At 40.7% G+C, this 60,948-nt stretch overlaps 7 protein-coding genes and 3 long non-coding RNA genes across 12 annotated transcripts in view; 5 read left to right on the top strand and 5 right to left on the bottom strand.

Annotated features, from left to right (window-relative positions):
* Nucleotides 1–1,225, bottom strand: part of LOC124266060 (spindle and kinetochore-associated protein 2-like) — a 7,386-nt gene extending 6,161 nt beyond the window's left edge. The window contains exon 1 of the mRNA XM_046700877.1: nucleotides 1,150–1,225. Within this exon, the coding sequence (XP_046556833.1) occupies nucleotides 1,150–1,182 (33 nt within the window). The 5' untranslated portion in view covers nucleotides 1,183–1,225. The remainder of the gene's footprint in view (nucleotides 1–1,149) is intronic.
* Nucleotides 1,226–1,244: 19 nt separating this feature from the next.
* Nucleotides 1,245–5,789, top strand: LOC124266105. Its single transcript, XM_046700917.1, has 3 exons — nucleotides 1,245–1,409; nucleotides 2,851–3,013; nucleotides 5,649–5,789. The coding sequence occupies exons 1-3, from the start codon at nucleotides 1,387–1,389 to the stop codon at nucleotides 5,787–5,789; spliced, it is 327 nt and encodes a 108-aa protein (XP_046556873.1). The 5' UTR covers nucleotides 1,245–1,386.
* A 932-nt stretch (nucleotides 5,790–6,721) lies between these two features.
* Nucleotides 6,722–10,529, top strand: LOC124266061 (proline-rich protein 11-like). Its single transcript, XM_046700878.1, has 6 exons — nucleotides 6,722–6,894; nucleotides 7,262–7,372; nucleotides 7,781–7,893; nucleotides 8,238–8,294; nucleotides 9,472–9,580; nucleotides 9,925–10,529. The coding sequence occupies exons 1-6, from the start codon at nucleotides 6,730–6,732 to the stop codon at nucleotides 10,168–10,170; spliced, it is 801 nt and encodes a 266-aa protein (XP_046556834.1). The 5' UTR covers nucleotides 6,722–6,729; the 3' UTR covers nucleotides 10,171–10,529.
* Nucleotides 10,322–11,016, bottom strand: LOC124266062. Its single transcript, XR_006895624.1, has 3 exons — nucleotides 10,941–11,016; nucleotides 10,631–10,653; nucleotides 10,322–10,342 (listed from the first exon to the last, which is right to left on the bottom strand). It is a non-coding gene; the product is annotated as an uncharacterized LOC124266062 (long non-coding RNA).
* Nucleotides 11,017–14,324: 3,308 nt separating this feature from the next.
* LOC124266063 lies at nucleotides 14,325–16,091 on the top strand. Its single transcript, XR_006895625.1, has 2 exons — nucleotides 14,325–15,062; nucleotides 15,112–16,091. It is a non-coding gene; the product is annotated as an uncharacterized LOC124266063 (long non-coding RNA).
* Nucleotides 16,092–17,903: 1,812 nt separating this feature from the next.
* On the bottom strand, nucleotides 17,904–22,777 carry LOC124266088 (F-box only protein 39-like). The gene is made up of 3 exons (XM_046700906.1): nucleotides 21,646–22,777; nucleotides 19,689–19,856; nucleotides 17,904–18,258 (listed from the first exon to the last, which is right to left on the bottom strand). Exons 1-3 carry the CDS (start codon nucleotides 22,748–22,750, stop codon nucleotides 18,131–18,133), a joined length of 1,401 nt encoding a protein of 466 aa, XP_046556862.1. The 5' UTR covers nucleotides 22,751–22,777; the 3' UTR covers nucleotides 17,904–18,130.
* A 152-nt stretch (nucleotides 22,778–22,929) lies between these two features.
* LOC124266067 lies at nucleotides 22,930–50,505 on the top strand. Its single transcript, XR_006895626.1, has 3 exons — nucleotides 22,930–22,941; nucleotides 35,000–35,005; nucleotides 50,414–50,505. It is a non-coding gene; the product is annotated as an uncharacterized LOC124266067 (long non-coding RNA).
* Nucleotides 24,043–37,929, bottom strand: LOC124266064. Of its 3 annotated transcripts, none has more exons than XM_046700879.1 (6): nucleotides 37,812–37,929; nucleotides 29,559–30,715; nucleotides 28,901–29,128; nucleotides 28,213–28,426; nucleotides 25,383–25,505; nucleotides 24,043–24,618 (listed from the first exon to the last, which is right to left on the bottom strand). In XM_046700879.1, the coding sequence occupies exons 2-6, from the start codon at nucleotides 30,540–30,542 to the stop codon at nucleotides 24,437–24,439; spliced, it is 1,731 nt and encodes a 576-aa protein (XP_046556835.1). In that variant the 5' UTR covers nucleotides 30,543–30,715; nucleotides 37,812–37,929; the 3' UTR covers nucleotides 24,043–24,436. The 3 variants fall into 3 exon arrangements, with proteins under 3 accessions (XP_046556835.1, XP_046556836.1, XP_046556837.1); XM_046700880.1 differs by having other exon boundaries at nucleotides 29,559–30,712; nucleotides 37,812–37,922; XM_046700881.1 differs by lacking the exons at nucleotides 24,043–24,618; nucleotides 25,383–25,505 and adding an exon at nucleotides 25,844–25,927.
* LOC124266066 (U9-ctenitoxin-Pr1a-like) lies at nucleotides 40,532–44,273 on the bottom strand. The gene is made up of 4 exons (XM_046700882.1): nucleotides 44,072–44,273; nucleotides 42,762–42,912; nucleotides 42,314–42,433; nucleotides 40,532–40,664 (listed from the first exon to the last, which is right to left on the bottom strand). Exons 1-4 carry the CDS (start codon nucleotides 44,099–44,101, stop codon nucleotides 40,645–40,647), a joined length of 321 nt encoding a protein of 106 aa, XP_046556838.1. The 5' UTR covers nucleotides 44,102–44,273; the 3' UTR covers nucleotides 40,532–40,644.
* Nucleotides 50,506–54,867: 4,362 nt separating the features above from the next.
* Nucleotides 54,868–60,611, top strand: LOC124266068. Its single transcript, XM_046700883.1, has 5 exons — nucleotides 54,868–55,026; nucleotides 56,723–56,888; nucleotides 57,163–57,342; nucleotides 57,556–57,675; nucleotides 60,539–60,611. Exons 1-5 carry the CDS (start codon nucleotides 54,982–54,984, stop codon nucleotides 60,550–60,552), a joined length of 525 nt encoding a protein of 174 aa, XP_046556839.1. The 5' UTR covers nucleotides 54,868–54,981; the 3' UTR covers nucleotides 60,553–60,611.
* The last annotated feature ends 337 nt before the right edge of the window (nucleotides 60,612–60,948 follow it).

Consider the following 60,948-nt stretch of genomic DNA (forward strand, 5'->3'; position numbering starts at 1 on the left):
TATGCAATTCTCCAGTTTTTCTTTCATAAGGCAGCCATATATGATATATCACATCGCAAGTGATAATCATAAAACTATTGTTTAAATTAATCAGGATATAACTGCATCAATTTAGTACACAAACATTGATATTGACTAGAATTTGGACAGTTGGAAGACAAGTTATTCATTGAGTTTGTTGTTAATACATCTAATACTAGCTGGAACAAACGAGTGGCGAAGCCCGTTTGTTCTAAAAGTCGACAAGGGTTAGCTATGAAAAGCCTGTGTCAGAAGGTAATAATGAATATTCAGGTGTGGAAAAAAGTATGTGAGTAGGATACTTAAAATTTTGTTTGCCATTTTTTAAATTTGCTGCTCATAACAACTGCCAATACTCTCAATAGAAAGGCCAAAAATTTTAGACGCAGTGTTTATCATTTTTGGGAGTTTGCTTTTATTCTGTACAGACAGGTTCCCGAACCAACTCAAGAAATGAAAGATTATGACACTTTGAATAACGATTTTGTAAAATAACATCATGATAGTTTGGTAGATTTTGAAATGTTTAAACTTCCACAACAAATGCAAGCGTTGTCGTCCTTTTCTTACATATTTTCTCAGTATTTTCGTTTCAGGAGAGTTTTGAATCTAAGACAGTACCCAAATATTTGTATTCAGTTACTCTTTCTATTTCATTATCTTCAATATTTACAGCATTTATTGTTGACTTACCTTTTCTAAAATACATGATCATTTGTTTGATTTTTTGCACATTCAAAAATAAAAAGGTTTAATTAAACACCCTTCTACACATTTATATATATATATGATTAGCATCTCACAAATATTCAGTAGGTTCAAGACAGAGGTTAGCTGAGCGCGTGTCAGCTAGGTAATATTGCAGGTATTTCCTCAGATCCCCACCTCGTGCATGCCCGAGACCGCATTGTATATAACCGTGATTTGTGAATCCAATTGTGATGTAAACAGTATAATTTGGTGAAGCCAAATGATACTTCAGTGTGTCATGATCATACGTCCATGGAGATCTATTCTGCTGTGTTATCCGTAATTGTCGCTTCAGGTCAGAACGCAATATCCTTAATTTATTTAGTGTTTACGTCAAAATAAAGGTAATGTGTACATATTCCACTCTTATTTTCATACCATAGCCTCCAAAGTCTCGACACTTTTCTCCATCTTGTAACGTTTACTTCCGGATTATGAAAAACCTTTAGTGATTGGTCAGGAAAATATAACCGCGCCTTTCATTGGTGGATGGACAAGCGCCTTCTTCAAAGACATTTCCTGTTGACATACGAAGCCCGGTGGTTTCAAATGGCCCGCCCATCTCGGAGGATTTAACGTTTGTAATATTATGATGATTTCCCGAAACCAGCCCTCATGAAACAGATTTGTGCAGCTAGGTAATGCAGATGTCTATCGTTTACTTCAGTAGTTATTCATAGTATTAGCGAATCCACACAGATTTCTTTGAACTGTCGTCAGTGATTGACATCTGGTCAAACCTGTATAAGCTGTAACTAAGACTATATTTATGCATAACAGCTTTCAGATCGAGAAACATTCACTGTACTGGTTTTCCTTAATCATTAATCATTTATGAAGAGGATCCCAGTACATCATATCTTGTATGCGCCTATAATCAGCTGATGCTTGGTGCTTGTCGCCATCGATGATTGTGTGTATCTAAACAGTTTCTCTTGAAGACTCTTCATCAACCAATAGCTCCAGACCCAGCTCAGACTGTTTACAGACTCGATCTTGATCTAAACTTAAGCAACGAGTTAAGCATGTAAATATAATAGTCAAAATCTGAAGTTAATTGCTTAGAATGGTATAGTTTTACTATTACCAGGGTATTATCATAAAGACAATGTGTCACAATAGTTTATATATATACACACACACATATATACATATATATACGTAATAGCTGTTCAAGTAAATGTCTGATTTATGTAAATTGTATCATCATGATCATGTTGATCAATTCTCATTTAATGAATACTGTTAATGCGCAGACTCTCTTTTTGTGCTATTATTGTCTGATGGAGGCTGTCACATTTTGTACGTATATGTTGTAACTAATGTAAGCAGTCCAATTGCGTAGATTGATGCTCATACTGTTGATCACTGGATTGTCTCTCCCAATCTCAAATATTTACAGACCGCTGGAATATTGCTGAGTGCGGCATAAAACTCAACTCACTCACACTCACTCACTGTAACTTTAAGCAGCTAGTATTGAAATTTCAGGGAGGCCAGGGTGTATCTGCTGGTCTTGGATCCTTGACATGCTCTCATAGTCTCTAAATTTGAGGACCTCCTAATTCTGTTTAATCTGGGCAATCACATGGATCACTTCTCTTTCATGCTTAATTTTGAACACTTGTCAGCATTTTGCACATTGTATTACGAAGCAGAAATAATTCTGTTTACCAGCTGAAAAAGTTAGAACGATTATATTGTCTGATAAACAGAATATCACCCCAGTGTGTCTTGTCATTAACACGGTCATAGATGGAAGTTTGAAGTGCTTATAGACAAGCTGTCAAAATAATTAATAAGATTTATTAGTTTTACACTTTTTTCAACAACTGTTGATATGTTATATATCAAAAGACACATGGTTCAGATTCAAATAACCACAGTCTTTATGAACCACAAATTCAGATTCAAATAACCACAGACTTTTTCACTTGACACCAACATGGGACCTATCATAGTCTAGACCTAGCCTGGAAATTGGCGCAATTTTTTTAATGCTTGGCCACTTAGATGAGTAGTAGCTGTACTTATTAAAGTGTACTGTATTGTTACTAATTCACTGAATCTGTTTTGTAGGCGGAAAAGAAAGAGTACTTCTCCTCTTGGTTGGCGTGGCAACCAGCTGTCACCAGCTTCCATCATGGATCACCTGACAGGTTTCAATAGTTTGGTTACTGTGACAACTGGCATCAACAATGTTATACACTGGTGTCAGCAAAGTTTTCAAACAGTGAGAAATGTAGGACTTTTTCTTTGTTTTTTATACCCCTCTGTGGTTGCTTCCCATTCACTTATATATGGGGTAGCCTAGTGGTTAAAGCACTGGCTGGGGCAGTGGGGTAGCCTAGTGGTTAAAGCAGCATTGGCTGTGGCTGCCTAGTGGTTAAAGCATTGGCTTGGGTGGTGGTGGGGTAGCCTAGTGGTTAAAGCATTGGCTGGGGTGGTGGGGTAGCCCTAGTGGTTAAAGCATTGGCTGGGGTGGTGGGGGGTAGCCTAGCCTAGTGGTTAAAGCATTGGCTGGGGTGGTGGGGTAGCCTAGTAAAGCATTGGTGGGGTGGTAAAGCATTGGCTGGGGTGGTGGGGTAGCCTAGTGGTTAAAGCATTGGCTGGGGTGGTGGGGTAGCCTAGTGGTTAAAGCATTGGCTGGGGTGGTGGGGTAGCCCTAGTGGTTAAAGCATTGGCTGGGGGTAGCCCTAGTGGGGTGGCTGGGGTGGTGGTTAGCCCTAGTGGTTAAAGCATTGGCTGGGGTGGTGGGGTAGCCTAGTGGTTAAAGCATTGGCTGGGGTGGTGGGGTAGCCTAGTGGTTAAAGCATTGGCTGGGGGGTGGTGGGGTAGCCCTAGTGGTTTAAAGCATTGGCTGGGGGTGGTGGGGTAGCCTAGTGGTTAAAGCATTGGCTGGGGTGGTGGGGTAGCCTAGTGGTTAAAGCATTGGCTGGGGGGTGATGGGGGTAGCCTAGTGGTTAAAGCATTGGCTGGGGTGGTGGGGTAGCCTAGTGGTTAAAGCATTGGCTGGGGTGGTGGGGTAGCCTAGTGGTTAAAGCATTGGCTGGGGGGTGGTGGGGGTAGCCTAGTGGTTAAAGCATTGGCTGGGGTGGTGGGGTAGCCCTAGTGGTTAAAGCATTGGCTGTGGGGTAGATTAGTGGTTAAAGCATTAGTGGGTTAAAAGCTCTAGTGCTAAAGCATTGGCTGGGGTAGCCTAGTGGTTAAAGCATTGGCTGGGGTGGTGGGGTAGCCTAGTGCCTAGTGGTTAAAGCATTGGCTGGGGTGGTGGGGTAGCCTAGTGGTTAAAGCATTGGCTGGGGTGGTGGGGTAGCCTAGTGGTTAAAGCATTGGCTGGGGTGGTGGGGTAGCCTAGTGGTTAAAGCATTGGCTGGGGTGGTGGGGTAGCCTAGTGGTTAAAGCTTTGGCTGGGGTGGTGGGGTAGCCTAGTGGTTAAAGCATTGGCTGGGGTGGTGGGGTAGCCTAGTGGTTAAAGCATTGGCTAGTCACACCGAAGACCAGTCTAAGTAAACATAGGCTCAGTATTATTCGTTACACTGCTAAACTGAGTCTAACAACACCTTGTAGAAGGTCGTGTCAGCTAACCTTTTGGACTGACCAATCAGAACACAGCTTACCAAATCGTGAAAGTTAACATTCACACATACCCATTTGAACCTTTACCTAAAAAACTCGAACGATTCCGAATGCTATTTTCCGCATGATCAATTCCGAGTGATACACACGATGAGTAGACAGTTGCTGAAAATAGCGTTTTTGTCAATATTTCAGGATGTCATCTTGCGAAAATATAAGCAAATAGTAACCATGTCATTAGAAACCCATTAGCGTATATACTGCAGGTCAAATATATGTGTTTTATGCAGATTTTTGTTTGTTGATAGATCAGTGTCAGCGACCAGGGAAGAGAAAATAAAAAAACATTTTGTAAGTCCCTCCGAACCCTAACAAGTAGTCGTTGTCTGATTGGTTAAATCCATTCGGCTGTCTCGCATTTGATTGGTCATAGGTCGCTCAAAGGTTAGCTGACACGACCTTCTACAAGGTTTTGTTAGACTTAGTATAGCAGTGTAATGAATAATACTGAGCCTAAGTCTACTTAGACAGCACCGAAGACCGGGGTTTGATGTGTGAAGCCCATTTCTTTTGTCCCCTGCTGTGATATTGATGGAATAATGCTAAATGAGGTGTAAAACCATACTCACTCACTCCCCCCAGTCATTTGTGCTTATTTAAGAGGCAACTTTGTGGATTGGATGGTCAGTATTGGGTTCATAATTTGTTGATTGCATGCCACTGCATCCGTATTACATGGGGTTAGTCTTCACTAAAAACATCATCCCCCCCTCCCCAAATATTGTTTATACCTAATTCTTGTCAAATGTCATTGTTTAACATGATTGCTCATTAGTTTAAAAGTAAGATGGACTAGACCTACAGGATTTCAAATATATTGGGTACCCAGCAAAATCTTAGGGGTGAAACGGTATAGCGCAGTATTTTACCTATGGTTCAGTATATTGTAATGCAATCCGAATATTGGGTATTAGTGGTTTAAGTACCATTCTTCTATCTAGTCATAAAATCACAGTTTTGTTCATTCAAAATAACAAAGAATTATGGTTATATTATTTCCATGTTATCAGACAATGTAAGGTTTGGCTCTTGTCAGTTTTCTGTATTATGATCATAGCTCATATACCGAACCGAAGGCCTTGTACTAAGTTGTACCGCAATGCGTACCATACCGTGGTAAGAGCGTACCGTTTCACCCAACATCTCTCGTTACCAAGTGAGCTTGACAGTATGTGAGTCAGTGCTCCATGACTGAATGAGTTTTGTGGAGACATGTTACAACAGTGGAGGGTTTGCAGGGAGTGGAGAGAGTGCGGAGTGTGTGGGTGACACAGCAGCAGTATCGTCAGCAGCTGCAGGAGACGCTGCGTCGTGTTCAGGAACTGGAACGGGAACTACAGGCAGTCCGACAAGAGAAGGTACATATTCTCAGGGCTTAAACCCAGCAACACACAGTTGTCTGCAGCAAGCTTGTTTTGTGGATCTATCATGTCTGCTGTAGAATATCAGGAACTTTTATGTTCTAACAGGCTGACAGTTGCCTTTATTCAGTAGTGGGTTCACTGGGTCAGGAATGTATGGCTACACCCTGTTGATGAGATAAGCATAGACCAAAGCTACGGTTGCTTGTTTTTATTTATGAGTAGGAAGCAGTGATGTAAATATAAACTCGTGTCAGTCAGTGTTTATTAAGCTAGAGTTGCGTGTGTTGCTGCAAGGGATGATGGGATAGCTTGGTGGTTAAAGCCTTTTCTTGTGTGTAAAACTCGGTTTCGATTCTGACATGGGTACAATGTGTGAAGCCCATTTCTGGTGTCATCTGTCGTGATATTGCAGGAATATTGCTAAAATTGGCGTAAAGCCATACTCACTTGTTGTTGCAAGGCTGGTGTGAATTTACACTGAAACAAAGTATGTCATCCAAGCTACCAGTTGTTGGCCATACATTTTGTGGAAGCCACATTGGTGCCTGGGTTTGGTTGCTGATTCTATGTACTGGCATTGAGGTGTCTTCATCTGAGAGTGTGGGTTTGAATTCTTGATGGGACATCAGTCCCAGCGTTCTTGAAAGTGTAATACTACATATGCCCTGATACAAGGGTGGAAATAACTTTAAAATTGCTAATGGCACATGTACATACTTGCCCTGATATTTTCCATTATACCAGGCGTTTTCTTGTTGTTTTTAAATTAAACAACACTTAATACCAAAGTCAACTGGACATGTGAAGTGATATACAAATTTGAGACAGTGGTAGCAATGCCGGGCAATGGGTGATACTGGCACTGTGAACTGGAATGTTGTAGCAATGGCAATGTTCTTGATACTGGCACTGTGAACTCATAGCTTGATCTTCTCTTGCTCATCGTTGGCTCAAGATGCCAAGAAGGCTGTCCCAGACTCGGGCTGTTCTGTCCCACCACCTCCACCACCACCACCCTGTGCCCCTCCACCCCTCCTCCTCCACCACCACCCCTCCGCCAGCCAGCACTACCCCACAGAAGCTGGTGTTTAAGAAGAAGAAGAGGAGTGATGATGACCGGGTAGGGGATGTAATCATCAGTCTTTGTATCCTCTGGAATATCTCATGTTCTTGTTCCCCTACCAAAGTGGGCGCCATCAATATTCTCTATATTGTAAGAAAATATACACAGAGCTTTCATTGTCAGATACTGTCACAACTTTTTTTTTTTTTTTTTTTGAATACATACTTAAAAGACAAGTAGTTTAACATGCTTATTTCCATTGCTACATCACTGACAATCACACAATATTTTGTTCAAGGTTTATTATATATCCTCAGCTATCATGTCCCTATTTCTCTTTGTGTTATATGCATGTTTTGAAAAACAAGGAAAATCAATTATAAAATCAAAATGGAATATGACTGAATGCATCTCTTTGTTTCAGACACCAGAAGAAAACAAGTCTTCTGGGAAGATGGTGGTTACTGCAGCTGACTTGCTGAAAGTCAAACTGAGGTCAACACCACGTGACACCCCACATGGAGGCCATGAACAGGTACGGGATGTTACATCATGGAGGTGGAAAGTTCATTGCAATACAGTTTGTCCAGTATGGCACACGATCAGGTTGAACCATTGTCTTATTCTAATATTTAAAATGCACATATTAAAGTTTTATTTTATTTTGATAAATGGGTTCATTAACACAAGATACATGCTCAATTACAAACGATTAAACAAATTCATGAAACGTTTTTCTGTAAAATTGTCATATAAGTCTTAAATTGTTTCTGATCGGAGCAACAGCATAGAATGTAAATCCCAAGCAGATGTGGGGCTGGGATGATCAAATTGTTTGATGTACCATAAGTTACTGTGCAGAGTTGCTTCCCTTGGGAACACCAGGAACCTGTTCATGCATCAGTAGATGTTGTCCACTGACTGTCTTCCCTTATTATCTCAGGCCGATGGTAAAGCCCCTGTTGTGAGTGTGGAGGACTTGAAGAGGGTGTCGCTGCGGAAGACCCAGTCGGCCGTCACTCTGGGGGAACTTGGCAAGGAGAACATGCAACACATGTAAGACAACCTATTACTAATCATTAACTACCTGTTACCTTATCGGTAACAACCTATTACTTATCACTAACAACCTATTACTTACAACTAACAAATATTTATGGTTTCAGGACAACTGAAACTAAACTATTCTTTCACATTTACATGATGTTTACTGATTTATTGAACGATAAATTGAAATGATAAAATTGTTGTGATATTTGAAGTTTAATTGGATCATCAAAAGGTGGGTACGCTTATTTTCGCAAAAGCACACCTGAATTATCTGCCTGGTGCCCTATGACACCCATCGAAAAACTTGCATTTTCCTCCTGTGTGATGATGTCCCCTCTTGCCCCGTTCAGGCTCCTCCAGGAGGTCATGGTCAACCGCTTCAAGCTGAAGAAGACCACCGTCCAGAGGTAGGTGGGCCGGATGGTTTGTTGGTTGGTTGGTTATTTAACGCCGCACTCAGCAATATTCCAGCTGTATGGTGACGGTCTGTAAATAATGGAGTCTGGACCAGACAATCCAGTGATCAACATCATCAGCATCAATCTACGCAATCAACCAAGTCAGCGAGCCTGACCACCCGATCCCGTTAGTCGCCTCAATGTTTTGTTCATTTGGGAGTAGATTCTAGCAGGACATACAAACATCATTAACAAACTAGTCATGTCCGCTGCCAATACAGGACTCCATTGGTTAGTGGGCTTCGGTTGAAGAGAAAAAAAATATTTGCAGGGCTCCAGATAATTTTTCAACATCAGGAGTACGTACTCCTTATTTTTTCAATATAGGAGTACAGGAAAAACTTAAGAGCAGATTTTGAGTACTGAATGGAATTTACTGACGTATCAGTAATCTTGTGTTTCGTTTCATTTATATGCACCATAACATTGCTACTCTTGTGTAAACAGGTCAAACAATAAAACAATACTTCTTCAGCTAAATTCGTCTGTAAATGATTCTAAGACCGTACACCACTGCTGTGGTGCGTATCTGCTACGTTTATTAAATTATTTCCTATCGTATTGTGCATATTTTTTATCCATACATACGCCGATATGGCCTTTATCTGTAGCCCTGTATTTGTGTCGGTACAACAGAGTATAAGTTAGTTATTGTAGATCATTAGGTTGCGATTTTTTCAAGGTAAAAAATGTGCAGCAGGTAAATGTCAGTTTGCAGCAGTTAGTTTGAATTATACAAGAAGAAAATGAGTAAATATTTCGTGGTGATTATGAGACAGCTACACATCATGATACTCGTCTCTGTATATACAGGAGTTGAAGGGACTGATGAATTTGGAATTGGAATTTGCCAATGTTTGACACAAATGTAAAATGATGGATAAGGAAGGGTCAGGGACCACGTAAATACTTCGACACAAACGTTTAACATGGTGTTTGACTGTATACAAATTCGTTGTGAAACAGGAAATACTCCTGTGTTAATAAAACATCATTGACAAGGGTTATATCTTGTTTTTCATCTGATTCTTTTGATGGACATTACATACAAGACAGCCAGTTTTCCTTCGTAATTGTACCCTAATATTATACACAAGAAACTATGGTGATGTACTTGTTATGTCAGGAGTCCGGGTGGAACCCCCATCATTGACAGCGGGGAGAAGAAGAGGAAGAGGGAGACAGGCCAGGGTCTCACTCCCATCATGACGAGGGCCCTCAGGAAGAAGTTTAGGGTATGTCAGAAATATTACCTCACCTCCATGGTCTCATCTGTCTGGAGAGTGAAGGTCATTGGTTCGATGCTTGGATACAGCATACCAATAGACCTCAAGAGATGCTACTTCTTGTTACAGTGCATGTAGACTTAGTCTCTAAAATATGTACATAGTTTTGATAGAAACAAACTGTATAATTTACTTAATGGGTAATAAGATCAAACATACAGGAAAACCACATGCCTTCATGTTTTGTTAACGTTTATTCATGCTGGAAAATATTTGTGCATTTGCAAAATAGTACATAGTACGCGATGTAACATGGATATCATCACCATGGTAACCATCCTCTCTGTGCACAGCTGATCCAGTCTGACAGCATCTCCTCCGGTGACTCATCCAGCTCTTTCTCCAGCCCCGACCTCCCTCCGTCAAACACAGCATCATTTACCTCGGCGTCAGCCTCCACGCCAACATCAGCCACCACAGACAAGACGACCAAGTCAAAGCGGCGGCGATCGCGGCGTAGCAGCGTAAACATGCGATCACCCTTGGTGGACATCAACAACGTGAGCGAGACGCAGGAGGTGGCTATATCTCCACTGTGATACCTCAGTCCTATGTTGTGGTGTATGATTTATTTGGCCAGAGCCTGTATCTGGTGTCCCTTGCCCTTATATTTAAAACCCAACTCACTCATTCACTTCATACCTTGTTCTCTCTACTGATCAAACCTTGTTCTCTCTACTGATCAAACCATGTTCACACTACTGATCAAACCTTGTTCTCTCTACTGATCAAACCTTGTTCTCTCTACTGATCAAACCTTGTTCTCTCTACTGATCAAACCTTGTTCTCACTACCGATCAAACCTTGTTCTCACTACTGATCAAACCTTGTTCTCACTACTGATCAAACCTTGTTCTCACTACTGATCAAACCTTGTTCTCACTACCGATCAAACCTTGTTCACTACCGATCAAACCTTGTTCACACTACCGATCAAACCTTGTTCTCACTTCTGATCAAACTTCTCTACTGATCAAACCTTGTTCTCACTGATCAAACCTTGTTCTCACTACTGATCAAACCTTGTTCTCTCTACTGATCAAACCTTGTTCTCACTACTGATCAAACCTTGTTTCTCAAACTCACACTACTGATCAAACCATGTTCACACTACTGACTATCCTCACTAATGATCAAACCTTGTTCTCTCTACTGATCAAACCTTACTCACTACTCTCAAACTTGTTCTCACTACTGATCAAACCTTGTTCTCACTACCTGATCAAACCTTGTTCATCACCTTGTTCTCTCTACTGATCAAACCTTGTTCTCTCTACCGATCAAACCTTGTTCTCTCTACTGATCAAACCTTGTTCTCACTACTGATCAAACCTTGTTCTCACTACTGATCAAACCTTGTTCACACTACCGATCAAACCTTGTTCTCACTACTGATCAAACCTTGTTCACACTACCGATCAAACCTTGTTCTCACTACCGATCAAACCTTGTTCTCACTACTGATCAAACCTTGTTCTCATAAACCTTGTTCTCTGATCAAACCTTGTTCTCACATCACTGATCAAACCATGTTCTCACTACCGATCAAACCTTGTTCTCACACATCTACTGATCAAACCATGTTCACACTACTGATCAAACCATGTCACTACTGATCAAACCTTGTTCACACTACTGATCAAACCTTGTTCACACTACTGATCAAACCTTGTTCTCACTACTGATCAAACCATGTACACACTACTGATCAAACCATGTACACACTACTGATCAAACCTTGTTCACACTACTGATCAACCATGATCAAATCAAACCATGTTCACACTACTGATCAAATCTTGTTCTCACTACTGATCAAACCTTGTTCTCACTACTGATCAAACCTTGTTCACACTACTGATCAAACCTTGTTCTCACTACTGATCAAACCTTGTTCTCACTACTGATCAAACCTTGTTCACACTACTGATCAAACAATGTTCACACTACTGATCAAACCTTGTTCTCACTACCGATCAAACCTTGTTCTCACTACTGATCAAACCATGTACACACTACTGATCAAACCATGTACACACTACTGATCAAACCATGTTCACACCGGTGATCAAACCATGTACACGCCACTGATCAAATCATATTGACAAAACAAATAGGATAGCTTAGTGACTTTCAATCACTATCATATCATTTATTATTGTTAATGACAAAGTTTTCCAATTGTTTCGTGAGCACATTCAAACAATGTGTTTATGTCATGTTGATGAGAAAAATCTTCATGTAAGTCCATTTAAAAATCATGTTGAAATCTTAAGCTTTGAATGTGAATGTAATATGATATTAGTAAACGGGTAAATACGATATAGTGGATGTGTTTCTGTGTAGAGATAGCCAGATCAAGGGGCTGGACTTAATTGTCTTTCACCACAGACTGTTCTACGGACTGAATGCCGAACACCCAGATTTACTTCCCCACAATACTACCATTGTGTGGAGCTGTGATATTGCTGGAATATTGCTTACAGCGGCATAAAACTATATTCACTCGCCTACTACTAACAGACTGGTCTGACCCACCTCGGTACTAGGGCTGCAATGAATCCACTCGGAGGAGAATATGATACAATCCACGGATATTGTGTACTGAATACAGTACAAGCTCCGCTGTAGATGTATTATTGAATATACAGAGAAACAATAACAAAAGTATTCTTTGTCAAGTTTTGGCCATGTTGACAGTGTTAGTTTACTTAGAGAAACAAATAAAGGATCACAGGAAAATTAAAGCGTTCCTTTAATATTTTCCACTTTACATCACGAGCTCTGAATAACGCTGTGGTGATGAATACTGGAAAATAATATAGGAACGCTTTAATTTTCCTGTGATCCTTTATTTGTTTCTCTCAGTATATATCACAGCTTTGACCAGTGACCACATGTGTATTACTGTCAAATCTAATATATAAGAGTGTTGACTATTTGCTTGTCTTTCTTGGATATAATCCAGTTTAAGTATCTTGTTTTGATAATTAACACCCAAATTCAAGTAAAGAGACTCCTTGTAGAAATATTCATGAAATTCCATTCAGGTGATCACAAACAACGAAATAATTAATTCATGAAGAGATACGGTTCGATTCACGAATACACAAGTGTATGGTAACAGCCCTAGTAACCATGTAATTGTGTTGTGTGGTGTTGCAGTGAGGTAGTACTGTGAAACCCACATTAGCAAATAAACACAGTGATTGGCAGAATTAAGAAATGCATGTCAATTTGTTCTTGAAGCAGCCGATAGTCTGGTCTTTCTTACACATCTCTTATATATCTCTACAGAGGCCCCTGTAAGGTGGAGAGTGAAACTCATTCCTTTTTGTTTAAAAAAGCCAGGGCCCTGTTTCACAAAGCTCTCGTAAGCCTAAGATCTTTTCTCGTAGCATTCGTAGTCCCTATGTTACGGTATAGGAGGTACAAATACTATGAGAAAAGTTACGAGATCTTAGGCTTACGAGAGCTTTGTGAAACAGGGTCCAGGAATCTGCTGCTACACTCACTTGTACCCCTTGTAATGAATGTTGATCATTATTAAAATATAAATAGAATATTTATTTCTCTGAAGGGAAGAGCCAATCTAGTGTATTTTACCCTGTTTATTTTTTTTTCTGTACAATCAGCTTGTTTTATTTGTTGTTGAAAATATGGGGGTTAATTGTACCGAATGAACCTTTTATCAAAACAAAAGACTGATTGCTAATTCCCAAGGATTCAGTCCCTGTTGCACCTGTAAGGTATCCTTGTAGATGTTGCGAAATGTGTTTTGTTGAAATATAGTAAAATATGTGTTTCTGTCATATCATTCATTTTTTAAGGTGATCTCAGTAAGTTTTCATCTATCTTGGAAATACAATTCCCATCTCTGCAGGATCGTCATGTAAGGTGGGGTATACACCTGGGCATAGATGAGGTTGATGTCTGTGTTCATATGGGTGTGGGTTAAACATCAGTCATATTTATTTTGTGGAACATAGTCAATATTTCACTGGTTCTTTGTACACAATGTTCTCTATTTATAGAGCTGTCTGCTTGGCATAATAGTTGTAGCCCCTTGTATCTCCTAATATGGCTCAGCATCCTAGATTTGTATTGCTTGTTTTTCAAACTATCTCTCTTTATATTTAACAAGACAAAAGGCACAGAAATTGTTTATTATGTACCTATTTTAGAAGATGTTTCTGTAAAATGTGTTTAATGATTTTATGTTTGTTAAAACTTAATGCATAATATGCATTCATATTTATACAACTCATGCATATTTCATCATCTCAAGAAAGATGCATTTTATGGAAGCTTCTGACTCTCATAATGCTAACTGGTGCCTTGTCTTGTTGATCAATGTTATACAATACTCACTGACTGCCAGACATTTACTGATTGCATGTATTCAGCTTTGCCTGATCACAATTTAAAAGTTTCATTTTCATTTGTTGTTTAATGCCGCACTCAGCAATATTCAACCTGTATGGGGCGATTTTTGAATAATTGAGTCTGGACCAGACAATCCAGTGATCACAAGCATTGACTTCAAGGTAATGTAATAGTAATGCTTCATGCCTCTGCATAGTCATGTTATTTGTGGGGCGGTGGGGTAGCCTAATGGTTAAAGCGTTGACTCGTCACGCCGAAGACCCGGGTTCGAATCCCCACATGGGCACAATGTGTGAAGCCCATTTCTGGTGTCCCCCGCCGTGATGTTGCTGGAATATTGCTATAAAGCGGCATAAAACCAAACTCAGTCAGTCAGTCAGTCAGTCATGTTATTTGTAGGGTGTTGGTTTACATGCTTCTACTGGATGGTCATCGTCTGTATTTCCTGTTTCCTGATAATGTGGCGGGTAGGTATGAATGCTGGCATATGGAACCCTGATGCCGAAATTCATGTGATTAAATAAATAATGAGACAAAGTCCAAGTTGATTTTACTTTCCGATTCGAAATTCTAGTGACTTCTTTAACGTGTTCAGTTTCATCACTTGTGTGGCTGATAGATAACTTATCTGTAGTGTTGCATAATGACGTTCAGTTGCTTTGGTTTTACTCCATTAAATTGCATGTTCAAAATGCCAGTGAATTCCTGTAATCAACTGCAAGTGAACAATTGCATAATAATTTGATAGAAATTGACCAGAAATGTAAGTTATGAATGGCTTGGAATAAGCTGCAACGGTATATGTGTGCTGTCGTGTATGGTTTAGGCAGAAATATCAGCAGTTATGAGATCATCCTGTTCCCTGTTTAATTGATTTCACTTTGATCTGTGCAAATGATTAAAACATAACATAAAAGATGTATGTACTGTATGTGTGTTTGCAATATTCAGATTGATTTTTAGTTTGTCAAACATCCAACCAGACTAACTGAAGAATACCAATGCCATTGTTTTCTAGTCAAACATTTACTTCATTCACTGACATGTGCTAACTAAGAAAGTGTAATCCCAAATATAACATATGTTATAACAAGCCTGTAACAAGATTGTGTTTTGAATCAGTTATATGGTAACTGGAATAACCACCACACTATATATCTCTGTGGTTCTGGAAGATGCATTCCTTCCGTTTTCTCTCTGATCTCACTACAATAAGACTTAAGCTCTTGCTAACCCTTTGGTTTACTGGAGAGAGAACTAACTTCTGGTTTTAAACGAGATTCGTTTGTTGATGCTATTCGAAGTGTTGTTACAGAAAAGTTGAAAAGTTGTTCACTCACTCACTTGTACTATCACTGCTCCCTTCCAGTGTGGCACTGTTGTCATCTTTACATTTCTGTCTCCTTCCATCACTGTAACAATTATAATATGTCCTGTTTGGGGGTACTGGTAACCATGAGTGTTTAGTACATGGTTGGTGCTAGAACTACATACCACACTGACACAGCTATATCCTGTATGTGTCATGTGGTCATTGTAGAATCACTTTGTTGGCTTTAAAAACACCTTATATTTAGAAATTGTGTATTGCCTAAATCTTCATAAATGATATAAGGCTTGATTTGTTGCCGATATGTTCATTGCACCCAGTCCTTTCATTAAACACACACAAGGCAAAGTGATTCATTTGTTCTCACTAGTAATACATTGCTTGGTTGAATGAGAATGTAATTGGTGCACGCTTAGATTTTTGTCTTTCATATATTCATATTGTCAGTTACTTGATATAACTGCATGTTGATTTAGGTGTTATTTGAAAGGATGACCTACTAGCTTCCACTGTAATGCACTGAATATTATCTGTTGCCAGAAAATAGCATCTTAGACCAGTTCCAGGTTTTATCTGATTGTATGGCTGTGTAGGGAATATTCACCTAGCTTTCATATATTTACTTTGCTTATGGACTTCAGAAATTATGTTTGTGTACATTTTATCTTTGTTGACATTATATAGTTTTTAGTTGCAATACCTTTAGTGAGTCTGTGATAAGGTATTAAAGTTTTATTATAATTCCGATTTGTTTGAGTTTTATTTAATGTCTTACTGTATGAGATGATCTCCGAGAACAGTCTTGTCTTGTTAGGAAGGAGTCTTTGAATTGCCAATGGTATCGCCTGAGATAAATTCAATTCTTAGCATTGTCTGAGATACATTCATGCTTTGAAAAGTTTCGACAAATGCAACAAGGCGAATTAAACATATTACTGAGTGTTTGCGACCCATGAAGGTGCGGGTTAGAATTGATCTTCAGTAGCCCATGCTTGTCGTAAGTGGCGACTATGGTCCGTTTGGCTCAAAATAGGACCGATGAATTGCTATCTAACTCAACAACCAGTAAACATATAATACTCAAGCGTTCCTTTAATATTTTCCACTTAACATCACGAGCTTTGAATAGCGCTGTGAGGATGAATACTGGAAAATAATAAAGGAACGCTTAAATTTTCCTGTGATCCTTTATTTGTTTCTCTCAGTATATATCAGGGCATTTACCAGTGACCACATGTGTATTACTGTCAAATCTAATATATAAGAGTGTTGACTATTTGCTTGTCTTTCTTGGATATAATCCAGTTTAAGTATCTTGTCTGATCATAGTCCAAACATCATACCAACTCTGTGATATTTTTGCAGAATTTATGTCCTAAAAATAAAAAAAACTGTTTAACAAACTATCATTAACATTTTGACACAGTTCACGATTTGTTACGAGGGAGGGTTGTAAAGAAAGGAACAGCCAGGTGTGCGAGAAAGGATGGAGACAGCACAGGTAAATGATTCAATAACTTCGTCGGCACCTGTGCACGTGCTCCAAGTACATCTGACTGTTCCTCTCTTTGCAGTCCTCCTTGCTGGATATTGCCCTGATTCTCATATTGCGATATATTGCAATAATTTAAGAGATATTGCAATATATATTATGATATATTGAGTGGAGGGTTTCTGCCCAAGTGCGTACATAATAAATCCATAATAGCTCTGTGTGTGTCGTGTTTGTGCGACATTATCTTCTTAGTTGCTGTTACACCATACTTTCAGGGTCCCAGTCCTCATTGTGTATGACTGTATGCCAATGGTTTACAGATAAATGAAATGATATAGAAACTTAATGTGGAATGTTTAATTGAGGTATTGCAACAAAGGTTTGAGAACATAATGATATAAAGTATAGAAAAAGTATAACATAAAGAGAGAGAGGGGGGGAAGAATTGATTTTGTACATGACATGAGGGGGGTGGTTTGGGGGGGCATTCACATTGTACATGCTTCTTCATAAAAGTCATCATCACCCCTGAGCCATAAATTATGAGCGGTCCCTTAATTCCTCCCAAATGTCACAAATGAAACCATTCAAACCCACAAAACGTAACGCATTTGCTAGAATATTTGGCACTTTTGGAGCCACTTATAAAGATACTCCAACTTGTTACATGAAACCAACAGAAATAAAAGTATATTTGGCACTTTAAGATCACATTTTTAGCTTGGAAATCAGGGGCAGATGATACAAAGGGAGCTAACTCTGGATGACCCAATCTGCAGAATCTGAACCATATCGCGATAATCGTATCGCGAGATACTGCACCGGTATATACCGGTTTATCGGTAATATTGCACAGCCCTACCATCTATATTATTCTTCAATTTCCGGTGAACGAACGAGTCGGGTTTTACCCCGTTTTATACAATGTCCACTACAAAAATGTACCCATGGCGAACCACAGGTTTCAGTGTAATCTGTTGACGCACTATAGGCTTCTCTACCGTCGACATCAACATAAACAAAGAAGGAAGATTTGGCGGGGCAGACCACTGACATCTCAATATACCTGTAGTTTATTGCACGGAAATATTTAAAAACATAATGAAATATGTATTATTATACGGTCATACACCCATAGATCGATAAGATACGGAAATATATATTTCCTTCACAATCTTTGAACTACAATTGTTCTATCATGATCGGTGGACTTTCGGATCAACCTCAACGAAACTGGTTGTATCTGAGTGCCGATTGGCCGTTGCTGTCTGTCAAGGTCAGTGATTGGTCAGTCATCTGGCTGAACATCCACACTCCGCAATCCGAGCTCCTCGCTGCTTAAAATGGCGATGCCCCGTAACTTGGACACTTCCTCTGGGGTCAAGTCACGAACTTTCAACTCCAGGTGTTCCAATACTGAAAAAATGGAAACGAAGAGTTGTTCCGACGTCTGTGACGAGTGGAATACTATAAAGAAAAATGATCATTCACATGCAATTCTCAAGTGAGTGGATACGGTTTTGCGCGGCTTTTAGCAATATTCCAGCAATATCACAGCATGGGACACCTGAAATGGGCTTCACACAGTGTACCCACGTTGGGTGTCGAACCCATGTATTTGGCGTGACGGTTGAACACTTTAGCCACTAGACTACCCCCATCGACACCATCGTGTAAGTATGGAGCTGGATTGTACATATTTAGTCTATGCGACTTGTCATCAGTAAACATGTCCCTTGCTTCATCATTAGACAGGATCAGTATCCAAACATGATAAGAGGCAAGTAAGTGCCTTGACACCAAAAAGTACCCAAAATATAATGACAATCCCGTCCCAATACCGCGAGGTTATTCGAGGATATGCCAATTGCAGGTTACCGAAAGGGGCGAATTTAGACGAAATAAATGGTAAACTTCAACAAGTTTAGAGACCGTTTCTACATGTTTGCATTTTGAAACACCACGTAGAAGAGGAAGATATATGTCTCGGATACTGACAATTACTTTTCATATCCGTATTGAGGGCGGTGGGGTAGTCTAGTGGTTAAAGCGTTGTCTTGTCACGCCGAAGACCCGGGTTCGAATCCCCACATGGGTACAATGAGTGAAGCCCATTTCTGGTGTCCTCCGCCGTGATATTGCTGGAATAATGCTAAAAGCGGCGTAAAAACAAAACTCAGTCAGTCATATCCGTATTGATCACAGGGACTGCTTTCTGTCTACGATTCACGACGTTGTACTATATATAGATGATGAATGTAGAGCAATTCATTTCTAACGCCATTTTGTAGTGGTCACGTGACCGAGTGGAACGCTGTAATTCCTGGCGATACATGAGATGTACTGAAGCAGCCTCCATTACACTTTCAAATCTGGCAACACTTGTTTTGAAAACCAGAGATTCCAAGCATTCCAACGATTCCAAATACATCATGCTGTACTTCCGGTAGACATTTTTCAATTTATGATTGATCTTAAAATTACCTTCAAGAACCCTACCAGATAAATGCAACAAGATAATACAGTTTGAAACATTGTTAAAAGTTTCTAGTTTCCATTATTTAATGCATTGGAATGCATCGTGGGTGTGGAAAGAATATTTAACGGATGTTTAATATGTTGAAAAAAATGAAATTTAATTAAAAGGTTGTGCTTCCAGTGAGAAAATGGTGCCGAGGTTTCCTGCATTTTACGACAGTGTTTCGAAATAGCTGAGAGGGCTCCGGTTTACGGACGTCATAAAGTTGTGTGAATTCAGTTCAGCTTTTTATAATTATATGTCGACAATAGCATTGATTATAACCTTGGAATTTTTAAACATCGTTCTCTGATTTGTGCTTGTGTACCTCTAGGTCTTTTCTTCTTTAGGGTTGCACAAATCTTTTCAACCGTGTCGATCCTAATGGCGGTGTTGATGCACACGTCCTTCAACTTCGTGCACCTGTCGAGCAGCATGACGAGCGCAGAGTCGATTGGTTCGTCACTCAGGTGATCAAAAGCGAGTCGGAAGTTCACTGAAAGAGACATACGAATACTATTTGTTGAACAACACCACATTCCAATCATAAACGACGACCTGTAATGTGTCCAGTACAAACCAGTGAAGGATATCATGAGCAACGTACGCCGTCGGGGTACGATGACACAGCATCATATATGTAATGAGTGAGTGAGTTTAGTTTTACGCCGCTTTTAGCAATATCCCGACGGGGGACAACAGAAATGGGCTGCACATTGTACTCATGTGGAGAATCAAGCCCGGGTCTTCGGTTCGGCGTGACGAGTGAACGCTTTAACCACTAGGCTACCCCCGGCCCTATATATGTTACAGTCCATCTGACCAATTTGGTTGAGTATTACGACCAGTATTAATACTGGAAGCATGCTCTCACCGAACATCCCCAATGGGGCGCTGAACTATTGAAACTTCCCGCTAAGCCCTCATTATAACGGCAGCACGTGTTTCCTCGTATTACATTGGAGCGGTGGGTAGTCTTGGAGTTAAAGCGTTCGCTCGTCACGCCGAAGACCCGGGTTCGATTCCCTTCATTGGTACAATGTTTGAAGTCAATTTCTGGTGTCCTCGCAGTGGTGTTGCTGAAATATTGCTAAAAGCGGAGTAAAACTAACCTCACTCACTCATTCCTCGTGCTATAAATCGGACGCTTCACTTGAACAGTTAACAGATGCCTTTATCGTAAGAAACAAGCCATCAGTCGAGTATTTACCATGCCCGAGTGACGCAACATACGTGATGATAGCGCGAGTACACGCTACCTTCAGACAACACAATCCGACGATACCTCATCCTCCACACTTACTGTCATCCGCGCTAAGGTGCTAAACCGAAGATCGTGGATAGTTATTATTTCCGTTGTCAACAAAACTGTGGACTAGTATCATTTACAAACAATAAACTGGGAGACGGTATTAAACCTTAGGAGGCACTGCGCGATCTGATTGAATATTTCTGGAATGATTCAGTATACTCAAACGCCTTGATGTGATTTGTGAGGCTAATCCAATTACTTGTACAGTCCGTTTGAGTCAGAAACGGACCGATGACTTGCAAATTTTATCATTGTACAAAATTGTTAGAGAAGCACGTGCACAAGTGCCCACCAAGTTATTGATTCATTAGCCCGTGCTGTGCCGTCTCCATCCTTTCTCGCACACCTGGCTGTCCGTTTCTCTGCATTCCTCCCTCGTAACAAATAGTGAACTGTGTCAAAATTTTAATGATAGTTTCTTAAAGAACTTTTTAGGTGGAGTCCGGAAAATTTCAAATATAAGAAAGCTGTTGGGTATAAGTAAATGATAAACATGTGTACTATTTATATTTATGTGGCAATTTTGTACAATGATAAAATTTGCAATTCATCGGTCCGTTTCTGACTCAAACGGACTGTAGCTGTCTGAACAAATGGGCTGTTTGCATTCTACTTCTGCTGAGTTGTTGAAGTGGAACCGTCTTCGATCTTGATGAGCATGGCGATTTGTCATAATACAATACAGGAAAATACATTTATAACGATAAAATGTGGTTGCCGCACACTTACTATTTCTATTGATGGCCATTTAACATGTTACTGTATTGCCTTGATTTTTAATTTTATTTAGTCATTATATATCCCAAATGCAAGCGGGTATCATTCCTGCTGATTTTGAATCAAATTACCCATATTAAACATAGTTACGCCATCGCGCTCTGCTATATTAGGAGCATTAACAAAAACAGAAAATAAAGATATGGTATTCTGCTTGGGTACTTATGTATGAGGTGCAAATGAGGTTGGTATATACCTAGTTGGGCTGAGTAAGTCGAGATGATGTGGGCGAGGACGGCTGACATGTCCTCAGAGGTGGGGTCCCGGTCACTCGGGTAGCGATCCCAGCTGAGGATGTCGACCTCATGTATCGGGACACTCCGGACAAACACCCTTCTGTAATCTTCAATCGACAGCTTCCCTAGAAAATGAAACACAACCTTCGCATGAGGACAACCGTCACTAAAATCACGCCACGAATATGCCGAGATGCTATGATTGCAAGGTTCACTCGAGTCCACAACGATCCGTAGATACTGGAGGCTTGTTCTGCTGTGAGATCGCAAAACCTGAAGAACGTGCTCATCAACGTACAGGTAGTTGAGGTAGAGCTGGCGGAGGCTGGTGAAGCGAGCCAGATTGTCCCGGAAGCGGTTGTCTTGGAATGCTGGGTAACGTAGCTCGAAAAAGTCCTTGATGTGAAGATAGCTGATAGTTTTCCTGGCAGGACTTTGCGCTGCGGAAGCGAGGCACCTCATCCCTTCTGCTGACGTCATGTGAGCTCCAGAGAGGTCAAGCTTTCGTAAGTTTCTCTGTTTTCTAAGGAATTTAGTCAACGCGTCTATAAGTTTTCCCCTTGACAGATCGAAAAACCTCCAGCTGTGGTAGCAGTCGAGATATACAACTTTGAAATAAGTGACTCTCATATTGGGGATTTTTATGGTATGGCCCAGAAAAGTTGCTACAGCTTCTGCGATGGGTCTGGCCGTGTGAAGAACTGGATGTCCGCATTCCAGGACCATACGTCTGAGATGAGGACCAACATGGGTAATAAATTCACATGCTTTCTTCGTATGCTCCGTGGCTCTCATACCAACGAACATGAAGTGACGCTCCCTCCAGAGGGTTGGCGTCCGGAAGATAATGTTCCAATGTTTGCACACCGAGGACATCGAGGCTCTGTCACTGTCTTCAAGGTAGCTGTACACAAGAATGAGGGCCTCGTCTGGCAGTTTGTTCCACCACGAGTCTGACTTGTAAGCAGACAGACTTTTGCTCTTGCTTCTGGTCAATACTGTGTATGTAGAACTTGACGATTTCACCGCTTTGGATTGATTATCCGAACTACTGGAGGACGCCATTGTTGCATTCTTTCAGTTGTTGTGACGTCGTCGCAAACATTTGGAATTGTGACGTCAAAGAATGCAATGACGTCACACATGACATGACGTCAAACTGTGCTATCGGAGCAGTGCGAATTTATGCTCCAAACGCAATATGCCAAATTATCATGTTAGGTAGTTTCTTTAAAAAAGCGACATGTTAAGCATTTGTAAGTCCATAATGTCAGTCAAACATGAATTTAAACAGAATCTACATCATCCTGAAAATATTTCGTGATGATTATACATATGGATCTAAACCAAGAACACTTACGCTCGTTTGTACCTATGGCGGACAAGTAGGTTTGTTAGTCCTACCTTATTTTCACATACAAAGAAAGACAGTCATTTACAATCTGTAGGAATTGAACAGAAAGCCATGAAGGATACGATAATATTGCAAGATTTATAGGTTAGGAAATGGCGTGTAGGACCTTCTATTTGTTATACATTACAACATGCCTTTCATTTTCATTCTATGATTTTTCTCGAGTTTCTTCCCAGAAACATTTTGCTCACATGTACGGAACTACATGTATTGTTAAAAGAAGGATATTTCCTCTTAAGAAATTACCAGTGGCAGGTAATACCTAATGTGTCGAAAGAACATATTTAAGAGGGTTTTATTTTTAAAGATATTATAGCAACCCAAAGTTATTGACGCAAGTGTCGCGATACCTATGCTCAATCCTAGACACTGTAATGTAATTGTTGGAGCCATTATACCTAATCCTAAACGCTGTAATATACATTTTTGAACGAAAATACTTAATCCTAATTGTTGTCATACAAGGGTTGGGACCATTATAGGCAATACTTGACACTGTCATTGACATGTTTAGTCAATACAAGGCACTGGTGTTTGGAATAGTATGATTAATCCCAGACACTGTCATACATGCTAAATCTTAATCGCCGTCACAGTGGAGGGTGTCATGCTTGTATTCTGTCACATCACCATTCCATAACGCCATCAGGGCGTGGTTCTAGTGCTTAACCCCTTTCTCGTCAACATGGGCCCAGTCCTCTTGTCTTCCTTGTGATATTGTCGAAATAATGTGGATACAGCACATTCCCCTCACTGACACAAGTCGACTGCCTTCACTACAGCCCCATAATGCACTCCGGGATGAGTTTGGTTTCTCTGTGTTCCGTTGCTGTTCAGTAAGTAATGGTGGAACCACGGGAATTGAGTCTGCCTCTAACCGGTGTAGAACAGTATTAGAACAATATACTCTCATGAAGTACAATTAAATGCAAATAGAAACCGCTTTTGATGTAAGACCATATTTATTTGTCTTTTTAAGAGACTGCCCGGCAGAATGCCAAATGTGTGACGTATGTTTTTTGTGGGCGATTTTATATTGTGAGTTTATTTCAAGCAGCTGGGAAAAGGTATTTTGTCCCTTCTTGTTTCGGGAGATATGTGTAACAAAGACAGTTGTATACATGTATCTCTAATACATGATCTGGTTGTATGAATACAAAAATATATAAACAATACCAATTTGTTATACCAATTTTCTTAGAAAAATATTATTCAAAAGAATGTTTCGACGAATGTATAATCAAACAGTTCAAATTTTACCACAGACGGGACAGATCAGCAAGGTTTTTTTGAGATACACTCATTAGTTCATGTACATTCCGTATGTTCTATCGACATCAACTGGTTACGAGCATCTCTCGCTCGAGTTTCTTTGCCAGATCTCGTTTCCGAATATCTTTGAGAGCTCTCACGAGATTTGGAACTGTTGCGTCATGGCTGAGACGTCGCCATCGCTCGAGACTCTTCAACACCGTGTCGCGCAGACTCAAGTCGTTCCGCTGGGAAGACAGATCCAGTACTGTAAAGAAATATACAACATAAACAGTAATAGTGATTGAGTTGATTTTTATGCTGCTTTTGGCTATATTCCCGCAATATCACGGCAGGCAACACCATAAGTAAGCTTCACAAAATTTGACCCACGTATATAACTGAACCCGGGGTTTTGGCGTTACGAGCGATCACATCATTCACTACCCCGCCATAGGATAAGGTAGGAGATGGTCTTTACAAGGCATTCACAACTATGTCAAAGTCTGAATCTAGCGTAGACAGAAGAGTGGATGTTCCAGCTACATCTCAATGGCATGTACATAGTTCAGGGCGAGACAAACCAGTCGGTAATATTATGAATAAGATCGAGGGGTCGATTCTGTTCTTACGAGTTCGTGAGTAGATGGTGATTGTGATGATGTTTAACATGTGGTTGGATGATGCGGAAGGGAGGTATAATCCACACTCACATAGCAAATGTTTTCTGGCCTTGTTTCTGAGACACGGAATGTAATTACAAACGTAGTAAGTCCATGCAGACCTACTCAGACTGAACGTCACAAGTAAAGAATGTGTAGAGTGAGTGAGTACGTATTACCCCGCTTTCAGCAATATTCCAGCAATATCATGTCGGAGGACAAAATAGGCTTTACACATTGTACCCATGTGGGGAATCGAACCCGGATCATCAGCGTGACGGGCGAACGCTTAGGCACTAGACTACCCAACCACCTTCCGAGTATCTGTAGAACAACTAGTTGTAAACGTATATAGTTACGTATTACTTACGCTCAATGTCGTGAGACCGCGTCACGGCGTCCCTGATTGGACTGAAAGACAGTCTCTGGTAGAGATACGCCCAGTCACGCCCCACATCCGGGGCCACGATCCGGAAGGCGGTCAACAGGCGGTCTGGAACACAGTTTACGTACACTTCAACTGTACTTTCTAATCAACTATAAGTTATGGCTAGGTGGAATCATTATTCAGTCCCCCCATTATTTGGTTCCCACTTTTAGATGTTTTTATGACATTGTGTTCAGTGAAGCCACTTTTCCAGTCAATAGTAGTAAGTTAACGAGATTTGTTAAAAACACAGAAGAAATTTTTGTCTGTTAATAACTTGTCACGTTTCTCGATAAAATAAATATATTCTTTAACAAGACAAGCCAAATATCTTTTATGTTCGATGTGTATCCAGGCGACGAAGTGCCAATACTTAACATTGTCACTAAAAACGGATCGTCACTCTCGCTTCTGCGGAACAAGGACCTGTGGACATTCCATTACAGGACACGTCAGACCGACCTTTCAACCGTCCAGTCAAAGAGGTGCTGATCAGACCAAGAAAGTGAGAGAACTGGCTTGTTTATCATGCATCCTCAACTTTACATAGGGTTTTCCGAACAACAGGTATACATACTGTAGGAATAATTCCTTTTAAACCATCTCTCGCATTAATGGGATAATGTTTCAACGGAAGAGACGTTTTGCATAGTCACTTGGAATTACTATCATACACCTTGAGACATTATTAAACAGTCCTAATTGTGCTTTTGTTCAGTTTTCAAATTTGGAATCGAGAACTTTGTCAGAATGTTGTTCAAGGCATAGTCTGGAATTAAGTCACCAAGTTGAAACTAAAGCTAAAGAAAGCTTTTCTGACTGGTTAAAGGTCACATGCAACGTAAAACACAACTTTGCAGATTCTGATACCTTTCGGTATGGACTTAACGAAACAAATCATCAAAAATGTAAATTCAACTTATAAAGTTGAAAAATAACGCGATGAAGCAAGCCGCGCGAAATCGGAGTTCAAACGATTCACTAATTGTCCCCCAGCGCTTGGGGGGAAAATGGTTTTAACAGCTGGGCTCCGCTCATAGCACATGCGCAGTGAAATAGGTTCGCGCAGCTTGGAAGCGGGTTGTCGGGTGAAGGCTTTGGTGTGAGCTATTTTCTAATGTTTTGTTGATATCTCACAGGCGCGAGCTTTTTATATGTTATTACAGTAGATTACCGATTTAACTGTTTATATAATTTCATTTGTCTATTTCACCACACGTTCTTACCGAGTCACTTTCTCAGTTCGATACTTAAAAGCAATGCCATTATTTAGCGTTGACAGAATTTCTAACTGTGATATAGATATGTCGTTGTCACAGACAAAACTCAATGTCTGTTTTATTGACACCTATGTGTCTGCCTGCCTGTCTGCTAATGACAATATTCAATACACAACTTCGATCACTGACCACATGCAATTTGAACTTAACACCTATCAGGCTATACACCATAAACAAAACACATTGATTTATGGCCCGAGTTCCGTCTCTGTCACAATATGTAATTACACAGACACGCAGGTTTGATACTTGTACACATGACACGTGGGTAATAAATGTCTTTATTGCCGTGTCAACGTATGGGTAGTTGCATATTAATCTCGTACGTCACACGAGTGTCGTATCGCGTTGACCTGTGTCGTAACGACTTGACCTGAAATTCTAACGATTTGATTGGATAACCGATGACCTCTCAATTAGGTCACATTCTGACGTAACTATTTTTTCATTCATAACAAACACGTGAATTCATTCATTCTACAACTTAAATGCATTGTGGGAATGTAAACATTGCGAACGTTGCCGTGTCGCTGTTTAATTGTGAGTCGAACTGAGACATTATATCAGTCGAAAAACATAAACGCAATGTTTCCACCAGTGATGTTAGCCGAATGAAGCAACTGGAAACCAAGAAACGAGGTGCGACGGAGTAGTTTACTGTAGGAGGCTGTACGAGGCGATGACAACTGACATGCATCGTGACGTCGGTTACCATGGCAGTGGCGTCATTAGTGTGACGTCATGCAGATATTGTACTACAGTACAAAACTCTTCCGCAACCTCTTTATGAAACCGGTTTCGGTTTGAAACAAAAAACATAACAAAAATACGCTATTTTGTCAATTTAAATGCTTGTAAGACGTGGGTAATAAATATAATACCACACTCGGTCTCATTACATACGAATTATACGAAACTCGTGACCTTCCTTTCGCTCGGTCAGATACCATAGGAAGGACACTCGTTTCGTATAATTCGTATGTAATGAGACCTCGTGTAGTATTGTCTATGTATTGTGTACCCACCTGATATATCTATACGGCGGCCCGGGATGTGTCCCTCGTTGTGTATATGCCTGTATTGTGTACCCACCAATACATCTATACGGCGGCCCGGGATGTATCCCTCGTTGTGTATATGTCTGTATTGTGTACCCACCTGATATATCTATACGGCGACCCGGGATGTATCACTCGTTGTGTATATGCCTGTATTGTGTACTCGCGTGATACATCTATACGGCGCCCAGGATGTATCCCTCGTTGTGTATATGAATGATTGTGTACCCACCTGATATATCTATATACGGCGGCCCGGGATGTATCCCTCGTTGTGTATATGCCTGTATTGTGTACTCGCGTGATACATCTATACGGCGCCCAGGATGTATCCCTCGTTGTGTATATGAATGATTGTGTACCCACCTGATATATCTATATACGGCGGCCCTGGATGTATCCCTCGTCGTGTATATGCCTGTATTGTGTACCCACCTGATATATCTATACGGCGGCCCGGGATGTATCCCTCGTTGTGTATATGCCTGATTGTGTGCGGATGTGACTTCAGAGATTTGATTCTCCGGAGAATCTCGACTTTTTCCGCCAGTACTCGGTTCTCGTCCTGAATGACCTTGACCCCTGCAACCTGACAGTCCGCGTTGGTGTGGACCACGTCCTCTGACCTTATGCTCTTGTCATACATCACCTAGAAGAAAGCAAGACTGAGAGTCAGTTACAATAGTTTGGTTACATCTGTCCGTGTGAGCTGGATATGGGAGGTCTGGCAGGCCTATAAGGTGTATGTATACCATTCGAGAACAACAATCTAACGCTGCTATGGTCTTGAGAGACCTGGCAACATAGTCAGGGAGACCCTGGGACAGGAACCCAAGGTCATCGGTTCTTGCACGTCTGAGATTCTCAATTCACATAGAATTTCAGTGCTTGTGACAACAGGTGTCAAAACATCGTAAAAAAATCAGTATTTTCATGCAAAAAGATAATAATCCCTAAGAAATATGTATGAAATGAATAATTTATACTGACTTCTGAAAGCACGGATTCGAATGTTATGAATGCCAAATATTATTTATGGCTTCCCAACGGTGTGTTCACTCCAACTCCGTGTGACCCCGCCCACTGTATATTCTTCACAGGGGCATGAGCCCAACTCCCTCACCTGCAGTTTGTGCACCTCCTTCTGGACATGGTACCTGTCCTTCTTGATGTTAGCCAGCGTCTTCTGCAGGGTATCCTGGCGCTTCTCCAGCTTGTCGATGTCCTCTTGCAGGGAGGCGATGGATGACAGGTGTCGGTCGTACATGGGTCTGGAGTTGGGCTCCTGGCTGTACAGGCGACTCAGCGTCTCCTCCAGGTACTGGTGCTTCTGCTCCAGCTGGCTAGCGTTCTGGAAGGAGAAGGGGAATGAAAGGTGAAGGAGAGTGAGATTATTTGCTCTTATTACGTGTGTGTGCCTGCGCGCATACGTAAGCATGTGCACTTGCTCATTTGTGTACGTAGCTGCTTGTACTTCTCCGAACTAATGCCAGTTTGAAATGCCAGCCCGCTGAGAAACCATATCAAATTAACATGGAAATCTCACTTTGATGCCGTCCTTGTTTCATCCCCGTAATGCGTCAGGCAGGGAAACAAAAATACCGTCGTTTAGCTTTTTTTGCTTTGATACGGCCAGGGTTCGACTTTCCCCTCTCTGGAAAGACGGTTAACACAATAGGCGTACAGGGAGTTAAAGAACACCAAGATCAACAACATTCCAAATATATAAGGGCTTCTTGTATGTTCCGAAACTTTTAAACCTGAAATGGTTATTTTTTTACCTTGGCATATGTATCCATGAGCGCCATTTCCCGCCTCCGACAGAGCTTCCGCTCGTCCATAGCGTCATACAGACGTCCCCTGAGCTTCTTGGACTGGTAGCTCTGATGCTGGACCTTGTGATGCAGGTTGTCCGCCCTCAGCTGCTGGCGTCTGCCCGTTTCAGTAATGTCCATCTTCTGCTTCATCAACACATTCAGCTCGTCCTGAACCTTGTGCACATAAGCCTCGTCCGCCGTCACCCAGTCTTTCAGCGGGTTGTAGATGCGCGGAAACACCTCCAACGCAAGACCGATGTAGTGCAGGATCTTGTTGTAATGCCGTACGAAGTTGTTAAAGGGCGTGCTATGGTCTTTCAGACTCTGTCTGATGTCCTTCAACAGACCTTTGCCATCATTAATATCATCTTTCCACCGGGTGATGTTGTTTTCGTAGTCTTGGACACATTTCAAATCCATACCCTCCGCCTCAGACACGAAGCTGTGGCAGAATTTACCCACATGTTTTTTCAAAGCGTCATCTAAACGGTCTAAACCCGACATCATGAGCTCCTCAAACATCATCTGCCGCTGGACGACAGCGTCCATAACGGCCATCTCCTCTCGATACAACAACGCCGCACTTGAGCGAGTCTTATCAACCAGCATGGAAAACTCGCGGAAACCTTTAGGCGGCCTCCGAGTGGAGCCTGTTTTCTCCAGCACGAACGCTATAAAATCATTGGTGTCATCATTGAACTTGTTCTGGGGCTTCCGGAAGTATCGGTCTCTGAAGAGCACGATGTCCTTCTCCACAGAGTGGACCAACATCATCGCCTTCCGTCTTTCCCCCTCCAGGGAGACGGGTTGAGTGAACTTGCCACCTACGCTAGGCATACTAACAGATGTCCTAGCAACAGGAATGTTTTCAACAGACTGAGAACCCAGTAGACTAAGTCTAAATGCTATATTCTTTCTACTGCCTTTAGTCCAGGCCCGTTTACCCATACGTCAGGCCTCAGTCTCTGTATGGTGGCATAGGACACATTTTTAAGTCGGTTTAGAGAGTGTCAACCACTGGAATATACTACGGCATTCCACGGCTTGAGATTTCCCTCACGTCTCAGCTGCGTCTGGGTCGATAAATCGATCTGTGTGAATATACCTCTTGCTGACACCTGCTGATAAAAGACAAAGCAGTTCTTGTTAATGTCGTGGCCTGTGGTCAAAGATCGATGATGATCTGTATTTACAAGAAAAACGTGACACATACTTCATCGTGATTGTATATTCATCGATTAATACCTGCATCATTTTGTGAAGGTATTTAACGTGTTTTGTGATATTTCCACCTGTGCTCTATTGTTTTATGCAGTGATAATACATACTAAATGGGCATGGGAGATTTCGGTTTGATTGGCGCTTGGAGCAGTTGTCCTCGGAATCGGTCTCTTTTGCACTGACGCCTCATTCAGTTATATGAAGTCGCCTGTGTTTGATAAAGGACGTCTTGAAGTGATTCAGGTTGTTTGCCTCATTGGTAAACCTGCGGTTATGGTGTTGACAAACCAAGGACCATTAACCAGGACCAACCGGGATTGGAACTCACGATCTTCAGTTCCGGCACACCAAGGGACGCAACTCTGGACCTCCCCACTCCGTTAAAGGAGATCCTTATTCTCAGCCGTGTATACGTTAAAGAGTGTACCCGCTAGTATCTATAAGTTAACATGGCGGAGCACATAGGAATCGTGAGATAAATGGAACACGCCCCTGGAGTAAATATATTAACCATATCCCCAATATTGACAAGTAAAATATTGTCATATGTACATTGAGGGGTCCACCTCTACAGATAAGCTGAAAGAGTCAGATCAAGGGATCCCCTGCTATCGACAAGTTGAAGGCGTCCGCCGCTGGGACTTAGTTGAAAACCCGTGAAGGTCACGGTTAGAATGAACCTTCAGTAACCCATGCTTGTCGTAAGAGCCGACTAACGGGATCGAGTGGTCAGGCTCGCTGACTTGGTTGACATGTGTCATCGGTTCCCAATTGCGTAGATCGATGCTCATGCTGTTGATCACTGGCTTGTCTGGTCCAGACTCGATTATTTACAGACCGCCGCCATATAGCTGGAATATTGCTGAATGCGGCGTAAACAAAACTCACTCACTCACTTAGTTGAAAGGTCCAATATGGATAAAAGTGGGGGGCAGGGTTATGTAAAAGTTGGTCCCGCCTGATACGGTCGGACAAGGCTGTTGTTATGATGAGTTAATACAACTGTGAATATGAGGTAGCACCACTGTTATGAACAGATTAACACAGATGTTACTATGAGTTAGCACCACTGTTATGAACAGATTAACACAGATGTTACTATGAGGTAACGCCACCATTTTCATAAGTCAACACCACTATTAAAGTTCCAATCGTATAAAACTGAACTGGAACAGGTGTAACATTGGATAAAATCGTTACCTGAAATTAAATCTTATCGTCTTAGGTTATAGTTGGGCATTGCCAACATCAAAGCGTCCCACTAATTCTGTTGAGTCGTTTGTGTACCATGTTGTATGAACGGTACGGGTGTGCATGCGTGTCATTGTATTTATACAATCCAAAAACAAGCAATAATGCATTTCGAACATTAGTTATGTTGTGATATATAGGCTTATTTTGACATTTTGTTTGTTTTCCTATTTGATATGGGTATATACCCTAATATTACTGGATAACTGGTTAATTCTTTCATCAGCCAGATAGATTATAGAGATCTATAGTGTGTCTGCACTTAGACTGTAAAATATCTCAAAGTTTGAATTCAATGTGACAAAACAGTACTTTGTTTTAATATCTAAGCTCATGAGCACTCGAGGTAATATATTCTATGTGAAAAACCAAGCCTGATTACATACAGCAGTGGGCGGTGGGGTAGCCTAGTGGTTAAAGCGTTTGGTCGTCACGCCGGAAACCTGGGTTCGATTCCCCACATGAGTACAATGTGTGAAGCCCATTTCTGGTGTCCCCGCCGCGATATTGCTGGAATATTGCTAAGAGAGGCGTAAAAGTAAACTCACTCACTCATTCACTCATTCACTCACTCACTCACTCACTCACTCACTCACTCACTCACTCACTCACTCACTCACTCACTCACTCACTCACTCACTCACTCACTCACTCACTCACTCACTCACTCACTCACTCACTCACTCACTCACTCACTCACTTGCAGCAGATGTGTACATTGATACGACTCAAAAATGTTTAAACTAGATGCAAATAATGTGGTATGTCGGATGCCTAGAAGCAAGGGGCTCGCATCCCCAGTTTTACTATCACTTTTAGTAAAAAAGACGAAATTGCGCAATTATGATCAGGAAACGGTGTCCTCCCATTTGTGAGAACTCCCAGTTGTGAGACACGTTAATTAATGGTTCAGTGCACATAGATGGTGTTTCCACATCCCTACAATGAAAGTGGGATCAGCCCAGCCCAGTACCCACAGGAGGCATAGTTCATTGAATATTTTATTTGTTCAGAAGAATATGTAATTATGATAACACATTTTTATTGACTATTATGAAGTTTGAAAGTCATTTTGGTTTAAACATATTTTATTATTATTTATGAAAATGAATTGGGATTGGTGAAGTACTAAGGCTTATGTTAACACCGCTCCCATGCAACATAAAATATATAATGAAATGGAGAATGAGATGTCATCGATATTGACTATTGCATAAATATATTTTTAAGTACATATAAATATATACAGATTATATCAAATACAACTATTCTCTAAGTAGTCACAATTAGAGACTTACAGTTGTGTGTGTCTAACAAGCTATTGTAGGAATATAAATCAATCACGAGAAGGTTGAGTTAATTTCAGTATATCCCTGTGAAAACTTGAAGGTTGTGTCTTGATGATATAATCGTGGACGGATTCAACTATTTTTTGGTTTACACAAGGAGTAAATTCTTTGTTTCCGTTCAAAAAATTATCCAGGTTATAACGGGTAGTTGATATCCACAAGAGCAACATGCACTGTCTATTAAATGTCTGTTATACTTATCGGCGTTTGGGTCGCTAGATCCGAGCCTGAGGCAGCAATGAACGTTTTGACAAAAACAAGAGCCATAATTAAGATCAATATAAATCTTGTTTTCGTTTTTTTTGTAATTAGGTTTTAAAAGTCTTTGAGACTGCATGACTCTTTTGGAATTTGGTAGGGCATTCCATAAATTTATTGTGTCGGGTAGAAAGGGTTTAGCATAAGTGGCATTTAGACTGTAAATTTCAGTGTTATTTCAGAGTTATTTCTTAAACTATAGCTTGTAGTTTGGGAGACGGAGTATATCTGAGTAGGTAAATTAATTTCTCTTTGATCACGAAGTTACCTACACAAAGTGTTTAATTATTAAAGACATTTACCTGAGTATGTTAATCAATTTATCTTATATAGTTTCATTAAGTTACCTCCACAAGATTCAGTTACATAGCAAATCAGTAATTAGCTAGGGTGAATTCATTCTATCAGACAGGGGATTATGGTGTGTTTTCGTTGTTAATTACCGACTCCACTGTCTCATAACTGGGAATCTCACAATTGGGACTTCTCACAAATGGGAGTAGACCATAACTACTCATATTTACGACTGACAATGGCTCTCATGCTCTGAGCGGCTTGTCACGTTCATTAAATCAATTCCAAGGCTTCGCTAAAGCTAGAGGACCTCACAAAAATACGGAGATGGATTCTATTCGTGAATAATCCTATGGTTGTCACTAATCCTACTTCAAGCAGATATCTACCGGGTTTTTCTCCCAGGGAAGCGTAGACTTTCCAAAATTACTTTCAATATCAAACAAAAGCAAGTATTACTTGCATCTATTATTTCTGCGTCAAATCGAAATCATTTTCATAACGTTTTGATATATAGTAAATACATGGGCCTGCAGATCACATTAACACTTGACATTTACACATACTTTGTTCTTATATTTTTCTCAAACTGAAACCTGTGAAGGTCCGGGTTAGAACTGGTCTTCTGCAATCCATCCTTCCGAGGCGACCATCGGATCGTGTGGTCAGACTCACTGACATGGTTGACACATGTCATCGTATCTCAATTGCGCATAGATCAATGCTCATGCTGTCAATCACTGGATTGTCTTGTCCAGACCCAATTATTTAGAAACCGCCGTCATATAGCTGAAAATATGCTTAGTGCAGCATTAAACAACAAACAAATGAATTTCAAATGAGCTTTCATTGTATTCTGTTGGGTTTTAGGGGAAGTCAAAGCAGCATGTGATATGTGCCCCTGTCAGTTACACTATTCAGCAATCGACAGCACGTCACTTGTCAACGTTCTCAGTAGCGCAACTCAAATCAGTAAGTGGGCAACCCGACACCATTTCTATTGACTTTGTGGTCGTATGGTTTCTGTTCAAGCAATGTGTGTTCTCTGACTGGGGTTTAATGGGTTTACTATTTCCACAGGGGTACGCGGTTGTGGTTAATGCATTGAACGTCTAGCACCACAGCAAACAGGTTAAGTAGGCTAGTTGATTCTCTGTTTAAACGCACTTAAACGTTTGGAGTCTGTACTTGAAAATAGCGGTGGTACAGGTTATACTGAGTGGTTTTTGTTGTATCTTGTTTTATTTTTGATTTAAACTATTTGTTAGAAATACGTTTAGTGTCACATCTTACAATATAACTAAAGGTGCGGCACTCGTATTCCACAACGTGGATCATTAATTGTCGTAAAGTGCCTTGAAATTTACGACATCATTTGTGATGGGGAAAATAAGCTTTGCAACAACAACTGGTACAAATCTCTCATTTCAACAGGTCTGTTTATTGGTAAAGCTGCACTCAGCAATATTACAGATATAGAAGGGCGGCCTATAGCAGATCGAGTCTGGCACAGTCAAACCAGTGGGTGATGTGGTGAGCTGCGTCCCACAACGCTGTATAGACCACGTCAACCACTCCATCATGGCTGATCCCCCGATCCACCCCGTCACCCCGCAGCCAGCACAGGGCTGGTGGGCAGTCCTTATATGGAATGTCTACAGTTCGAGCACGCGAGCAGGTTAATAAACAGCCGGGAAAGAATTTCTTATGGAACAATGCGTGTGAGAACTGTTGTATCAATCAAACGCTGTGATGAGTTTTATTAACAGCTTACATTAACAGCTATACAGAAGGAAATAGTTCACAAGAGAGAATTTAATTTATCCAAACTTTATGATAATTTCATTCAATCTTTGTTAATGACGCCAGTGTTGTCAGAGATCTATCGTACATGTCTGGGGTGAAGTACGACTTCTCCTGTTTTCGTAGTTTCATAGTATGATTAATGAACATTGACACATGTCCCATAGTTTCGGTACAATCAATGATTATTTATAATCAACACAATGCTGATAAAGCTCTGTAAGCAAGAACATGTGTTTTCACTTTGTAGCAGATTGACTCAAATCGCCAAGATGTAATCAAATAAAGCCAGAGTATTTTTTCCTACGAAGCTCCAACCACAAACACGTAAAATATTCAGAAAAAACAACATCATTTGCTATCACCAACAATATCGATATTTACTTTTTAATATTTACGAGGTTTTAATGTTGTTGAAACCTTCCCCCCAAAATCCAAAACGTTACGAATTATAACAAATCGCGAATTATCCTTGTTTTCCTGTATCTCATTAACCTTTCCAGGAATGAAAATAAATAATCCAAATAACACTTTTTTAATGTTTCATTTTTCAACCTACCGATCTGAATGTTTGGGACCAACCTGTGTAAAGTAACTATATATATATGTGTCAGATGAAATGGAAAACCCTGGCATGTAATCAAAGCCACTTGGGATATGAAAATAGTATTTTTTACATTCTTTACACCTGGTAACTAATATGCGTATCGAATCTACATCAAGCTCGATTGGTGTAACCCGACACGCCCATTAACATATTAAGTAGCCTGTCGTGTACACACCCGAGACGGATATCCCCCAATCAGAACTGTGAGGAATTCCTAAATCATAGCCGTGGACAATGGTAAACTTATAATACCGCTAGATTTGTTTACAAGTGTGTTGACAATCTCGGCATTGACAAGCAATATTTACACGTGTTTAGGTCAGGTCACGCGTGGATACACTTCGGTAGCTACTGGAAGCAAGCCTTGGCGAGAACGTTGATACTTGTAGTAATGTGCTGATGGTGTTTATATCAGTTTCTCTGGATTCTATAAGATGTTCATCTAAGATCTGGGGTACATGACATATCTGTCATGTTTAAATGAGTCACTCAGTTTGGTATGAACAGTTTATATAACGACTGTCAGGTGTATGTTTAAGATCTTTGAATGACATTTAGATGTGATCACATACAGGATGAACAATTATGGATGTCAAATTCTGTGATATGAGGGACACGGCGTCTCGGAGTAGATTGTTGTGACGAAGGAGTAAGAATACCGTCGTTTTAGCTGTATGTGTAGGCTACTGGTAGGGTGGTAGGTTGGTAGGGTGGTAGGTTGGTAGGTGTAAGTAATGGGTAGGTGGGTGGGGTGGAATACATGGGTAGACCGGTATGGTGGTATGAATGTGTAAGTAATGGGTGGGTGGGTGGGGTGGAATACATGGGTAGACCGGTATGGTGGTATGAATGCGTAGGCAATTGGTAGGCCAGTAGAGTAGTACGAATGAGTAGGCAATGGGTAGGCTGGTATGATGATATGAATGTGTAGGCCATTGGGTAGCTACATAAGTACAGATCATTGCATGACATTGTTTACATGATGTGGATATAACATCAATACCATGCAGGCAATATGTCCGCCCACAACACCTAAACCCAGCACTCTCTACAACCCTGCAATACCACCACGGAGCACGGAAGGGTGAATTGACTCTAGATAACGACAACTGTCAACTCAACGGTTGATAACATAACATGCGATAACACAACACCCCACTGTTTCAGTGTACAGCAACAGTAACAACAGGTAACCATACAAAGTGATCATATATACTTTTGACAACTAACATATGTTATCATATTCTGAAAGGGTTCTATTTTGTGCCTGTACGTATATTTCATACATAGTAGTAAAGATAATACATCTGGGTAAAATGGAAACACTTTGTTATGTATTTATTGTAAACAACACCAAAACTCAATGACGTAATTGAGAACATCAGATAGCTTCTGACTGTTATGTGTGAACATGACGTAATTACATGTACTTACCTTACAAGGGTTAGATCACCCTCGAAGCAGTTTACGGTTAACTACGAAAAGCGAAATGTAAAGCTTGCGCTCACTAGGCAGCCATTAAGTTGCTCGCCCGCTACCGTTCTACCGTCTAGCCGTGATGACAGGGAGCAGTCCCCCTAGACACCGTCTGACCGCACTGGTACGGCCTTGTAGATACAGCGCTCTTGCTTACAGGGAAGTCTTCAATTGGCATTTGATCTTTGAGGTAATTCCTTCTATTCTTTGTTTTCATATACAATATCTTCATTTGAGGCCAAGGCCAGGGAATCTGCCCAAGTTATGCAATCAACTTTCCACTCGTTGCTATTTATCAGTCGATAAGGTAACTTGCACTAACAAAGGCCATAACATATATCCTTTCTAAACTGGGACAGCCATCTAAATACATTAATGCTCATACTAAATTCAACTATACGGTCGATACATTTGGCGAAACTGTATAACTGACCCCATGTCCTCAATGTCGTACATAGTTACGTCCCTTACCTTTGATAGGATGATAGTGCGCTCAAACGCCACATTCGCACTTACTTAAATCCTTCATTTGTCAGCAAAATATTGTGGATTTCATCGATTAAGTAAACGAGTATGACGTGCATCGCCTAGAACCTCCACACGGAACGCATGTACTGTCCAAAACGACGTGTAACGCAACACATCTATCTTCACGCCATTGCGACGTCAGTCCACTTATTCCGCTACCTTCATACTACACACACGCGTCACTGTAATATAGTAACACGTGGAAATATGTGTCGTCATGATCGATCATATAATCACCTAACCCTGGCACACACACAACCAACCACCTCCCTGCGAAGATCTGGTTTAGAACTGGTTTTCAGCAACCCATGTTTGTCGTAAGACTTGACTAACGGTATCGGGTGATCAGCTTCGTAAGCGTCATCGTTTCATGTCATCGATCGATACTCATCGTGCCTATCATAGGATTGTCAGGTGAAGACTCGATCGGGGTCAAACAATGTATAACTTCTTTGAGTGGCATTTTAGAAGTTGGGAGAAGAATTTTTTCTTTGTTACACTCAGTATATATGCACCCCTTTCTCTTCTTGTTACATTCCTGCCAGACAAAGGTACTAGAATCTGTACCCAAACGTCGCAATCACAAAATAAAAGAAGTTGTTATTCATAAATTTGTCAGTATTAACAATATAGAACTCAAACAGACAGCACTAACACCAGTGTCTGGGATACCGCCACGCCAACATGGTCGAGGTGTAACAGTGTAGTCCCTCTCAAACGGCAAGCTGCTCAAAACTAGCGACTCGAGACTCGAGATCGAACGATTATCTTCTCAATAACCTCCACAAACTCTCGCTTTCAGACCGACGGGCCATTCCTTTATCGCCCCCCGGAGAAAGGCGATCGGTTCACGTCAACAGTAGATCTGTGACCGTCAGTGACACTTGTTTGTAGATCGTCATTCAATCATTATTCTGTGTTCAATCGAATGCTCTCTTTCTAATATGACACGCAGTTGCGAGGTTTGACTTGTTGATTGTTGTGCGAACATAATGGCGACTAAAGTACTGACAATACAGTGGTACATTGGCGCTGTATAACTGACGACATTTACTTATATATGAAAGTTATTACTGTGAAATTGGATATTATCCGATTGTATATAGTTAATCTGCTAAGTTGGGTAAATTCATTTGCACCGCATTTCGTTAGATTCATTTTTTTCTATCCCCTGGTGCGTGGCCGAGGATTTACACCGTATTCGGAATTATTGAAGCGAGCAGGACATCGGAGCAGGTTTCTTCTGTTGTTTACAACAAACTAGTGTATGATTATCTAACAACTATGAATTCATTTACTATGAAAACACTTTTCATTAAAGTCAAGTAACTAATCGGTTGGTCGTACCTCGATAGATGCACGTTGTCAGGGTATTTAATCACGATCACGTGAACCCATCAGATCTGAACACTCTAAAATGGAGGTAAGATAAATACACTTGTCTCGAATCAACATTTCTAATTCATATTAATGATAGTGGTCCCAACTNGTGGGACTCGTGTGACAGTGCCTGAGATGAAAAGTGGCCCAACTCTCGTGTGACAGTGCCTGAGATAAAGTGTTGTGGGCACAACACTTGTGTGACAGTGCCTGAGATTACCTATAGTGGTCCCGACACTTGTGTGACAGTGTCTAGGATTAGGTATAGTGGTCCCAACACTTGTGTGACAGTGTCTAGAATTAACTATGGCTGTCCCAACACTTGTGTGACAGTGTCTAGAATTAACTATGGCTGTCCCAACACTTGTCTATAGTGTGTCTGGGATTAACTATAGTGGTCTAGAAGTGTTAGGATTAAGTATAGTGGTCCCAACACTTGTGTGACAGTGTCTAGAATTAACTATAGTGGTCCCAACACTTGTGTGACAGTGTCTAGAATTAACTATAGTGGTCCCAACACTTGTGTGACAGTGTCTAGAATTAGGTATAGTGGTCCCAACACTTGTGTGACAGTGTCTAGGATTAACTATGGTTGTCCCAACACTTGTGTGACAGTGTCTAGAATTAAGTATAGTGGTCCCAACACTTGCATTACATCGTGCCTGAGTTGCTCACTGGATTGTCTGGTCCAGACTACATGATTTACAAACCACCGCCATGGAGCTGGTAATTTGCTGAATATGGCGTGAAACGAGACACAAACAAACAAATCTTCCAAGAGTATTTAGGACACGTGATTCAATATCTTACAACAGATTGGCACTGCTGGAGAAATGACAACACGTGCTATGTCACACGTGTATCGTCGTCTTGTCGCTTGTGTCTAGCCGATGGAACAGATACCTTCAACAGAGAGCATATAAACATGTCAATATATGAGGTTACTGATAGGTATTATTACAAAACGACATGATACACTGTTTAGGTCACTCATGGTAGATAAACAACTACAAGTAGGAATATTATGGAAATACCTTGACCTTTACCAGTTTATGGTATTGAGGCGACATTGACAGAATAATGCCTTCTAAAGTCCTCCAATTAATATGTTTTGTTTAGAAGCATTAGGTAGCATGATTATACCCGGCCTGATTGCATGCATTAGTATTCAGACTAGACGCAAACCAAGTATTCATTATTACAATGCTGAGGCATATTAAAGGCAAGAATTTCATGGATGTCAAATTCTTTGGATCACGTAGACTACTAAGGACCTGGCCCACGTTTCGCAAAAGTCTCCTAGATTTAGAAAAATGCCTCGGAAATCTATATCTCGACATCATGTCGACATCATCCAGAGTGTCGAGCACCTTCGACCTGTCTCAAAATTTCTCAGGTCTTCTTTGTTAACGCGTTTTAATCTCGTGCAGTGCCATAATCGTTGACGCCATCTTTGTAGTGTTTACGACCTCCTAAAGCATTTACGACAGGTCAATCGGGGTCAGTTTTAGGCTGTTTACGGTACACTGTAAATATACGAGGTCTTTGTGAAACGGGGTAAAAAAGTAAGAGATGGTCTACGACCTGCTTTACGTGGTCGTACAGGTAAGAGGGCTTTGAGAAACGGGCCCCTGTTACCCTTCTTACACCAGGCGAATCCTACAGCTAAACGAATCCCACAGCTAAACGAATCCCACAGCTAAACGAATCCCACAGCTAAACGAATCCCACAGCTAGACGAATCCTACAGCTAAACGAATCCCACAGCTAAACGAATCCCACAGCTAAACGAATCCCACAGCTATACGAATCTCACGAATCTCACAGCTAAACGAATCCTACAGCTAAACGAATCCTACAGCTAAACGAATCCCACAGCTAAACGAATCCTACAGCTAAACGAATCCTACAGCTAAACGAATCCCACAGCTAAACGAATCCCACAGCTAAACGAATCCTACAGCTAAACGAATCCCACAGCTAAACGAATCCCACAGCTAAACGAATCCTACAGCTAAACGAATCCTACAGCTAAACGAATCCTACAGCTAAACGAATCCCACAGCTAAACGAATCCTACAGCTAAACAAATCCTACAGCTAAACGAATCCTACAGCTAAACGAATCCTACAGCTAAACGAATCCCACAGCTAAACGAATCCCACAGCTAAACGAATCCTACAGCTAAACGAATCCTACAGCTAAACGAATCCCACAGCTAAACGAATCCCACAGCTAAACGAATCCTACAGCTAAACGAATACCACAGCTAAACGAATCCTACAGCTAAACGAATCCTACAGCTAAACGAATCCCACAGCTAAACGAATCCCACAGCTAAACGAATCCTACAGCTAAACGAATCCCACAGCTAAACGAATCCTACAGCTAAACGAATCCTACAGCTAAACCAATGCAGGAAGGAACAGCTTCCGAATTCTGATAGTCCTGCATTGATTTCGGTCAAATCAATATTTTTATTGTTAATATCATTATGTTAATATTTGTATAGCTAATATGCTAATATTTCAATACCTCTCTTGATTTCGTACCTTTTTGACCAAACTCGTCGTAACTATTGATCGGTCCACAAATAAGTCCCGTTCTGCAAGGACACAACTTGACCAATCCCTGTGGTTTGTGCCACGCGTAGCCAGATGCTAGATGGCACCCTGGAAACATAGAGAGGAGTTTACTTTGGGAAATATTAGTCTGATCTTAGCGATCCATCGAACCATCATCCATTGCCAAATGTGAGTGAGTGAGATAGTATGGTTTTACGAAGTTTTTAGCAATATTCCTGTAATATCACTTCCGGAGACACCAGAAATGGGCTTCACACATCGTACCTATGTGGGAGGTGAAACCCGGGTCTTTAGGGTGACGAGAGAACGCTTTAACCATGAGGCTACCCTACCGCCCCCCTCTTTTTCTCAAATGTATTACCCTTCCATTCTGTTGTACCCTGTCACTACATTTCACAGCGTCTGTTGCACCTACTTCCACTTTCAACACCCATGTCGACACATACACCGGGAGCAGCAGCACCACGACGACTGGAGACGGTGTTGACGCCCACACAACACTGCCTGTCCCCACACTCAGCTCCAGTATGACACCCCGTGGGGACACCCTCCACCCATGCCGTCAGCTAGGAAGAGACAAGGTATCTACTGTCACACCTACTGATGGCTTTCATACAAAAAAAATAGAGAAGTGTATTATATATCTGTTTAATGATGAGGTAATAAGAACGTGGTTAGTTCGTGGCTAGCCCGTGACGATCCGGGTTAAAATTGAGCAACCATGCTTGTCGTAAGAGGCGACTAACGGTATTGACATCTTTGACACATGTTATCGTATCCCAGTTGGGTAGATCGATGCTCATGCTGTTGATCACTGGGTTTCACAGACTCGATTACTTACAGAACACCGGAATATTGCTGGGTGCGGCGTTACACAACAAACAAATAAACAAAATGATACGAAATATTCAGAAGCTGGGAAACGAGTGATTGGCGTCGTGACCCGAGACACACAAGACGCTAGGACGCAGTGGAACCACACAAGTCTATTGTATGTTTGTTTTTGACGCCGTATTCGGCAGAGTTCAAAGCCTTTCTGTTGTAACAGATCGAATCAAGTTATTGTATACTCTTGGATTATTTGTTTGTTTTCTTGATGTGTAATGCCGCATTCAGCAATTTCCAGATATATGACGGTGGTCTGTAAATAATCTAGTCTGGACCAAACAATGCAGATTGACATCTTGATCATCGATCTGCGCATGTGGGTACAATGATAAGAATTAACCAAGTCAGCGAGCTTCACCATCGATCCCGTTCGTTACCTCTTACGACAAGCATGGGTTGCTGAGTCTATTAACTCAGCTTTACACGCAGAAGTACTGCGGAACATAATGGTTTTATCCATATTTATATATACCATGATTTAACTTGTGATCAGATAAGATCAACATAGAACCACAAACCCTCACAAAACATAAAGATCAGATTCGTCTCGAAATAAATGAGTACATGCACATAATACATACATACATACATACATACATACCTACATACGCACGCACGCACGCACGCACGCACGCACGCACCCACACACACACACATACATACATACATACATACATACATACATACATACATACATACATACATACATACATACATACATACATATAGTCCTAAAAATGATCGTCTGGAAGGCAAGCTTTAACATGGTTTTAAATACTTGAATACTTGATTTGAACAAACAAATAATATATCAAATAAGATCTGCAAAACACCTACCACAACACAGAGTAGAGCGAATGGCAACATGTCTGTTTTTTTCGCACTATGTCAGCTATCTTATCCGGGACTGGTCAGTAGTGGCCGGGACTGGTCAGTAGTGAAATCGACGGGGAGTTCACAAATACACCAGTTATGTTTTGTGACTGATCATTGTTGCTTATCTCAGATCATATCATTATCTATCTAAACAACAACCCTTGTTCAGACCGTGAGGGCTCAATACATGTACAACGTATATAGGCAAGGAGTCGTACGGTCGTTACGTAAAATATTATCATAGTGCTTTGTGTGGAAGGGATACTTTTAGTTACACGACTATGTGCCATGGAGTATAGAAGGGATACTATTAGTTACACGACTATCTGCCATGTAGTATGGAAGGGATACTATTAGTTACACGACTATCTGCCATGTAGTATGGAAGGGATAGTATTAGTTACACGGCTATCTGCCATGTAGGATGGAAGGGATACTTTTAGTTACACGACTATCTGCCATGTAGTATGGAAGGGATAGTATTAGTTACACGGCTATCTGCCATGTAGGATGGAAGGGATACTTTTAGTTACACGACTATCTGCCATGGAGTATAGAAGGGATACTATTAGTTACACGACTATCTGCCATGTAGTATGGAAGGGATAGTATTAGTTACACGACTATCTGCCATGTAGTACAGAAGGGATACTATTAGTTACACGACTATCTGCCATGTAGTACAGAAGGGATACTATTAGTTACACGACTATCTGCCATGTAGTATGGAAGGGATACTATTAGTTACACGACTATCTGCCATGGAGTATAGAAGGGATACTTTTAGTTACACGACTATATGCCATGTAGTATGGAAGGGATACTATTAGTTACACGACTATCTGCCATGTAGTATGGAAGGGATAGTATTAGTTACACGGCTATCTGCCATGTAGTATGGAAGGGATACTATTAGTTACACGGCTATCTGCCATGTAGTATGGAAGGGATACTATTAGTTACACGACTATCTACCATGTAGTATGGAAGGGATATTATTAGTTACACGACTATCTGCCATGCAGTATGGAAGGGATACTTTTAGTTACACGACTATCTGCCATGAAGTACAGAAGGGATACTATTAGTTACACGGCTATCTGCCATGTAGTATGGAAGGGATACTATTAGTTACACAACTATCTGCCATGTAGTATGGAAGGGATACTATTAGTTACACGGCTATCTGCCATGTAGTATGGAAGGGATAGTATTAGTTACACGTCTATCTGCCATGTAGTATGGAAGGGATACTATTAGTTACACGACTATCTGTCATGTAGTATAGAAGGGATACTAATAGTTACACGACTATCTGTCATGTAGTACAGAAGGGATACTATTAGTTACACGACTATCTGCCATGTTGTAAGGAAGGGATACTAATAGTTACACGACTATCTGCCATGTAGTACAGAAGGGATACTATTAGTTACACGACTATCTGCCATGTAGTACAGAAGGGATACTATTAGTTACACGACTATATGCCATGGAGTATAGAAGGGATGCTTTTAGTTACACGACTATCTGCCATGTAGTAAGGAAGGGATACTTTTAGTTACACGACTATCTGCCATGTAGTACAGAAGGGATACTATTAGTTACACGGCTATCTGCCATGTAGTAAGGAAGGGATACTATTAGTTACACAACTATCTGCCATGTAGTATGGAAGGGATACTATTAGTTACACGGCTATCTGCCATGTAGTATGGAAGGGATACTATTAGTTACACGGCTATCTGCCATGTAGTACAGAAGGGATACCCTTAGTTACACGGCTATCTGCCATGTAGTACAGAAGGGATAGTATTAGTTACACGGCTATCTGCCATGTAGTAAGGAAGGGATACTTTTAGTTACACGACTATCTGCCATGTAGTACAGAAGGGATACTATTAGTTACACGACTATCTGCCATGTAGTATGGAAGGGATACTATTAGTTACACGGCTATCTGCCATGTAGTATGGAAGGGATACTATTAGTTACACGGCTATCTGCCATGTAGTATGGAAGGGATACCCTTAGTTAAACGACTATCTGTCATGTAGTATAGAAGGGATACGAATAGTTACACGACTATCTGTCATGTAGTACAGAAGGGATACTATTAGTTACACGGCTATCTGCCATGTAGTAAGGAAGGGATACTATTAGTTACATGACTATCTGCCATGTAGTATAGAAGGGATACTTTTAGTTACACGAATATATGCCATGTAGTATGGAAGGGATACTATTAGTTACACGACTATCTGCCATGTAGTACAGAAGGGATACTATTAGTTACACGAATATATGCCATGTAGTATGGAAGGGATACTATTAGTTACACGACTATCTGCCATGGAGTATAGAAGGGATACTTTTAGTTACACGACTATATGCCATGTAGTATGGAAGGGATACTATTAGTTACACGACTATCTGCCATGTAGTATGGAAGAGATAGTATTAGTTACACGACTATCTGCCATGTAGTACAGAAGGGATACTATTAGTTACAGGGCTATCTGCCATGTAGTAAGGAAGGGATACTATTAGTTACACAACTATCTGCCATGTAGTATGGAAGGGATATTATTAGTTACACGGCTATCTGCCATGTAGTATGGAAGGGATAGTATTAGTTACACGGCTATCTGCCATGTAGTATGGAAGGGATACTATTAGTTACACGGCTATCTGCCATGTATTAAGGAAGGGATACCCTTAGTTAAACGACTATCTGTCATGTAGTATAGAAGGGATACTAATAGTTACACGACTATCTGTCATGTAGTACAGAAGGGATACTATTAGTTACACGGCTATCTGCCATGTAGTAAGGAAGGGATACTATTAGTTACATGACTATCTGCCATGTAGTACAGAAGGGATACTATTAGTTACACGACTATCTGCCATGTAGTACAGAAGGGATACTATTAGTTACACGAATATATGCCATGTAGTAAGGAAGGGATACTATTAGTTACACGACTATCTGCCATGGAGTATGGAAGGGATACTTTTAGTTACACGACTATCTGCCATGTAGTACAGAAGGGATACTATTAGTTACACGACTATCTGCCATGTAGTACAGAAGGGATACTATTAGTTACACGAATATATGCCATGTAGTAAGGAAGGGATACTATTAGTTACACGACTATCTGCCATGGAGTATGGAAGGGATAGTATTAGTTACACGAATATATGCCATGTAGTAAGGAAGGGATACTATTAGTTACACGACTATCTGCCATGGAGTATGGAAGGGATAGTATTAGTTACACGACTATCTGCCATGTAGTACAGAAGGGATAGTATTAGTTACACGGCTATCTGCCATGTAGTAAGGAAGGGATACTTTTAGTTACACGACTATCTGCCATGTAGTACAGAAGGGATACTATTAGTTACACGACTATCTGCCATGTAGTATGGAAGGGATACTATTAGTTACACGGCTATCTGCCATGTAGTAAGGAAGGGATACCCTTAGTTAAACGACTATCTGTCATGTAGTATAGAAGGGATACTAATAGTTACACGACTATCTGTCATGTAGTACAGAAGGGATACTATTAGTTACACGGCTATCTGCCATGTAGTATAGAAGGGATACTATTAGTTACACGACTATCTGCCATGTAGTGCAGAAGGGATACTATTAGTTACACGACTATCTGCCATGTAGTACAGAAGGGATACTATTAGTTACACGACTATCTGCCATGTAGTATGGAAGGGATACTATTAGTTACACGACTATCTGCCATGGAGTATAGAAGGGATACTTTTAGTTACACGACTATATGCCATGTAGTATGTAAGGGATACTATTAGTTACACGACTATCTGCCATGTAGTATGGAAGGGATAGTATTAGTTACACGGCTATCTGCCATGTAGTATGGAAGAGATACTATTAGTTACACGGCTATCTGCCATGTAGTATGGAAGGGATACTATTAGTTACACGACTATCTGCCATGTAGTGTGGAAGGGATACCCTTAAGCTGGTTCCCGGCTCCCTTTGCGCGCGCTATGCGAGACGGGGCCCAGCTTAGGGATACCCTTAGTTACACGACTATCTGTCATGTAGTATAGAAGGGATACTATTAGTTACACGGCTATCTGCCATGGAGTATAGAGGGGATACTATTAGTTACACGACTATCTGCCATGTAGTATGGAAGGGATACTATTAGTTACACGACTATCTGCCATGTAGTATGGAAGGGATACTATTAGTTACACAACTATCTACCATGTAGTATGGAAGGGATACTATTAGTTACACGACTATCTGCCATGTAGTATGGAAGGGATACTATTAGTTACACGGCTATCTGCCATGTAGTACAGAAGGGATACTATTAGTTACACGGCTATCTGCCATGTAGTATGGAAGGGATACTATTAGTTACACGGCTATCTGCCATGTAGTATGGAAGGGATAGTATTAGTTACACGGCTATCTGCCATGTAGTACAGAAGTGATACTATTAGTTACACGGCTATCTGCCATGTAGTAAGGAAGGGATACCCTTAGTTACACGACTATCTGTCATGTAGTATAGAAGGGATACTATTAGTTACACGACTATCTGCCATGTAGTATGGAAGGGATACTATTAGTTACACGACTATATGCCATGTAGTATGTAAGGGATACTATTAGTTACACGACTATCTGCCATGTAGTATGTAAGGGATACTATTAGGATGGCACGACACCCTTAAATCTGAAGTTCATTAGGCATTTGGCCTCAAGATACTACAGATTCAAACGGGTCTCAAGAAATACGGAATTAAACGGGGCCAGCTATCCCATACATTATTGATCAGTTGGTGACAGAGGCTCTGTAGCTTGAATGTTTGTATGACCTTGACCTGTCGGTGTGGATTGTTGGTCAGAATATCAACCACTGGATTGTATACATCACGTGGCCATGTAACTGGAATACTTCTGATAACGGCGTTAAACAACCCATAAAGCAGGCAAGTCATATTTAATTACTCATTCTGGCCTGCGCATTTGATAATTTAGTTACTGATATGATCCAAGTTAAACCCGCCGAGAGGCAACATGATCTGAACAAATGAGTGAGAAAGTAATCGAGATAACTTCATGAAATGGAAGTTTAGGGGATCTAGAGGGTTTCATTTGTGCAAAACATTAAATATCTACATCGGTACTTCCTCCGACAACCTGTCGGCTTAAGATCTGTGCACACGCCCGGGCTTTAGGGATATATTTTACCAGCGCTTCAGTCATTTACTGCCGCTCATAAGAACTATAAACCAACTTAAAGGGCCACTGATCCAGAGCGGTTAATGTTTCCAGCCAACAGTCTAATCACGAATTGCTGTAACCCTTGTTTGGTGGTAAACCTACACATGTTATTTGTCATCATTCACTTGATGGTCAGTTAATGAATTTATAACAGGTATAATTAGTGATAACACCACTCAGATTACCCGACAAAGGTTCCCATTTGGCATTTCTTGTGTCTGGAGTAAATACTCATCATTATAAATATAGGTCTAATGTGGCAAATGTATTTCATCTTATGTAATATGCGCATGGAAGTGCAGTAAGAGAAAATAACAGCTGAGTTACAAAACAAACATCGATCAAAGGATTAACCGATAACACGCCGATTGATTAATTGCTTTTATCCTGCACAGAGGATTTGCCTGAAGGTAGTGTTTATGTATGTAGATTTACTAATCTATACTGAATACACCCTGTCGTAAAGCCTCTTTGTAAAAAACAACGTCCTTTTTTCAAAGGATTAACCGCCAATACATTGATTGATTGCTCATTATTGGCTATCTAAATTACTTTAGAATGGTGGACATCATGCAATTAGTTGCCAGGTGTGCTATCTTGGGTGACCAATGGGACTATACACCAATATGAAAAACCTGAATCGATATATCACTTTTTCGTATATTAGACTGTTAAAAGATACATGCCATGGAACAGGATTCTTTGTCAGCTGCAGATGAATGGCATCTCATTCCTTTATGTGGATATTGATATATACATTCCCCGGACAAGGTAATAGCCTGGCATTGTTGCTGTAACTTTAGTCTGTTTTAATTTTAACATTTGCATTTTGTTTTTAATTTTTTGTTATGGCATTCAACAGAATCATTTTTTTTGCCGTGAAGTGTAATGAGACAGACAACATACACTAGGTCGCACTTAGGGCGTGTGTGTGAAATATGATACACGCTGGCAATCTATAAGATGTCTAGATATTACAGTCATGTTATAAATTCACTATGTATAAGCAGATATATATTTCAACCTGTTTCAGTCTACTCATACTTGCTTGACAACGATACAAGAATCTGTATCGAAACGTCGCATCATCCGAATAAAGAAGTTGTTCATCCATAAACTGTTGTCCTTATCTATAAGCAGATCGTGTGCATTTTATTCAATTTCAAAATGCATACAAATATGATAATAAACTAATTAGGATAATAAGGCAAAATATAAAGACATACATTGACTTCGTTATTTCAGTCGTAACATTTTTTACCACTGGCAGATGGTTAAACTTAAAAATGTTTTTGTTATCAAAATAATGCCATTTAATACAACATTAAGATTGACTAGTAGTGAACCCACGCTCACTACTCTCCCCAAGACTCCCCATGTACTTAGTTAGCCTTACTTTCAAAACAATGCTATTATATCAGGCGTCTCACCAGATTCAAGGTCAAACTATTTTAAATCAAATTCTGCATCCGTTTAGGTTAACATGTTTATAAAGTCAACATTACTATGAAATCAAAATTTTACACCAAAATCAGCATTTTTATCAAAGTGAATATTTTTTTTTTATAAGAAACCAAATTATTCATCAAAGTCTACATAATTTTACAACAAAATCAACATAAGATTATCGAGTAAAAAAAGATTTCATCTTTGTTGATCAGTCTATACTTATACTATCAATTGCGCATGAGGGTGACGCAGCAGAGGTAACGAACCAGTCATGAATTCTGGGATATCATCCGGGTACTCCCTGGAGAAAAACAATAACAAAAGCAACAACTAGTCCACGGAAATTGCTCTGGATCAGTGGCCCTATAATGCATTCTATGTATTACCTTGTAACTATATAGCTGTCCCTATTTCGAAAGTTGGAATATTATAACTTTTTCTGCAAAGGTTTCTTCCATGACATAGAGTTCCCAGTGGAATCGTCAGGAACGTATAAAAATATAACGTCCGCATTTTCGAATAATGAACATGCAATACTCTTCGATTTAATATAGACTTGGCTCCTTCGGATTAACGAGGCTTCTTGAGTTTCAAGGTCCGGTTAATCAGGGTATTAAAGGAAAATACTAGACAATTGCAAAAATTTGTTGGGTGAAAGATAAAGTCATCAGAAACATATACCCCAATTTTTATTTCAAAAATATGGTATATTATATTTTATCGCGAAAACAGTTTCTGTTATCTGAGCTTCGGCCATTATGCATATTCCGCTGGAACTCACGTGACCTTTCCGCTCGTGACGTGATATGTGACAAGCGTCCGCCATATTGCAAAAGACCAAGCGCTACAGTAACACAAATCGTGTTGTTTCTGTCTTTTTTGTAAATGGTACGATGGTGTATTCCGTTGCCTGGGGATGTACGTAATCATCGAACAATGGAAAGAGCCACCATTTCTTCCGTTTTCCAAGTAAAGAGACAGATTTAGGCAGGAGAAATGCTCCGATCATTCCGAGTCGGACGCATGTGAAAGAGACATGCACACATGTTACAACTTACTGTCAGTGGTATTTTTAACATAAATTAGATTAAATTTTTGTCAACTTTGATATTATGTTCTTCATATATAAGTATATACATAGGTATGAGTTTACTAATGGAACATTTTTCAGAAATATTACTCCCTAATAACTTTTAAATGAAGAACATAATATAAAAGTTGACAATAAACTATGCATTTACGGCATATATTTAATCATTTTAAATAAATTTGACCAAATTAGAATGAATGACCAAATTGCTGGCTCATTTTGTAGCTCGGGCAGTTCGACTGGTACCCATGAGATATATATATATTATCAAAATCTGTAAGAGATTTCACATGAGCTTGAAAATGTTTCTCTCTAACGTTCTTTTCGGTTTGGAGCCCTAAATGCTGCAGTCCACCCGAAACGTTGCCGAATACAACGGCAAATCATGAAGTACTTGTTGCTTTCATTGTTTTCCATTTTGTCCAATTACGCACGTCGGCACCAGACTCGCTATTTGTCAGTAGTGTTGGCCGTGAAATTTGTTCTGTATTCTCATTGGCTGACAAGATGTCATACTACTAGTATTTTATAATTCACCAGTTTTCGATGAATAACTTATCTGCGTCGCGAATATTATCTCTGCTCGACCAGGCTGGGATCTTGTATGGAGACTTATTAATGAGAACTAGGATCCTTATTTATTTCAACAAAATAATTCCAGTGTAATTTTTGCAGCAGATAATTTCTATTTTCCCCCGTCTGAAGCATAATTATTTTGTTTTTGAATCCCAGACACCCTACAGTCAGCCATTTGACACAAAAGGAACTGCAATCACATTTCAAAAAAAGAAAAGCTTAGGGACTGGTCATTTATTTGGGTTTGCTGGTTTTGCTGGTTGGAACTATATCACATGTTGCTGACAAGTAGTATTCTTGTTGAATGATATTGTTTTATTTTCAAATTTATTTTGACCTCAAGTGGTGCCTCCGTTTCGCTTGATTTGTCTTCTTCATCTTCAGTGGAAGATTCTCTTGCAAGATGTAAAATCGGATCGTATTGATACGGTCTAACATCCGTTTCAGAAATGACATCAGAACATCTTTTACTGCTTCAGAATCCACGGACACTGTTAAGTTGTGAGGTAAAATCAAAGAGGAAGCCATTAGCAATAGGCACATATGATGTCATGTCACGTGATACCCCAGTCTGCTCATTAACTGTCGGGTGTTTCCGTAATAGGCGGAAATACGAGTACGTTTTTTTGTGTTTTTATTGCTATTTTACAAACTTTTTGTTCAGTTTTAATCACGGAATGTGACTTTTAGAATATCCTTTACAATATATCAAAAGTTTTGTTTTCGTTCGTAATCTCCTTTAATGTGTTGAATATATACATCCCAAACAATGGTACATCACATTCACCTCTCCGGCACAACCAATTTTATTTCCGATTCACTGCCACCTACTTCAGCAGATCAGTGTTGTCGTACTTGGGTGTGTCAGACACGTAATACCTGATAATGCTCAGATCAGTGTTGTCGTACTTGGGTGTGTCAGACACGTAAGACCTGATAATGCTCAGATCAGTGTTGTCGTACTTGGGTGTGTCAGACACGTAAGACCTGATAATGTTCAGATCAGTGTTGTCGTACTTGGATGTGTCAGACACGTAAGACCTGATAATGTTTCTAGGTTGGTCAGCACCACGTCCCTTCTTGTGTATTTCACCAAAGTGTTAAACAGTTAAAATCCGCATCACCTCTAGCTTTTATTCAAAACCAAACGGGTTGGGTTGTTAATAAACTCAGGTTGGTTGGTTATTTATCATCCAAAACTGTGTTCCACAGGAGATATCGCTTGTGTGAGATCAAACGATATCTCCTAGGAGATATCGTTTTGACAGTAGATTTTGTACAATGCCCTGACAATGCTATGACGTCATGTACTTGATGACGTCACAATGCTATGACATCGCTGCACTGCAAGTGTAATGGCAGTACCATGTTCAGAGATGTACATTTTTCATTGAAAATTAATGAAGAGTGATTTTGGATGATATATAGAATCTCACCCTCGTGTCTTCTGATATCAAATATATCAACACTCGTTGATAAAGTAAAAATATCCTCGGCAAGCCTCGGATATTTGTAACTTTATCAACTCGTGTTGATATAATTGATATCAGAAGACACTTGGGTGAGATTCTCTATGTAACGCCGTACTCAGCAATATTCCAGCTATATGGCAGCGATCTGTAAATAATCGAGTCTGGACCAGACAATCCAGTGATCAACATATTGAGCATCGATCAACGTCATTGGGATACGATGACATGTGTCAACCATGTCAGCGAGCCTGACCACCAAATCCTGTTAACCGCCTTTTACGACAAACATGGGTTGCTGAAGACCAATTCTAACCCGGATATTCACGGGTCCAAAACCAAACGGATATGATGTTGTATATTATAATGATGAATGAATAATTATTTTTTTCACCAATTGTGTAACTTGCTATAAATAATAACATTCAGATCACTTGGTAATAGTGTTCAAATTATTTTCTAATGTAGATCGGTTAGCTTTGCTTGGAAAGAAGTGGCTAATAAATATAGATAACGAAAGGTCAAGCCGACCTGTTTTTGTGAACGAGGAAGGGTACGAGGGTAAATTTCCACAACGGCGGGGAAAACTGAGATACCATAACTTTGTATTAATTTCATGTAAGAATGTAAATTCAGGGCGAATGACAGGTAGGGAACAAACAAAAAATACGAACAGGCTTACGGAAGCATTGTTCAAAGCAACGTTCAGCAGAAATAAAGAAAACCTCCATTTCGAAATTAGTTTTACAACAGTAAACATGGTAAAGGTTTACAACGGAGAATAAATTACTTTGAAAGAAAAATAAATAACTGCCATTTGTATCGTGCATGTCTCTCGAATCAAGGAACGATTAACCACGATAGCAAACAGGTGGTCGCGATTATTGTCTCGAGTCGTATAGGTAGGTGTGCAGGGTGAGAAGTGTGACGACTGTACCAGATAAGACTTCTGGATTCCGTTCTATTTTTTGTCATTATCAGTCTATAGGACACAATGTTGAAGTTATTACTTGCAATACTTCTGTTTAAAACAGCTCAGGTAAGTATAGCTGGTCATCATACGCGACGCTATTTAACGTCGGTCTGAACAGTATAGTATATGAGTGAGTGAGTGAGTGAGTGAGTGAGTTTAGTCTTACTCCGCTTTTAGCAATATTCCAGCAATGGAACGGTGGATACCAGGAAGGGGCTTCACACATTGTACCAATTTGGGGCATCGAACCCAGGTCTTCGGTTTCAAGAGCGAACGGTTTAGACACTAACCTACTCCACGGCTTCTATAGTATATAGATGAATATAGTATATATGGTATATATAGGATCTTAAGCTTTATGTGATATAATTCATTCAGTTTCACGCAGTGCAGCCTGTTGCATTCAGAGGTAGCCAATTGTAGATTTGAAACAAAGTGGGGTAGCCTAGTGGTAAAAGCGTTCGCTCGTCCGGTTCTATTCCCCACTTGGCTACAACATGTACATCCCGTTTCTGTTATTCCTTGCTGAAATATTGCTGGCATACTGTTGAAAGCGGAGCACTTAACGCACTCAAGCAGACGCTCCAGCATATTGCCTTGATGTCCATTTTGTCGACATCAAGAACGACCTTCATGAACGATCAATCGTAAACTAGTTGACCTCTCCTTCTTCAGTGTATCGCGTGAAGACATTGATTATATGCCCACATTTGCCTTATCTTATTAAGGGAAGGGGTGGTCTTCAATAGTCTGTTACCTTCTGTCCTCTGAAGAGGTTAACCAGACCTGAGATAGCATTGTTAACTTTACAAGTTGTTACAGAATCGACAATTTGGTCTCAGGGGTATTTAAGTACAAATGTTTCGAAACACTGTATCATGTCTCTTCCAAGTCTCAACAGGCGTTAAGAAGGTTATCTCCCCTGTTGTGGCACTCTCCAAGGCGATAATTCTGTCGAGAAGCTCTTCATAATGTCGATGCCACCAATTTCAACTCTCCACTAAGCTGGAGAGTTAGTCCGTCAACCTACTTTTGGCACCCAGTTTTTAGCGATTAAAATTGCCTGAGTATGATTCACTTCGCCAGAGTATGTTTGTAGATTAGAACATTAGACACATCATACATGGTTTGTTTTCCAAAACAAACTATTACCCCGTCACAGCTATCATGCAATTACAGGTTGGTGGTTCATGACCCTGTAAAAACATGGGCCCTAAAGCATACAGCTCACCTTCATCCGTCCATTACACCTATGACCTGTCATCATAGATTCCTAATTCAACGTCAGTGTCGCCATCATCTGTATACCCGTGAAGGTCCGGGTTAGAATAGTGATCTTCAGTAACCCATGCTTGTCGTAAGCGGCGACTAACGGGATCGGGTGGTCAGGTTCGTTGACTTGGTGAACACATGTCATCGGTTCCCAATTGCGCAGATCGATGCTCATGCTGTTGTTCACTGGATTGTCTGGTCCAGACTCGATTATTTACAGACCGCCGCCATATAGCTGGAATATTGCTGAGTGCGGCGTACAACTAAACTCACTCACTCACTCATCATCTGTATAGAGATCTATAACGACTAGTTGCACTGTATACAAATAGACGAGGCCTGCCCTGACGCCGAATACTCTGGCATGGCAAGAATGCCAAGGTCAGTTTGTCCTAAGTCTCCAACTTCCCTGAATAAATAAACTTAACTTCATCTTTAACATTGAACATGAATCGTAAACTTTCTCCCAGCTCACTGTAATATCTTGCAGTTGCTGCAGCGACCATACCCTCCCGGGAGTCAAAAGTGGTGCTTTTCCTCCGCGGGTTGCCCGGATGATGAATGTTGTGTACACGTGACAGAACCGGATGGGCCATTCGGGAGACGAGGTGTAGCGCCACCTGGGAGGTGTTTCACTGAAACGTCGGATCTCAGAGGTAGCCAGAGTAAAATCTACGCATAATATATAGCATTTCAAGGTTAAACGATAAGTCCTTTACACTGCATAAATATGCAAATCGAAACTTGTTCTGATGGCCTGGGACGATTGATGGACAACACAGTTCCCTAAACTAACCCGCGGCCGATAATCGACTGACGGTTACATGATTGTGACTGGTCCTTTGGTGCACGGTAAACACCGACTTCCTTTTGAAGTTGAGCTTTCGATTTATGTGATATACTGACGCCTGGCTGACACTGTTACTTCAGGAATGTGCATGAGGTCGGCGTCTGAGAGGGCAGCGGTGCCTCACTGGTGTAACGACGGGGGCGACTGCGCCGACGACGAGTGCTGCGTTGAGTATGATCAGGGTCCAGGCTTCGGACGGAGGGAGGCCGGCCGGGATGTGTACCTCGGGGTGTGTGATAAGCTGGGACACTTCGACTCAGGTAAATCTTATAAATGGACTGAGGTAAAGTCGGACGTACTGGAGGTATATCAATGGGAATAACGAAATTCCAGGTTGGCTCCTGAATCGAAATGCATTACTGACTATTTTCACTCTCCAAGCGATTTCATATATATCTCCAATGAAATGTCATTTGTGTTAGGAAGATACAAGGAAGTATGTTGTGTACTGTATGTTGGCGTCTTCTCTGCAGATTGTCGTATGGACCACTTCAACAGCACTAACAACGCCCGCCCCGATGGTCTAGTGAAGAGTTGCCCCTGTAACATCAAGTACAATTGCACTCTCATTGACGATTCCGACAAAACGCTGGGTGGGTATAGTCGAGTTGCAGTAATAAGAAATACCTTGGTTCTGCCTGAATTGATGCTTTAGTTAATGTCTTGGCTCATGCCTTGGTTAATGCTTGGTTAATCTCTTGATTGATGCCTTGGTTAATGGCTTGGTTGATGCCTTGGTTAATGCTTGGTTAATGGCTTGATTGATGCCTTGGTTAATGGCTTGATTGATGCCTTGGTTAATGGCCTGATTGATGCATTGGTTAATCTTTTGATTGATGCCTTGGTTAATGGCTTGGTTGATGCCTTGGTTAATGCTTGGTTAATGGCTTGGCTGATGCCTTGGTTAATGCTTGGTTAATCTCTTGATTGATGCCTTGGTTAATGGCTTGGCTGATGCCTTGGTTAATCTCTTGATTGATGCCTTGGTTAATGCTCTGCTGATGCCTTGGTTAATGCCCTGGTTAATGCTTGGTTAATGGCTTGGTTGGTTAATGCCTGATTGATGCCTTGGTTAATCTTTTGATTGATGCCTTGGTTAATGGCTTGGCTGATGCCTTGGTTAATCTCTTGATTGATGCCTTGGTTAATGGCTCGGTTGATGCCTTGGTTAATGCTTGGTTAATGGCTTAATTGATGCCTTGGTTAATGCCTGATTGATGCCTTGGTTAATCTTTTGATTGATGCCTTGGTTAATGGCTTGGTTGATGCCTTAGTTAATGCTTGGTTAATGGCTTGATTGATGCCTTGGTTAATGCTTGGTTGATGACTTGGTTAATCTCTTGATTGATGCCTTGGTTAATGGCTTAGCTGATGCCTTGGTTAATGCTTGGTTAATCTCTTGATTGATGCCTTGGTTCATGCTTGATTGATGCCTTGGTTAATCTCTTGATTGATGCCTTGGTTAATGCTTGGTTGATGCCTTGGTTAATCTCTTGATTGATGCCTTGGTTAATGCTTGGTTGATGCCTTGGTTAATCTTTTGATTGATGCCTTGGTTAATGGCTTGGTTGATGCCTTGGTTAATGCTTGGTTAATGGCTTGATTGATGCCTTAGTTAATGCTTGGTTGCTGCCTTGGTTAATCTCTTGATTGATGCCTTGGTTAATGGCTTGGCTGATGCCTTGGTTAATGCTTGGTTAATCTCTTGATTGATGCCTTGGTTCATGCTGCCTTGGTTAATGGCTTGGCTGATGCCTTGGTTGATGCCTTGGTTAATCTCTTGATTGATGCCTTGGTTCATGCTTGGCTGATGCCTTGGTTAATGCTTGGTTAATCTCTTGATTGATGCCTTGCTTAATGCTTGGTTGATGCCTTGGTTAATCTTTTGATTGATGCCTTGGTTAATGGCTTGATTGATGCCTTGCTTAATGCTTGGTTGATGCATTGGTTAATCTTTTGATTGATGCCTTGGTTAATGGCTTGGTTGATGCCTTGGTTAATGCTTGGTTAATGGCTTGATTGATGCCTTGGTTAATGCTTGGTTGATGCCTTGGTTAATCTTGGTTAATCTCTTGATTGATGCCTTGGTTCATGCTTGGTTGATGCCTTGGTTAATGCTTGGTTAATGGCTTGATTGATGCCTTGGTTAATGGCTCGGTTGATGCCTTGGTTAATGCTTGGTTAATGGCTTGATTGGTGGCTTGGTTAATGGCTCGGTTGATGCCTTGGTTAATGGCTTGGCTGATGTCTTGGTTAATGGCTCGGTTGATGCCTTGGTTAATGCTTGGTTAATGGCTTGATTGATGCCTTGGTTAATGGCTTGGCTGATGTCTTGAGTAATGCCTTTTAATGCCTTCGCTGAAGCCTTGGTAAATTTCCTGGTTGCTGCCTTGGTTAATGGCTTGTCTGCTTTTTTTGGTTAATGGCTTGATTATGACTTGACTAATGCGATGGCTGGTAGTTAGTGTGTATGTTACTTTAATAGGTAATGCTTTTGACATTCTTGTCACATTCTGCCACATCCTGCCCCATCCTTACTGACATGTGTCAACCCTTCCTATGTGAGTAGGGGTGGTGGGGTAGCGTAGTGGTTAAAGCGTCCGCTCGTCACACCAAAGACCAGGGTTCGATTCCCCACATGAGTACAATGTGTGAAGCCCATTTCTGGTGTCCAACCGCCGCGATATTGCTGGAATACCACTACAAGCGACGTAAAACCATACTCACTCACTCACGCCTATCTGAGTCCTGTCTGTCATGCCCTATTTCATCCGGCAACAGTTCACCACGACCGGTCACATCTTATCAAATACTGTCTCATTCAGTCACATCTTGGTCTGTGTCAAATTCTGACATTTTGCCATCACATACGTGCATGCACGCCCGGTCAAATCTAAATATCACAAGCTGCCCAATCTGTCACATTTCACGTTCTGCCTAAGCTACCACACCCTAATTCATCGAAACTTGTCTGTCTTTGGCATCACTTGTGTGATCGACCCCTGCAGATACGGGTTAGAATTGATCTTCAGTAGCCCATGCTTGTTGTAAGAGGCGACTAACGGGATCGGGTGGTCAGGCTCGCTGACTTGGTTGACACATGCCATCGTATCCCAGTTGCGTGGAATGATGCTCATGGATTGCCTGGTCTAGACTCAATTATTTACAGACCGCCTCCATATAGCTGGAATATTGCTGAGTGCGGAGTAAAACTAAACTCCCTCATGCTGTTGATCACTGGATGGTCTGGTCCAGACTCAATTATTTACAGACCGCCTCCATATAGTTGGAATATTGCTGAGTGCGGAGTAAAAATAAACTCACTCATGCTGTTGATCACTGGATTGTCTGGTCCAGACTCGATGTTTACATTACAAGTTTTACATAATATACTACCTGTGTTACGCTTTCTTCAAAGAAACCTGAGATTTTGACAGCTTGGTTGTTGCTTTCCAGGGATTTGCACCTAACAGAAATACCAAAATTGCTCTCGCCAAGAAGACTTTTTCAATAAACTGAAATATATTTACCTCATGCGTGATCGTTGTCCTTGACATGTAACACTATCGACATGTAGGGCGCGGGTGGCCCAGTAGGCTAGGTCATTCTGGTTTGCTCCCCACAATCTGCTACATGTATCCAGGATCACATATTGTACATATTTGGGAAGCGAACCTGGACTTCATCATGATGAACAAACACTTTCAGCCTAAGGCGAACATCCACACACCCATTTTCTAAACATATCGCATATTCAATTACACTTGCAGTATCGACATTTGGAAATCAGGTAATATACACACACTGGGAGATTTGTTTCATTTTTAAATGTGTATGGTTTCAAATGATCGAGACAGAGAGAATAA

The sequence above is a fragment of the Haliotis rubra genome, unplaced genomic scaffold, assembly GCF_003918875.1.
Source record: "Haliotis rubra isolate DU_JTF1 unplaced genomic scaffold, ASM391887v1 Scf123, whole genome shotgun sequence".
NCBI lineage: Eukaryota > Metazoa > Mollusca > Gastropoda > Lepetellida > Haliotidae > Haliotis > Haliotis rubra.

What these genes read in the sequence shown, in the direction of transcription:
- LOC124266066 (XM_046700882.1), bottom strand. Translation starts at nt 44,101, where the DNA reads ATGTTGCCATTCGCTCTACTCTGTGTTGTG. An exon ending in CATGGGTGTTGAAAGTGGAA is followed by an intron (nt 42,434 to 42,761) that starts GTAGGTGCAACA and finishes CTATGTTTCCAG; the next exon opens with GGTGCCATCTAGCATCTGGC. An exon ending in CGACGAGTTTGGTCAAAAAG is followed by an intron (nt 40,665 to 42,313) that starts GTACGAAATCAA and finishes TCTCTGTTGAAG; the next exon opens with GTATCTGTTCCATCGGCTAG.
- LOC124266068 (XM_046700883.1), top strand. Translation starts at nt 54,982, where the DNA reads ATGTTGAAGTTATTACTTGCAATACTTCTGTTTAAAACAGCTCAG. An exon ending in TTCTGTTTAAAACAGCTCAG is followed by an intron (nt 55,027 to 56,722) that starts GTAAGTATAGCT and finishes AATATCTTGCAG; the next exon opens with TTGCTGCAGCGACCATACCC. An exon ending in TGAAACGTCGGATCTCAGAG is followed by an intron (nt 56,889 to 57,162) that starts GTAGCCAGAGTA and finishes CTGTTACTTCAG; the next exon opens with GAATGTGCATGAGGTCGGCG.
- LOC124266064 (XM_046700879.1), bottom strand. Translation starts at nt 30,542, where the DNA reads ATGGGTAAACGGGCCTGGACTAAAGGCAGTAGAAAGAATATAGCATTT. An exon ending in CCGCCGTATAGATATATCAG is followed by an intron (nt 25,506 to 28,212) that starts GTGGGTACACAA and finishes ACTGTGTTCCAG; the next exon opens with ACCGCCTGTTGACCGCCTTC. An exon ending in GCGGTCTCACGACATTGAGC is followed by an intron (nt 24,619 to 25,382) that starts GTAAGTAATACG and finishes ATTTCTTTACAG; the next exon opens with TACTGGATCTGTCTTCCCAG.
- LOC124266088 (XM_046700906.1), bottom strand. Translation starts at nt 22,750, where the DNA reads ATGGCGTCCTCCAGTAGTTCGGATAATCAATCCAAAGCGGTGAAATCG. An exon ending in GACTTACTCAGCCCAACTAG is followed by an intron (nt 19,857 to 21,645) that starts GTATATACCAAC and finishes TGTCTCTTTCAG; the next exon opens with TGAACTTCCGACTCGCTTTT. An exon ending in AAAGAAGAAAAGACCTAGAG is followed by an intron (nt 18,259 to 19,688) that starts GTACACAAGCAC and finishes CCATTTTTTCAG; the next exon opens with TATTGGAACACCTGGAGTTG.
- LOC124266061 (XM_046700878.1), top strand. Translation starts at nt 6,730, where the DNA reads ATGCCAAGAAGGCTGTCCCAGACTCGGGCTGTTCTGTCCCACCACCTC. An exon ending in CACATGGAGGCCATGAACAG is followed by an intron (nt 7,373 to 7,780) that starts GTACGGGATGTT and finishes TTATTATCTCAG; the next exon opens with GCCGATGGTAAAGCCCCTGT. An exon ending in AAGGAGAACATGCAACACAT is followed by an intron (nt 7,894 to 8,237) that starts GTAAGACAACCT and finishes TGCCCCGTTCAG; the next exon opens with GCTCCTCCAGGAGGTCATGG.
- LOC124266105 (XM_046700917.1), top strand. Translation starts at nt 1,387, where the DNA reads ATGAAACAGATTTGTGCAGCTAG. An exon ending in AAACAGATTTGTGCAGCTAG is followed by an intron (nt 1,410 to 2,850) that starts GTAATGCAGATG and finishes TCTGTTTTGTAG; the next exon opens with GCGGAAAAGAAAGAGTACTT. An exon ending in GTTTTCAAACAGTGAGAAAT is followed by an intron (nt 3,014 to 5,648) that starts GTAGGACTTTTT and finishes GAGGGTTTGCAG; the next exon opens with GGAGTGGAGAGAGTGCGGAG.